The sequence below is a fragment of the Leptodactylus fuscus genome, chromosome 11 (genome assembly GCF_031893055.1).
Source record: "Leptodactylus fuscus isolate aLepFus1 chromosome 11, aLepFus1.hap2, whole genome shotgun sequence".
Taxonomy (NCBI): Eukaryota; Metazoa; Chordata; class Amphibia; order Anura; family Leptodactylidae; genus Leptodactylus; species Leptodactylus fuscus.
Window position 1 is genome coordinate 77157401 of NC_134275.1, and position 72089 is coordinate 77229489.

Below are 72089 nucleotides of genomic sequence, written 5' to 3' on the forward strand. Positions count from 1 at the left end.
AATAGAAAATACTTAAACTGGATCTTCTTTCTTCTTTTGTCTTCCTAAATGCAGGTACTTAATATCCTAAATCTTTCTAAATTCTCTGACTTGCCTAAAGCTTCCTGTTTCTGTCTGGGTTAGCTCGCCCTTCTAGGTTATTTTCAGAATTTCCTGAGAGCCGCAATACTTTCTCTCTAGTTACTTCTTTGCAAGCATCAAAAGACCATCATTGCAGGACAATGTCATATTAATGGGAGATGAGTGATAATAGTGATGCTCAGTCACTGTAGAGAATATGGAGCCATCTGCTTTCAGCTCCATACATTCATCTAATATCAGCTGATCAGTGCAGGGCCCGGGCGCTCAAGCTGATCCTGGATAATGTGGGGGCACTACTGCTGCTGATGGATCAGACTGATACACTGGCAATATGTGGTAGGGGTGCACCAAGGAATTATTATATTTTTGTCCAGGGGTGCCCAAGTCTCATAGCCCACTCCAGACCCTTCCCCCCCAATCATGTAGCTCGTCTGCCTCAAAGAGGGCAGGAAGGGGTAATATATGCTTGGGCCCGGGGGGGGGGGGGGGGCACACAAGATTTGCCTGTATGGGAGCCCTGAGCAGTCAGTGAGAATGACACTTACCTAATGCAAAGACTAAACTGTGAGACCTGGATTGTTCTTTGCTGCAGCAACATACAGTAAGTAACCAATCATTTTTTCTCTTTTGCAGCCACAATATACAATATACAATAGCGGCTTCTGATGTTACTGTCCTGAAATTCTCACAATGCGAAAATAAAAATCCAGTTGGATAAACCTTATGATATTAGTAGAAGAGAACATACAGTGAGGAGATTTGCTGCAAGTGTTGGTCACTCACAAGATGATTTATAACTTTGCGGTTTCACTTTTCTCCTGAATATTCTTTTATCATTGTAGGTCTTAAATGAGTGATGGTGCAGATAATATTTTCCCCAAATTTCCTTTCGCTATGTCCTTTTAGGATGCATTCACACGGAGGAAAATGGAGGAAAATGGTGCAGAATTTGGTGTGGAATCCCTGTCAGATTCAGCGCTGAAAAAAAAGCCTCCCATTGACTTCAATGGGCTCCTTTTTCTACTTGCATTGAAGCTTTTTTTTCAGTGCTGAATCTGACGCGGATTCCACACCAAATTCTGCACCATTTTCCTCCGTGTGAATGCATTGAGGTAAGGGGGTTGGGGGACTACTCAACTAGCTATGGAGCAAAGAGATGCTGTAAAAGATGGTCCTCAATGAAGATTGTCCTAATTCATGGAAATAACCAGAAACAAACTGATACCAATCTGATAGTATCAACCAAACCGTAGTGGTTGTGCTGCTGGGATTGCAGCGTTTTGTTTTTTTTTTAATTTTTGCTGTGCCTTGTTTAGACCTATTGCTAATTTATGTACAAGCTGCTCAGATATTTTACATGTCTCTGTTCTAGTACAATAACACAGCAGTGAAATGCCAATAAAACATTGTGTAAGCTGTTCTAAGACACTTACGTTCAGAATGTCCATCAACCTCTTCAATATTTCTCATGGCAAGAATAGCACAGCCTGCAGCATTAGTTTTCCATCACAGATGTCAGACGCCATGTTGTTGTGCTTGTGGACAAATGTTCTATGGATGAGATTAATAAATTCTTTTTTCTTAGTCATGTTTCTTATTTGTGTATTCCCTTCATTGTTACCGGCACATACAGAGAGGTCACAGCCATGATATGTCAGATAAGCTGCGCCATAAACCACCATAAACGGGTTGCCATGTTTACCGTGGTTATAATGAGAGTTAATTATACAACACGATAATATTATGGCATTGGGGTATAATGAAAGCCTTGGATGAAGTGTCTGAATTTCAGAGAGGGCACACAAAAGGCTGAACAGATATGAAACGTTATCATTTCTGCCATCACATTTGCTATATGTAACACAGTAGATTTACTAGTCCTATCTAATTTTTAGAAAGTCTAAATTGGCCCCGATTTACAGATACACAATGGTGAAGACTGGATGAGAAATCTGGTACATGTTTAGCTTCTCCAGGGATACTCATCCATGGTGCAGAGCCAGAATGTGTCCGCTAGTGGTCCGGACGGCTGCTGTGTGTGGCCACCAATAAGACATTATAGCATGTGGAGGGCACTAAGGGGGCATTATATTGAATATATTGAATTGGGTACTATTACTGTATAGGGGCTGAAAGTGACTGGATGGGGTCAAATGAGCATGGGCAGGACAGGATGGGGCTAGAGAGATATGTCCAGCTCAGACCTTCATCTGATGGCAGACTTTTACTAAAATTAGTGGAGTACCCTTGCTGTAATTTAAGAGGCGAATGTTATTTTTGACACAATTCGAGTGACTTGTAACGCTCTGATATGTCTCATTGCTCTTAGGCCAAATCTTCAAGCATTTGTGCAATTTGTGAGGTTTTTCACCAAACACGGCATTTTCCCTTTTTGCATGGCATTGTGGGCGTGGCCTATGCTCAGGGACTGATTTTGCCTAATTTACAATTTGACTTTTATAAAAAAAAAAAAAAAAAAAAAAAAAAAAATTTGGTTAATTGGAGGGCGGGACTTACACTTAGTTCCACTTGGCTTTAAAAGTGTTTTTATTTTGGTGTCAACTATACTATGACTAAGGGGTGTTACACCCTGAAACGCGTCAGTAAGCTAGGATGTGGGCCTGATTTGACCTGTAACCATTTTTATAAAAATTAAAATTTAATTTTTAAATTCATAGTTTTCGGAGGATCTTGTTGGTTGTTGGATATATATTTTTCTTTGGACAGAATACTGAATGTCATACATCATTTGATTCTGGCTGTGCCCCTGAGCAAGATAACACTTTACAAAAAAATCTGCACACCCGTTCAAAAGATAGTTTGCATTTAGGCTTTCGAGGATCCTCACTTCCAGGGCTTCTCCAAGTGGGCAGTAACTGTTTGTATTTCTCTGAGATAAGAACAAGTTATTGGAGAATCAGAGCCGTATCTTTTATGGAATTCAGCATGTTATACCTGGTGACGGGTCCTCTTTATTAAAACTCTACCACAGACTATGTATCTGCTTATGAACGTCATGGCTGACCATTACTGGTGGAGTCTTAAAGGGCCCCCACTCAGCTGTCCGCCCCTGCGTCCACCAGTCCTTATCCCAGACTGGGATGGGCTCATTGGCTTCTGGTGCTGGTATGTGCTGAAGTTTGTAAAGCCTGGGTACGTGAGCTCAGCTTTACAAAACCTTGTGACTTTATGGAAAGCTGGGTGTTTCTGAAGCAGAAAGTCCCTGGAAGAGGAAACAATTACAAGCTCAGCAGACAGACTCGCTGATCGGGTTCCTGGCGATGCCGCCCATTGCTGCCAATGACAAACCTTCTTACCCTGCAGTCAGTTGTTGCTGAGTAAAGACACAGAGCAAAGTGTTACTACAGAGAGGAAACATATCTGACAGTAGATATCACCATGTCTCTGCACAGCCTGCCTGGAACTAGAGCTTCTCTGGCTTTACTTTTCTTTCAGCCATTTCTTTGAAACTCTAGAAATAAACCCTATAGTTTAAAGGGGTTTATCTATGGGATAACTTATACCCTATCCGTGTCCCCCATTCTGAATGGATTGGTGGTCGGACAGTAACCTATCTATCTGCAGGGCTGGGGTGATATGCTGGGTCTGATGACAGTAACCTATCTATCTGTAGGGCTGGGGTGATATGCTGGTTCTGGTGACACTAACCTATCTATCTGCAGGACTGGGGTGATATGCTGGTTCTGGTGACAGTAACCTATCTATCTGTAGGGCTGGGGTGATATGCTGGTTCTGGTGACACTAACCTATCTATCTGCAGGGCTGGGGGGATATGCTGGGTCTGGTGACAGTAACCTATCTATCTGCAGGGCTGGGGTGATATGCTGGTTCTGGTGACAGTAACCTATCTATCTGCAGGGCTGGGGTGATATGCTGGGTCTGATGACAGTAACCTATCTATCTGCAGGACTGGGGTGATGTGCTGGGTCTGGTGACAGTAACCTATCTATCTGCGGGGCTGGGGTGATATGCTGGTTCTGGTGACAGTAACCTATCTATCTGCAGGGCTGGGGTGATATGCTGGTTCTGGTGACAGTAACCTATCTATCTGCAGGGCTGGGGTGATATGCTGGTTCTGGTGACAGTAACCTATCTATCTGCAGGGCTGAGGTGATATGCTGGGTCTGGTGACAGTAACCTATCTATCTGCAGGGCTGGGGTGATATGCTGGGTCTGGTGACAGTAACCTATCTATCTGCAGGGCTGGGGTGATATGCTGGTTCTGGTGACAGTAACCTATCTATCTGCAGGACTGGAGTGATATGCTGGTTCTGGTGACAGTAACCTATCTATCTGCAGGGCTGGGGTGATATGCTGGTTCTGGTGACAGTAACCTATCTATCTGCAGTGCTGGGGTGATATGCTGGTTCTGGGTGACAGTAACCTATCTATCTGCAGGGCTGGGGTGATATGCTGGTTCTGGTGACAGTAACCTATCTATCTGCAAGGCTGGGGTGATATGCTGGTACTGGTGAGAGTAACCTATCTATCTGCAGGACTGGGGTGATATGCTGGTTCTGGTGACAGTAACCTATCTATCTGCAGGGTTGGGGTGATAGGCTGGGTCTGGTGACAGTAACCTATCTATCTGCAGGGCTGGAGTGATATGCTGGTTCTGGTGACAGTAACCTATCTATCTGCAGGACTGGAGTGATATGCTGGTTCTGGTGACAGTAACCTATCTATCTGCAGGGCTGGGGTGATATGCTGGGTCTGATGACAGTAACCTATCTATCTGCAGGACTGGGGTGATATGCTGGTTCTGGTGACAGTAATCTATCTATCTGCAGGGCTGGGGTGATATGCTGGTTCTGGTGACAGTAACCTATCTATCTGCAGGGCTGGGGTGATATGCTGGTTCTGGTGACAGTAACCTATCTATCTGCAGGGCTGGGGTGATGTGCTGGGTCTGGTGACAGTAACCTATCTATCTGCAGGACTGGGATGATATGCTGGTTCTGGTGACAGTAACCTATCTATCTGCAGGGCTGGGGTGATATGCTGGTTCTGGTGACAGTAACCTATCTATCTGCAGGGCTGGGGTGATATGCTGGTTCTGGTGACAGTAACCTATCTATCTGCAAGGCTGGGGTGATATGCTGGTTCTGGTGAGAGTAACCTATCTATCTGCAGGACTGGGGTGATATGCTGGGTCTGGTGACAGTAACCTATCTATCTGCAGGGTTGGGGTGATAGGCTGGGTCTGGTGACAGTAACCTATCTATCTGCAGGACTGGAGTGATATGCTGGTTCTGGTGACAGTAACCTATCTATCTGCAGGGCTGGGGTGATATCCTGGTTCTGGTGACAGTAACCTATCTATCTGCAGGGCTGGGGTGATATGCTGGTTCTGGTGACAGTAACCTATCTATCTGCAGGGCTGGGGTGATATGCTGGTACTGGTGACAGTAACCTATCTATCTGCAGGGCTGGGGTGATATGCTGGTACTGGTGACAGTAACCTATCTATCTGCAGGGCTGGAGTGATATGCTGGTTCTGGTGACAGTAACCTATCTATCTGCAGGGCTGGGGTGATATGCTGGGTCTGGTGACAGTAACCTATCTATCTGCAGGGCTGGGGTGATATGCTGGGTCTGATGACAGTAACCTATCTATCTGCAGGACTGGGGTGATATGCTGGGTCTGGTGACAGTAACCTATCTATCTGCGGGGCTGGGGTGATATGCTGGTTCTGGTGACAGTAACCTATCTATCTGCAGGGCTGGGGTGATATGCTGGGTCTGATGACAGTAACCTATCTATCTGCAGGACTGGGGTGATATGCTGGTTCTGGTGACAGTAACCTATCTATCTGCAGGGCTGGGGTGATATGCTGGTTCTGGTGACAGTAACCTATCTATCTGCAGGGCTGGGGTGATATGATGGTTCTGGTGACAGTAACCTATCTATCTGCAGGGCTGGGGTGATGTGCTGGATCTGGTGACAGTAACCTATCTATCTGCAGGACTGGGATGATATGCTGGTTCTGGTGACAGTAACCTATCTATCTGCAGGGCTGGGGTGATATGCTGGTTCTGGTGACAGTAACCTATCTATCTGCAGGGCTGGGGTGATATGCTGGTTCTGGTGACAGTAACCTATCTATCTGCAAGGCTGGGGTGATATGCTGGTTCTGGTGACAGTAACCTATCTATCTGCAGGGTTGGGGTGATAGGCTGGGTCTGGTGACAGTAACCTATCTATCTGCAGGACTGGAGTGATATGCTGGTTCTGGTGACAGTAACCTATCTATCTGCAGGACTGGAGTGATATGCTGGGTCTGGTGACAGTAACCTATCTATCTGCAGGGTTGGGGTGATAGGCTGGGTCTGGTGACAGTAACCTATCTATCTGCAGGACTGGAGTGATATGCTGGTTCTGGTGACAGTAACCTATCTATCTGCAGGACTGGAGTGATATGCTGGGTCTGGTGACAGTAACCTATCTATCTGCAGGGTTGGGGTGATAGGCTGGGTCTGGTGACAGTAACCTATCTATCTGCAGGACTGGAGTGATATGCTGGTTCTGGTGACAGTAACCTATCTATCTGCAGGACTGGAGTGATATGCTGGGTCTGGTGACAGTAACCTATCTATCTGCAGGGCTGGGGTGATATCCTGGTTCTGGTGACAGTAACCTATCTATCTGCAGGGCTGGGGTGATATGCTGGTTCTGGTGACAGTAACCTATCTATCTGCAGGGCTGCGGTGATATGCTGGTTCTGGTGACAGTAACCTATCTATCTGCAGGGCTGCGGTGATATGCTGGTTCTGGTGACAGTAACCTATCTATCTGCAGGGCTGGGGTGATATGCTGGTACTGGTGACAGTAACCTATCTATCTGCAGGGCTGCGGTGATATGCTGGTTCTGGTGACAGTAACCTATCTATCTGCAGGGCTGGGGTGATATACTGGTTCTGGTGACAGTAACCTATCTATCTGCAGGGCTGGGGTGATATACTGGTTCTGGTGACCAATACTCTCTTGTTGTAGTCTGCATCCTTGGTATGATCTAGTAGAAGGTTTGGAGGTCACAGTCCAAACCATTGACCAAAATATGTGTACAACACAAGACACTTAACTGCTGAAAAGGTATTTTTAAAGAATGGGGGCTATGGGGATACACAGTTTCAGCGAACAAGCTGGTATGCCCCCGAAACGGAGCAGTGAGTTTGGCGCCAGATAGACATCATTTGCGACTGCTTGGTGCTCGGTCCTCGTACCCCTTCAGTCAGTCACTCTACTTCTCATCAGGATGGCAGGGTATAGTATTAGGCAGCACAACCTCATGGTGCCAAGCTATTGGGTCACCAATTTGTCTAAGAGATGTCAAATAGTGTTCGTGATGTACCCTGAAAGAGTGTTACTCAAAAAAATGTTATGGAAAATGAAAACAACAGAATCAATGATCCCTTGTAATGGTGTAGGCTGTTCAAAATGTAGCAGGGCACAATCTATAATGTATAGAGAGCAAACATGCACTTGCCATGCCACGGGTACAGACAGTAAGTCTGCCTGAGATTCCTAGGAGTTTGGTTATTACTGCTCCCTGTCTAATGGATTTTATATTTGCTCAATAAAGCTTTGTATGATCCATCCTGGAGGGACCTTTTTTGTAATCATGTATTCATACTACATTTATGGTGTATATGTTGGGTGGATTTGCCAGTATACACTTCCAACAGATGCCTATTGCAGTTTAGGCATACAGTGACTTTCACGACGATGTTCCCATGTTGACATAGGCTTCATTTTTTACTGTATACCTTTGTATAACATAATGAAGTCTACCAAAGCTATAATGACCTCCAGTATTCCAGCCGCCTCTGGCACAGTAGCTTCAGGTTAGGTGGTTAAAGTATACCTCCAATTAGTAAATAACTTTTCATATATGGATAATACATGTGAATATAAAAAACTTTGTAATATATTTCATTGAAAAGTATTCTTCTACCTCGCTTCATCAGATAGAATTATGTCTTACATAGAAGTCTATGGAGATTGGAGGTGAGGTAGTGGAGGCTGCTGGAAAAGACAAATTATTGTAGCTGCTACATTCAAACTCTTTTGACACCGCTATATCTTGTGAGATAAGACTCCACCACTGTACAGAATGTGGCGATAAATCAAATAGCTAGCCGACAGCAGCCTCTTCTATTCCTCTCTCTATAGACTTCTGTTTGTGAGTCTGGATATAGAGAAGGATTCTATTAGGGATAAGAGGCTGAGAGAATGGAAGGAGGAGGAAATCAGCCTAGTTATTGAAGAAGCCAAAACTTCATATATAATAAATACACATTATATCAAAACTTGATGGAAAAAACATATTTATTCTGATTTTCAATAAAGCATTCTGCATAAACCCCAGAACATAAAATTAGACAGATATCTGTATATATTCATCATTTATTTCAGCTGCAGCGCACATTATAGTAGCAGATTCCAATGAAGCGTTACGTTATTGACATATATGAAAGCTGACAGATCTGCATAACGCCGGGGATAAACCTTCTGACCACTCTCTGGAGAGACAGATATTTCTGATTGATCACAGATTTGCGATTCTAATCTCCTTCTTAATGTGTGTATACAATGTATAAAATCTACCAAACCTGCTAATTGTGGTGGAACTGGCGACTCCGTAATGTCTATAGAGGTCTACTGGCTCACTCCAAATAGCAAACATTGGAGAGAGAAGACTGGACACCACGGTGGAGTCCCGGGGAAGTGACAAAAGGTGAGTGCGAACTGTTTATTAATTTTCTGCACCTCCCCAAAGCCTTTGATTATTATTATCTTGGGTCTCAAGGTACTCCAGAGTATATTAACAATTCAGATGGTGAACACCAAAAATCTTTGGAAATTTTTTTGGAAAACTTGTAATGAACCTCGTTTGTTATGAGCCAGGGTGCTCATCTCTAGCCTCAATCCTTTGTTCCTGCAGGAGATATAACACTGCCATTGGAGTCTGACAAGTGTTTATTCCCTTCTTCTTATTGAAATAAACATGCACACTCAGCCAGGAGTCAGAAGGAATAGCCGTCTATGGCTATCTGAAGTGTAAGGGCACCTTTAGGAAATCCAACATTCCTATGTAAGTGAAGCTTGCATTTCATAGTCTTATATTGCTCTTAAAAAACTCACATAATGTTAATATAATATTATTATTGAAGTTTGCTTTTTGTCAATCTAATAAAGAGTAGACCACAAGAACATTCTCAGATATGATACAATGTATAGTACGGAAATAAAACTCTTAGGTTATTAGTATCCCTATAGAAAATGTACAAAATAAACTAGATGGAACATTGGCCTTATGTAAAATGCATTTAGCATGGTTGGGTCAGATTGTGAATCATTCTTAACACTGTAATGTAGGAATAATTGTGAAACAGGCAACATCCCTGTATAATGATGTGCATTGTGCTTTATTTTAATAGCAACATCCCCAGCAGCTAGAGTCAATGCAGCTCAATTTGTATTCATGTGACCGGGATCTGATGCAACGTCCATTACACAGAGACCAAAACAGTCCGCTCCTGGGCTGTCCTCTGTGTATGCTCTGGTGTCTGCTGGAAGATCTGTTCATTCAGGGCTCTGCATACAGGACCTTCACCAATCTGATATTCATGACCTATCCTATAGCTAAATTCAACTTGGTCTGCGTGTTTACCGGAATTACTGGGACAGTATTATAGTTATCTATGCTGCGAGGAGTCCCTGCCTCCCAGTACTGTACTATAATCTCTACAGGACAATATGTCGCTGGGAGGCCATTACATCGGGCGCACACACAGATCAATCTTCATGGGTGAAACTCAGTTGTGTCAATCTGTTTAAAATTTGTTTTCTAACTATCCCTATACAGAGATGAAAGATAAAGGGGAGTTTACAGGAAGGGACAGAACTTCGTATTCGCCATTATCAATAGCGTGTGACATAGTTCACGGTACTTTGATATTAAAGGGGTTGTCCAGTTTATATTTTTTATGCATTTGTTTATATAATACGAAACCGCCTTCTGTACACAGGATAGCGCTCTTAGATGGTCTCAGTCATGTGACTACCACATATAAATGGTGTGACCCCGACATTCAGTTAGCAGAAGTCTTACTTTCTGTATAGGAATAATTATTGTTATCATGGCGATTGTTTCTTTACTGTATATTGCATTTATATATATAACAGTACGTTGCTATGAGTTTTATTAAAAAATAAAGTTAAATGGAAATAAACAAATCACGGCAATGCTTCAGGTGAAGTTGTCTTGTTGTTTTATAAAGTGAATTGTTAAAAAAACTAAAACAAAGCCCAGATAGGAGACAAAGATGGTGACAGACATGATGATTAGATCCATATAGTAGAAAAAAGAGGCAATGGGCACGCTGGTCCAAATGATTATCTTTATTTATTATACGACGCGTTTCAGGAATACAGATCCCTTTCTTAAGTATGTATTCCTGAAACGCGTTGTGTGATAACTTTGGACCGGCTTGCCTGTTGCCTCCTTTTTCTACTATATGGATATTCCTGACACAGAACCATGGTTTGACGCGTTTCTGAGGCTGGCTGCTGCCCACTAGGGTCTATCATTATACAGATTTCATTCTGGTACATGCCTAAATAGTGATTGTGAACTAATTTTCACAACCGCACAAGGTGAGCATTCTACCTTAGTTTTTTGCATTAATCACCATTCCACCCACAGTATTACGCTATTAGTGCCTGGTGCTGTTTTGTGTTTTTTTTTTCTTCTTGGTACTCATGATGATGGGAGGCGCTGTAGTAATACCTGGAGTCACATGGCTGACGCTATCTTAAGACTATATTCACACAACTGTGCGGATTCTCAGATTATTTACATCCCATGTGGGATCTCTTTTTTTGGGTGAATTGAGTCCATGAAAATAGAGCATGTCATGGACACCTCATGGGCAAAAAACTCAGTTGTGTGAATATAGCCTTAGTTTATTCAGATAGTCCAAGGGTAGAAGAGAGATATGTCGGCAAAATATTAAACATTTGTTTGCATTCTATAAGTAAAAAATAAAAAATTTAAAAAAAGCAACCCCTTTAACTGATGTATCCGACACATGGCTTTGGAAAACATAGAGGCGAACTCGGAATTTGCAAAACAAGATGGCCATTTTGTATGTCAGTTTTTCTTCTTGTTAAGTATGTAGGAAATCTGAAAAAAAGTGAAAGTAACGATTAGTAAATAATTGAAAGGATTTCATTCCTATACTGAGCTTTCCATGAAGGAGATGGGTCACTTATATTATAGATCCTCGGGATGGGCACACTTGTAATAAATACACTACAGATCACACTTCTATATATATCACTGCTTCTTCTTACATAAAATGTTGTCACAAGAATTCATGTTTGAATTTTTTTTTTTTTTTTTTAAACTTTTTTTTATTGAAGGAATTTACCCATATAGTAGGTGATCACTTACTGGTCATAGGGGACGGGATGACTGAATCACTATAGGTTAGTTATACTGGCCATACACCTAAAATAGCCGATCTCCCCATGAACAAGTACCGTAAATACTCGAGTATAAGCCGACTCGAATATAAGCCGAGGCCCCTAATTTTACCACAAAAAACTGGTAAAACTTATTGACTCGAGTATAAGCCGAGGGGGGGGGGGGGGAATGCAGCAACTGCTGGAAAGTTTCAAAAATTCAAATGGTCGGAGTTTTTGGGTGCAGTAGATGCTGGGGAAGGGGAGGGGGTGTATTGATTGTCTGTCTGCCCCTTCCCTAAGCTTGAGGACTGGTTGTTGTTTTTTCCCACTTGGCATTCAGCCTGGCTGACTATAGGGGATCTGCAGTGCTCCTATTAACCCCTTCCTGACGGCACAGGAGCGCTGCAGATCCCCTATATTCAGTAGACACAGGGAGACCTCATGTGTAGAATGTGTCACAGTAATATTCTACTTTTATATGTATTCTAGGGAAAGAAGTGACTCAGAACTTTTATTTATTTTAAAGCTTCAATTTTTTCCACTATTTTATGGGAGATTCTATACATTACTATTGTGGCTGGTCATAGACCAAATTTTATAGTATGAATATTGGATTTCTGCGTACCCTATCAATTTAAAGTTATGTAAATTGTTGCTCTTGTATTGGACGGTGGCATCGGCCCACCCTATTTAACATCATTGTTTGTTCACTTGTTTTAATTTCAATGTTTACAATTTTCATCTGTGAACTCTATTTCTTGTAAAAATTTGTAAAAACTTAATAAAACTGATAATAATAATAATGATAAAAAAAAAATACTAAGCTTGTTTTTTTCACTTTATAGATTTTTGCAATTTTTTAGAATAACACATTGCTTTCATATTTCGCTTGTAAACTTACGTTCACTTTGTGGTCCCCGAAATGATGTCCGGATCGCTAAAGAAAAGAAACAAAAAAATCTAAATATAACATGAAGGTTTCAAGGAGAGTAAATGAATGAAAAGTGACACAAATTGTTCTATCAATTATGTACAACATGACGGTGTATACTAAAAATCCACAGGTGATGGGATTATCTCTTACCTTTCTGTCCTTTTATGTACATCACAATTCCAGCAATCAGAAAAACCGCCCCCAAGACAAATCCAAAAATTCCAGTCACCATCTTGTTCTTTTCTGATTCTGATATTTCCGGGTCTGTGATAAAAAAAAATAAATAATCTAGATTACTTGCAAAAACAAGAAAGCAGCTTTTTCATGTTTTGAGGCATTAAGTGAAAATGAAAAAGCATTTAAAGGGGTTGTCCATGAATTACTGAAAACTCTAGGGTGACATTCTGCCCACATGTGATCACCTTAGCAGATCATTGGATGAACAGTCACTACTCCTGTCACTGATTGGCTGCTTCGGTCACATGCAGGACAAAGTCCAAAACACAGAGGACCCAAACAGAGACTTATGGCCGGATCTCCAGCTTTGGGCAGGTGTGTACGCAGTGTTTGTTATTTTAAGTCAGTCTAGGTGGTAAAAAATAGAATATGGAACAACTCAAGATTTTGTTGGGTAAATTCAATTTTGCCTTTGTGTCTTCTTCTAAGAAACTGCTTCACGTTAAGCCCCCCCCCCCCCCATAGCTTATTTTGTTCTAGATTTTTTGGATCCAAAGCCAGGAGTGGATTAAGTAAAAGTTAGAAATATAAGAGCTTCCTATATATTTCCTTTTGTAGCCATCCTTGGTTTTGGCTCATAAAAACGGAACAACATCTGCAACAAAAAAAGCTGTGTTTCTGCAACGTGGGGCCTCAGACTGAAAGACACAGTTTTGTGTAGTGTTATCACTTTCAGAGCAGAATGCACATTGTGAAAGAGCTACAACTATAAAAAAAAAAACAACTAAAAATGATAAGATATAAGACATGAATTCAGGAGATATTGGGGGAGATTTATGAAGATTGTTGTTTTTATCGAAGGGGGCAATTATTTTATGATAAGGTGCATGTCTCCTCATACATCAGGGACAGCCTCCGCACTGCTGTGCCCCTCTACTGAAATCATAACTAGAGTAGATTTGAGGCATTATGTCAGAAAATTGGCGTAAATAATCATAAATCTGGTTCCGCCAATGACACTGCCAAGGCCACGCCCTTTCATGGAAAAAGGCAAGGAGCTATGTAAGAGAAGAAAATGTTCATTTTTGTGAAAAACCTTGACCCAAGCAAAACGTTGCAACTTTTTCATGTCTGCCACAGCAGAAAACTGGTGTACAAGGAATAATATATCTCCCCAATTTCACACATATACTTTATATAGGAAACCAAGTAACTATAAGACAAAAAACAAAAAAATACTATTGAAGACTAGTCTGAAAATGATTCTTATTGTTTATATTCACCCTCGTTTTCTCTATGGATTTTTATAATGAGACATGATCAGTAACGATTCTGTATTTTTATATATGGTATATAAGTGGACACATTCATATACATAACCACAAGGCCTGTGTCCATTTTAATGCATTCTCTGGATGTGATACAAGAATATTATTGATTTTATTTTTATTAGGAGATTTGATTGTATTTGTTTAATTTGGTGTTTTTGGATTTGTTAATATTTTAATAGCTTTTCTTTTAGGACATGTGATTGCTTACAAATACAATCCAATACTTCTACTATGTCTTCATGTTAGGGGCCCTTAAAAAAAAAGAAAGCTGAGATAAATATGATGGCATGTACAATTTTTTTTCCTTGTTCCTCATCTCAGCCATTCAATTCTACATTAATTTTATTCAGCTGGTTTGATAAAGTTTAGGACAATTAGTGATGACAAATCAGACTTACGCCAGTCTACTCGGTGCGGGGTCTTCAGGCTGCTGTGATGGACCTCACAGGTAAAAGTGTCTCCTTTCTCCATCTCTGTCTCCAGCATCACCAGGATCTGGCAAGTCCAATCTCCATTATGGAAAAGCTCAGAAGACTGGACCTGCTCGGTCTCCTCTCGGCCATTCCGGTACCATTTCACCACAATGCCAGACGGGTAGAAGCCATATACATTACAGACCAGCATGTGCTGCACGGATTTAGGATCATCATGAGGCATTAGGGACACATAAACCTCAGGGGTAACTGAAACAGAAAAATAAAATGGTAGTTACAGATAGAAATAAGATCAGTGGCGTAACTAGGAATGGCGGGGCCCCGCGGCGAACTTTTGACATGGGCCCCCCCCCATCCCAACTGACGCCGAAGACCTCGACCGACCCCCTCCTCCGCACTCTATTATGTCCCTTACTGGCCCCTGCACACAGTATTAACCCCAATAGTGTCCCCTGCACACAGTATTAACCCCAATAGTGGCCCCTGCACACAGTATTAACCCCAATAGTGTCCCTCTGTGGACACCCATAAACAATTATTATACTCTGGGGTCTTTTCAGACCCCAGAGTATAATAATCGGAGACCCGGGGAATAAAAACATTAAAAAAAAAACCCACTGTTGCTTCTTACCTGTTCCCCGGCTCCTGTGCTGTGCTGTCCTCCTGTGCTGACCACCACTCGCGTCCTTTGTTAATGACGGACGTCACATGACCCGGAAAGCATGCCAGGTTCATGTGACGTCAGAGACGTCAGACAACAGTAGGACGGAGGCCTGGCAGGATCGTGGAGAGGTAAGTAACAGTTTTTTATGTTTATTACCTCTCCCGATCCGCCGGTCATTATTCTCGGGGGTCTGCAAAGACCCCCGAGTATAATGATAGCCCCTGTGGGGCCCGCGGTGTCACTTGCCGATCCCGGCCCAGCCAGGATCGGCAAGTGATTAGGGCCCGTAACAGCCTATTTAAAAAAAAACGCAGCGGTAGCGGCTGTCACCGGGCCCCCTAATGGCCCGGGCCCTGTGGCAGCTGCTACTGCTGCTACCACGGTAGTTACGCCACTGAATAAGATAAACTGCTGGTAACAACAGATAATAAGTCACTGCTTAGAATCTGTTTTATATTTCCCTACTTACTATAAGCTTATATCTGGCCTTATTAGAAGAGGACCTTCCACCAACTCCAACTCTTTGCACCCTTTAAATACCATAATACCATAAACACCCATAGCTGCCTATTTTGAATCAGAGCCTAGCGCGGTTAGTTTCCTCATTAGTTGCCCTATCCCTGGGTGGTTTTAGGTGGCTTCCATAGACGGTTCATCAGTTATCTCACTTCCTTTCTTCTCTGCCTAGCTCCCCGGGATTAGACTACTTTTTCGTGAGGTTTGACATAGCTTGATCTGGGAGGGTTTCTGTGAGGTGGTTAGCTGGATTTTGCAAATCTCTCCTCCGCACTCACCGACTCTTTTTCTGCTTCACCTTTCAGCCCTCCCTCTCTGGACCTATGGTAAATCTTCCCTCTATCCCGTGCTCCGTGCAGCCGGGACTCGCATCCAGATGCTCTGTTAGTTTCCCCATCACCCTTCCCTCCACTATTGGTCTCATCACGTGGTGGACTCGCATCTCTTCAGGATGTGCGGGAGGCCTGCATGGTCACTTGGACTCCATTGGTTGGTTGGTGGCTGCAGCCTGGGGTTGACCCCCCCCCTCTCCCCCCCCCCTCTTTTTTTTTCTCCCTTTCTCTTTCCTCTTTTTGTCTTTCTCCCTCTCCTTTTGTCTCTAGGTTTGCTGTTTTTGTCTTTTGCCCTATGTAGTATTGTATTGCTTGGTTTCGTTCATTTGAACTTGTCTATATTTGTGTTTTGATTTTGTGAGCCCGATCACTCCGGCCCTGCTGTGTTGCAGTTTTGTTTCTTATTTTGCTTATTTGTAAATTGTTTATAAATAAAGAATTTATAAAAAAAAGTAACATATCTTTATTCTGCGGGTCGGTACGATTACGGCGATACCTCATTTATATAATTTTTTTATTCGATACTAATTATGCAGAACGAATACACATTTGGAGACATAAATCAATGATTTTTGCATCGCCATCTTCTGAGAGGCGTAACGTTTTTATTTTTCGGTTGACAGTGTTGGTTGGGGGCTTATGTTTTGGGGACAACCTGTGCTTTTTATTGGTACTGTTTTGGGGTACATGTGATTTTTTGATCACTTTTTATATCACATTTTGTAAGGTGAGATGGGGAAAAATCACTACTTCTGATGGTTTTTTTCCTTTTTTTTTTTCCAATGTTCACCTTGTACATTAAATACTGTTTCAGTTTTGTTGTACAGGTTCTTACGGATGCAATGATACCAAATATGCAATGTTTTTATTCGTTTTTAGTTTTTTTTATATAATTCATTTTCTATAGAAAAAAAGGAATATTTGGGTCTTTATTATTTTTTTCAAACACTTTTTATATGTCCCTGTAGGACACTTCAATCAGCAATACTTTGATTGCTGATGTAGTATTATACACTGAGAGACACAGCATGCACGTGTCTCACAGTGCATCACAGGAAGTCAGGCTGTGCACAAAAATCCTGAATCAACACTTACATCCCCAGAGGAACAGATAGCCATTAATACACTGGAGGAGTTAGAAAACGAGAGTAGTAAACAATCTCGGGAAATTCCATTATCCAGTATTGCTTCGGATATTACTTCTGGGACAGTGTTATGTGTCCCTGATACAATTAAACGACCCTCTAAGAAATTTCCTCCGTTATCTTTATGCCTCTCTATAGACCTTTTTGTTCAGCTGGTCTCAAAGGAGTTTGAGTCAATATCAAATTCCATTTATAATGATAACTAGAGATGAGCGAACAGTGTTCTATCGAACACATGTTCGATCGGATATCACGCTGTTCGCCATGTTCGAATCAAATCGAACACCGCGTGGTAAAGTGCGCGAAAACTCGATTCCCCTCCCAACTTCCCTGGCGCCTTTTTTGCACCAATAACAGCGCAGGGGAGGTGGGACAGGAACTACGACAACAGGGACATTGAAAAAAGTAGGAAAAACCCATTGGCTGCCGAAAACATGTGACCTCTAATTCAGAAGAACAGCGGCGGCCATCTTCAAGTCAGAGAGAGCTTGCAATTCACCGGGGACGGAGGTTTCCGTCCATTTAGCTAGGGATTACATTCTGGTAGGCAGGGGTAGAATAGGATAGGAAGGAGAAGAGAACCAACAGCTCTTTTAAAAGCTAAATTCCAGGGAGAAGCTTGTCAGTGTAACGTGGCATTGACGGGCTCAAGCTGCGCAACCCAGCTTTCCACAGTGTTGAGGATCCTGAATGGAATACACTGAAAGTGTATTCCCGTATACCCTATATACCCCTATCCACGTTCCAACGGTGTGCCCCCCCACCTTCACCCCAGAAACTAACTTGAATACACTGTAATTCCCCTAACAATAGAATTGGGGCTATATACACCCTCAATTCTTGCTATTGGCATATAGTGCCAGTTTCTGAGTGGAAATTCAAAAAAGATATAGGGGCTACATACACCCTCAATTCTTGCTACTGCCATATAGTGCCAGGGTCTGAATGGGAATTGAAAAAATATATTGAGGCTTTCATGCCACCCTCAATTCTTGCTATTGGCATATACTGCCAGGGTCTGACTGGGAATTGAAAAACATATATTGGGGCTTTCATGCCACCCTCAATTCTTGCTAATGGCATATAGTGCCAGTTTCTGACTGGTAATTCCCCAAATAATTTGGGGATACATTCACCCTACATCCACCCGCAATCCTTGCTACTGCCATATAGTGCCAGTTTCTGAGTGGAAATTCAAAAAAGATATAGGGGCCTGCTTTCCACCCTCAATTCTTGCTACTGCCATATAGTGCCAGGGTCTGACTTCGAATTGAAAAACATATATTGGGGCTTTCATGCCACCCTCAATTCTTGCTAATGGCATATAGTGCCAGTTTCTGACTGGTAATTCCCCAAATAATTTGGGGATACATTCACTCTACATCTCAGGCTCTTGCCATACTCACTCAGGTTGTCAGTGCTGCACCAGCTCGTTCCCAGACAGCTCGGCCCAAAAAACCCATTACCTATATAGAGGACTTTGACAATGAAGACAACATGTTCTAAATCTAATCTGTCTGCACCTTCTCCTTAACTAAAATGAAGGCAGCTATTAACTTTCAAATAGCACTGCACAAAGGAAGATCTTATAAGCTTGTCCCATGACATGCTACTAAAAAGTGTCATTTGTGTATCTTAATGTAAATATAGTTGTAAGCTTGTTGGGTTTTAGGCAGTGCCAAGTTATTTATTACCACCTGCTCCCTTATAATGATGACACCAAAGTCACTCTGGGTGTTCAGAGCTCACAGCTTTGGTTGACATTTGTCTTGCTCTCTGTCAGTACCAGCTGTCTTTTTGGATACTGTAAAGTTATGTTGACTTTATTAACAGCTATAGAAGCTTTAGCCAGGTTGTGACGGTGTGTAATCCTAACAACACTAAGTGGGATACACATTAATAGTCATTAGTCAGTCTATGTACGCTAAACGTATCACTGAAGTTTTTTTTCCCCTCTACCCAAAATATAACAAAGGAACAGACATTAGACCTAGACCGGGGTTCGAGGCTTGCAAAAATCCAGTATTATTTGCTCTCCATGATGTGAAGTATGCGTTTGACTCTTGAAAAGCAACCAGACATCAAGTCAGCCATGTGTGCCAGTGTGTTACTTGAAAAACTGTCAGGTGTTTACAGCCAGGGCATCAGATACCATCGCATATGTTCAGACCCGGTGGACAGAGACAAGCACATTGGGGGCCTCAAAAACACATTCTGGAGACAGGGTTACCATCCAAGAACAGTTGATAACCAAATCACCAGGGCCACCAGAATACCAAGATCAGAGTCATTAAAATACAATACCAAACAGAAAAACAATTGGGTGCCCCTGGTCGTCACATATAACCCCCACCTGGAGATGCTGAGAGGAATCACACACAAATTACATCCACTACTGCAAAAAGACCACCGTCTAACATCCATATTTCCAGATCCCTCTCTCCTGTGCTAGAGACAGCCACCAAACCTCAGGAATATGATTATTAGCAGCTCTCTGTCACCTCCAACTAACACAGGAACATTCCCATGCGGACAGAAAAGGTGCAAAACCTGCCCTCACATACTGACCACTGACAGGATAGAGATACCAAACTCTAACAGGGAATATCAAATCCCAGGTATGTTCCCATGTAACACACCTAATGTAGTGTATGTAATAATGTGCATCAAATGTCCCACTAATAATCTGTATGTTGGAGAGACCGGACAGAAACTCAAAATGCGTATGGATTCACATCGCCATACAATTAAACAACAGAGAATAGACCTTCCTGTGCCAAAACATTTCTGCAATGAGGATCATAATATCACCGATCACATGAAAGTTTTGATCTTAAGAGGGAACTTTAAATCAAGAAAACAGCAACTGATTTATGAATACAAGTGCATGACCGTATTCAAGACTCTGGATAGTGAAATGAATGCATCACATGGGTTTATGTCTTTCTATACAAATCACTGAACTAAGACAGCCGTAAAGATAAAGAACCTGGGAACTGATTATTTGTTTTTATATGTATATAGTAATAAGCCTCTTCCCCCCTCCCTCCTGTAATCCTATCCCTGTGTGTCCAGTTGTGCATAAATATGCAGCCTGCAGAAAGTGTTTTTAGACATATCTGAAGAAGAAGCTCAGAGGAAGCTTCGAAACGTCATATTCTGTCATCATTATGAGTTAGCCATTAAAAAAGGGACCACCTACTGAAGACTCGCAAGTTTTTTGTTTTCATTCCATTATTCAATAATAAAAAATATTTCACTTTTGGCTATTTAACTCCTTTAATGGGGTTTAGATTGACTTATGTCATATTATACACGTACAACTTTGTTGTTGATGGGATATATGATGTATCATTTTTATACTATAAGGGCTCATTCACACTATGTATACTGAAGCTTATTCTGAACGTAAAACACGTTCAGAATAAGCGGCGTCTAAAGCAGCTCCATGCATTTCTATGGGAGCCGGCATACGAGCACTCCCCATAGAATTGAATGGGCTGCTTCTTTCACTGCGAGCAGTCCCATTGAAGTGAATGGGGAGTGCTTGCATGTACGGCTCGGCATGAGCAGAGCTTGCCGTATACGCCAGCACTTCCCATTCACTTCAATGGGACTGCTCGCAGTGAAAGAAGCAGCCCATTCATTTCTATGGGGAGCGCTCGCATGCCGGCTCCCATAGAAAGGAATGGGAAGTGTTCGGCAGCCCTGCTGTAGCGCCGGCGTGTACGGCTGTGATACACGCTGGCGTTACGTAGTATGAATGCACCCTTAGACTGTATATATTGTCATTATGGCTGTTGAAATGTTTCACTTATATTGTGATGTGTAATTCATCACAACATTTTCCATGGGCAGTGTTTTTCTATTAAGTTTTTATGGTACTATTCCGTTATCGGGCCAGCAGAGCTTATCAGCACTAGCATCGGGACAGCAGCAGGCAGCATTTCAGCATCGAGGACTGACTGCTGGCCCAATGCTTGTGCCCAGCTCTCCTTCCATCTGCCCCGTACCCCTCTCTGGCTCGCTCTGAGGACTGACTGCTGGCCCCATGCTGGCGCCCTCTCTCTAGTAGCCAGTACATCAATGCCCCCATCCATCCTCCCAGTGCTGCCCCACAGCTCTTCTTACATCTGCCCCGTACCCCTTCTCCCCGCCACACGACTAGGCTTCACCTCGGCGCTCTGTGGCCGTTCGCGTTCAGGAGGAAAGAAAGATGCTCGCACTGGAAGTCATGGCCGGTACAGAGAACGGAGACTGGAAGGAAGAAAACAGCACGCTATGATTAAGGGGACCCTGAGCCCCGAAACGCGACGGCGTGTTTTAGCTTACATGTGTTTTTTCTAACTTTTGCACTTTTGGTATGTGTACTTTTTTTGTTTTTAAAATGATGCGTGAATATAGGATTTAATTAATTGAAGACCCTGGAGTGCTGCAATCTTCATCTTCTTCCAAGTATCTGCCTCTACACCGGGGCTCAATAAAGGGTCCTGAAAGTGGCGGCAGAGATTCAGGGATGCGCGGACCATAGTAATGGTGGGGAGCTATGGCGACCCGGAGGGACAAACTTCCTGCATCGTCCCGGCGACTAGTACTGTCGGTCAGGCCTAGTCGTGTGGTGGGGAGAGGGGTACGGGGCAGATGGATGGAGAGCTGGGCACATCGGGCCAGCAGTCAGTCCTCGGATGTCATTCCCGATGCTGAAATGCTGACTACTGCTGTCCCGATGCTGGTGCTGATAAGCTCTGCTGACCCGATAACGGAATAGTACCGTTTTTATTCAACATGATTTTATTCTGTTGCATTTCATATCAGGTGTTATCTTTCTCTATGCAACAATTCACACACTGTGGTTCACACACCTCCTTCTTTTTCTCTTAATTCTCACACACCCTCACATTCACCCTTTTTCACACTGCCCCTTTAAATGTCCTTCTCTCTTTGAGGTTACTACTCCCATCCTGATTAATACACCTGTGTGCACATGCCTGTGATTCACCACCGACCAGCACATCACATGTCCGAACCAGATCGAGGCTTGGTATTCCAGACCTCTTTTTCGGCCGTAGCCAAGTGACTGGGTTCGGTGCATCACTGGGCATGCGCAGACTATACAGGTGCATCGTATCACTATTCAATTAGAACTTCCTTGTGTGTTATGCAATTCTTATTGGTTGGAGTCCTGTTGTTACCCAGACATAAAATCCACACTTTGGCTGATTGCCCCTCACCCCAGACAAAGGCAGGTGTGCTGAAACGCGCGTGTCGGGTGAGAGCCGGCGGTTCCTCTTACTGCCCTCCTACTTCTGTTTACGTGGTTTATATCATGGGTAAGCTTTACTTCCATTTATAAATATGATAGATCTGCTAATTAACTTCTGCTGCTGTTGATTAACCCCTTAACGCTAAATCACGTACATGCATGTCAGGGAATGTGGTTCGTTCCCGCATTCCCACGTGCCTGTACATGATGGAGATCGCACGGGCTCAGAAGCAGAGCCTGTGCGATCACCATGGGATCCCGGCTGTATCTGACAGCCAGGCTCCCGCTGTAACAGCAGGGATGGTGCTTGCACTGACCCCCGCTGTTTAACCCTTAAGGTGCTATGATCAATAGCGATCATGGCACCCTAGGGGTTTGGCCGGCTATAAAGAAAGTTAGGGGCGGAGCTTAAGAATTCAGCAAAGGCCCGGCATGACAGGGATTGCCTTGGCATGATGTGCAGAAGTGCTGCAGCATTTCAGAGGTTAATGTCCTCTGGTTTATTGGGGTCTATTTAGGGTTATTTTCAGGACAGGGGGCGTTTATTTATGGTATAGGGGCTATTTAACTCCCTTCTCCCTCCCCTCTCTTGGTTACTCCATACCTGGATATTTTCCCGCCTGCCCTCCCTTCATCTTTTTTCCGTGTTTTTTTCTCTTGTCTCCCTGGTGTTTTTCTTGGTGTTTTTTGTTTTTCTTTTCCAGGTTCACACCGTCCTCTCTGTCACGACAGCCGGCGGTAGGAAGGTCTTGCAGGGCACACTTTGAGGAGGAGTTCCGGTGAAATACAGGGGACCCATGGAAGGGTACCTCTGCAGATAATTGTTTATCGCAAGAAGAAAGGTATCAAGGTGTAAGTGGGGAGTGCACGGCAGTACCGGGACATTTTGTCTGCTCCCGTGTCTATGTGTTGCGGCTGGGAGGTTTCTTACGTGCTGCCTTGCCTAGGTGGGCCCTGCGGGACCTTCCATTAAGAATGCTTTGTTGTTAATCTGTTAAAGAAATATTCAATAAATTGGCTGTTGTGGCCGCTTTTATCCAATCGTACCTAATTTGTGTTTGTCTTCATTATTGGGTCTAGGGTTAGTCATTAGGCTATTTAGAGCCTACTATGGGGGGGGGGGGCTGTTCGTGTTGTAGTTTAAGGGTGCATGCACACTGAGTAACGCCGGGCGTGTATGGGAGCCGTACACGCCGGCATTACAGCAGACTGCCGAACACTTCCCATTCACTTCAATGGGAGCGCTCGTAACAGCGGCGTTTACGAGCGCGCCCATTGAAGTGAATGGGAAGTGTTCGGCAGCCCTGCTGTAACGCCGGCGTGTACGGCTCTCATACACACCCGGCGTTACGTAGTGTGCATGCACCCTAACCCCTTTATGACATAGGAGTATCCCGGTCATGCTGGCGGTGGCATCAGGCGCCCGTGTTATCTGTAATTTACTTTGGGAACATATTATGTGTCTTAAAACTATATTTAGGTTTTTTTTCCCCCCTTATGAGCTAGGTTTGTTTTTATCTTGTGCAGACACAAAGCCTGACTTCAGAAGGTCCTTGCAGGATCACCAGGTATGTGGGGGCTCAAGGCAGCCTGGGGTCACAAGCCAAACCCCAGGCTGCATGTTACTGATACTGGCACACCCCGATCTCATCGCGGGGGCATTTATTTGGCGAAACCCTTTGGATCCCGCTATCATGTTTGACGGCGGGAACCAAAGGGTTAAAACATCCGGTCGGATCTCAGCTTCAACCGGACGTTATCGAGGCAGGTGTTAGGTGTTAGTAACACCTAGCACCTGCTTCCAATCCCAGCCAGGGGGGTCTATGAAGGCTGGCCGTAAATTTACAAATGTATACGTATACGCTACCGTAAAGCGGCGCTCTGTGCCAAAATAAGCACATAATGCGCGCCGCGTTACACTGTGTGAATGGCCCCTAAGGGTCCCTGTGGAAGCGACCATAGGACCACAGTAAAAACTGAATACAATTTTTTTTTTTTTTTTTTTCGCTCCCCATGTAAGGGCCCGTTCACACAGAGTAAATGCACACTCATTTTCGCAAAATACACGGGTAAAAATAAGACTCCCATTGACTTAAATGACATTTTTTACATGTGTAAAAAAACGTCAAAATACACGTGTAAAATGTCACTGAAGTCAATGGGAGTCTTATTTTTACACGTGTATTTTGCCAAAATGAGTGTGCATTTACTCTGTGTGAACGGGCCCTTACACAGAGAGCGAAAAAAGAAAAAAAATTATATTTAGTTTTACTGTGGTCCTATGGTCGCTTCTGCAGGGAAAAAACAGATCGAATAAAGTAAAAAAAAAAAGAAGAAAATTGCTGCGGAAACATCGTAGTCAGTACCAGTCACCAGTGATACTGTGTATAATATTATTATGTCACCACTGTATATACTACATGTAATATGTGCTGTATAATACAGTATATACAGGAGTCTCCAGTCACCAGTGATACTGTGTATAATATTTTATACCTCCTGTATATACTACATGTAATATGTGCTGTATAATACAGTATATATAGGAGTCTCCGGTCACCAGTGATACTGTGTATAATATTTTATACCTCCTGTATATACTACATGTAATATGTGCTGTATAATACAGTATATATAGGAGTCTCCGGTCACCAGTGATACTGTGTATATTATTATTATATCTCCTCCTGTATATACTACATGTAATATGTGCTGGTATAATACAGTATATACAGGAGTCTCCGGTCACCAGTGATACTGTGTATATTATTATTATATCTCCTGTATATACTACATGTAATATGAGCTGGTATAATACAGTATATACAGGAGTCTCCGGTCACCAGTGATACTGTGTATATTATTATTATATCTCCTGTATATACTACATGTAATATGTGCTGTATAATACAGTATATACAGGAGTCTCCGGTCACCAGTGATACTGTGTATATTATTATTATATCTCCTGTATATACTACATGTAATATGTGCTGTATAATACAGTATATACAGGAGTCTCCGGTCACCAGTGATACTGTGTATATTATTATTATATCTCCTGTATATACTACATGTAATATGTGCTGGTATAATACAGTATATACAGGAGTCTCCGGTCACCAGTGATACTGTGTATATTATTATTATATCTCCTGTATATACTACATGTAATATGTGCTGTATAATACAGTATATACAGGAGTCTCCGGTCACCAGTGATACTGTGTATAATATTTTATACCTCCTGTATATACTACATGTAATATGTGCTGTATAATACAGTATATACAGGAGTCTCCGGTCACCAGTGATACTGTGTATATTATTATTATATCTCCTCCTGTATATACTACATGTAATATGTGCTGGTATAATACAGTATATACAGGAGTCTCCGGTCACCAGTGATACTGTGTATATTATTATTATATCTCCTGTATATACTACATGTAATATGAGCTGGTATAATACAGTATATACAGGAGTCTCCGGTCACCAGTGATACTGTGTATATTATTATTATATCTCCTGTATATACTACATGTAATATGTGCTGTATAATACAGTATATACAGGAGTCTCCGGTCACCAGTGATACTGTGTATATTATTATTATATCTCCTGTATATACTACATGTAATATGTGCTGTATAATACAGTATATACAGGAGTCTCCGGTCACCAGTGATACTGTGTATATTATTATTATATCTCCTGTATATACTACATGTAATATGTGCTGTATAATGCAGTATATATAGGAGTCTCCGGTCACCAGTGATACTGGGTATATTATTATTATATCTCCTCCTGTATATACTACATGTAATATGTGCTGTATAATACAGTATATACAGGAGTCTCCGGTCACCAGTGATACTGTGTATATTATTATTATATCTCCTGTATATACTACATGTAATATGTGCTGGTATAATACAGTATATACAGGAGTCTCCGGTCACCAGTGATACTGTGTATAATATTTTATACCTCCTGTATATACTACATGTAATATGTGCTGTATAATACAGTATATATAGGAGTCTCCGGTCACCAGTGATACTGGGTATATTATTATTATATCTCCTCCTGTATATACTACATGTAATATGTGCTGGTATAATACAGTATATACAGGAGTCTCCGGTCACCAGTGATACTGTGTATAATATTTTATACCTCCTGTATATACTACATGTAATATGTGCTGTATAATACAGTATATACAGGAGTCTCCGGTCACCAGTGATACTGTGTATATTATTATTATTAGAGATGAGCGAACACTAAAATGTTCGAGGTTCGAAATTCGATTCGAACAGCCGCTCAATGTTCGTGTGTTCGAACGGGTTTCGAACCCCATTATAGTCTATGGGGAACAGATACTCGTTAAGGGGGAAACCCAAATCCGTGTCTGGAGGGTCACCAAGTCCACTATGACACCCCAGGAAATGATGCCAACACCTCTGGAATGACACTGGGACAGCAGGGGAAGCATGTCTGGGGGCATCTAACACACCAAAGACCCTCTATTACCCCAACATCACAGCCTAACAACTACACACTTTACACACTCAATACCACCTCTCTGACAGTAGGAAAACACCTTGAAACATGTGTATTTGGCACTTGCAGTGAGGAGAGCTTGTCACCAGCAGTGAATTTGGCCCTTGTAGTAAGTTGAGGTTGGCACCAACATTTGTTTTGAAAATCAGGGTGGATTGAGCCTCTAACCAGCAGAGTTTGGGCAAATTCATGGTGGAGGGAGCCTCTAAACACCCCAGTTTGGACCAATTCATGGTGGAGGGAGCCTCTAACAGCCCAGTTTGGACCAATTCATGGTGGAGGGAGCCTCTAACCAGCCCAGTTTGGGCAAATTCATGGTGGAGGGAGCCTCTAAACAGCCCAGTTTGGGCAAATTCATGGTGGAGGGAGCCTCTAAACAGCCCAGTTTGGACCAATTCATGGTGGAGGGAGCCTCTAAACAGCCCAGTTTGGGCAAATTCATGGTGGAGGGAGCCTCTAACCAGCCCAGTTTGGACCAATTAATGGTGGAGGGAGCCTCTAAAAACCCCAGTTTGGACCAATTCATGGTGGAGGGAGCCTCTAACCAGCCCAGTTTGGGCAAATTCATGGTGGAGGGAGTCTCTAAAAAACCCATTTTGGACCAATTCATGGTGGAGGGAGCCTCTAAAACCCCAGTTTGGACCAATTCATGATGGAGGGAGCCTCTAAACAGCCCAGTTTGGGCAAATTCATGGTGGAGGGAGCCTCTAACCAGCCCTGTTTGGGCAAATTCATGGTGGAGGGAGCCTCTAACCAGCCCAGTTTGGACCAATTCATGGTGGAGGGAGCCTCTAACCAGCTCAGTTTGGACCAATTCATGGTGGAGGGAGCCTCTAGAAAACCCAGTTTGGACCAATTCATGGTGGAGGGAGCCTCTAACCAGCCCAGTTTGGACCAATTCATGATGGAGGGAGCCTCTAAACAGCCCAGTTTGGGCAAATTCATGGTGGAGGGAGCCTCTAAAAACCCCAGTTTGGACCAATTCATGGTGGAGGGAGCCTCTAAAAACCCCAGTTTGGACCAATTCATGGTGGAGGGAGCCTCTAAACAGCCCAGTTTGGGCAAATTCATGGTGGAGGGAGCCTCTAACCAGCCCAGTTTGGACCAATTCATGGTGGAGGGAGCCTCCAACCAGCCCAGTTTGGACCAATTCATGGTGGAGGGAGCCTCTAACCAGCCCAGTTTGGACCAATTCATGGTGGAGGGAGCCTCTAGAAAACCCAGTTTGGACCAATTCATGGTGGAGGGAGCCTCTAACCAGCCCAGTTTGGACCAATTCATGATGGAGGGAGCCTCTAAACAGCCCAGTTTGGGCAAATTCACGGTGGAGGGAGCCTCTAAAAACCCCAGTTTGGACCAATTCATGGTGGAGGGAGCCTCTAAAAACCCCAGTTTGGACCAATTCATGGTGGAGGGAGCCTCTAAAAACCCCAGTTTGGGCAAATTCATGGTGGAGGGAGCCTCTAACCAGCCCAGTTTGGACCAATTCATGGTGGAGGGAGCCTCTAAAAACCCCAGTTTGGACCAATTCATGGTGGAGGGAGCCTCTAAACTGCCCAGTTTGGACCAATTCATGGTGGAGGGAGCCTCTAAAAACCCCAGTTTGGACCAATTCATGGTGGAGGGAGCCTCTAACCAGCAGAGTTGGTGGAAATCAGGGTGGAGGGAGCCTCTAACCAGCAGAGTTGTGGGAAAGCAGGGTGGAGGGAGCCTCTAACCAGCAGAGTTGTGGGAAAGCAGGGTGGAGGGAGCCTCTAACCAGCAGAGTTGTGGGAAAGCAGGGTGGAGGGAGCCTCTAACCAGCAGAGTTGGTGGAAATCAGGGTGGAGGGAGCCTTTAACCAGCAGAGTTGTGGGAAAGCAGGGTGGAGGGAGCCTCTAACCAGCAGAGTTGTGGGAAAGCAGGGTGGAGGGAGCCTCTAACCAGCAGAGTTGTGGGAAAGCAGGGTGGAGGGAGCCTCTAACCAGCAGAGTTAATGGAAATCAGGGTGGAGGGAGCCTCTAACCAGCAGAGTTGTGGGAAAGCAGGGTGGAGGGAGCCTCTAACCAGCAGAGTTGGTGGAAATTCATGGTGGAGGGAGCCTCTAACCAGCAGAGTTGTGGGAAAGCAGGGTGGAGGGAGCCTCTAACCAGCAGAGTTGTGGGAAAGCAGGGTGGAGGGAGCCTCTAACCAGCAGAGTTGTGGGAAAGCAGGGTGGAGGGAGCCTCTAACCAGCAGAGTTGGGGGAAATCAGGGTGGAGGGAGCCTAGTATTAGCAGAATTGTGCAACGCTTATGGTGGATGAGTATGAGGATGCGGAGGAATTGGAGAGGTTGAGTACAGACATGGAGTTTCATGTTGGGGTGCTTTACACAGGTGGGCACAAAAATGAAGGCTCTATCCAGTGGTGGTTCATTTTTATCAAAGTGAGCCGGTCGGCACTCTCAGCTGACAGACGGGTGCGCTTGTCAGTGATGATGCCACCGGCTGCACTGAACACCCTCTCAGATAGGACGCTGGCGGCAGGACAGGACAGCACCTCCAAGGCATATAGGGCAAGTTCAAGCCACAGGTCCAACTTCGACACCCAATACGTGTAGGGCGCAGAGGGGTCGGAGAGGACAGGGCTGTGGTCGGAAAGGTATTCCCGCAACATGCGCCTATACTTCTCACGCCTGGTGACACTAGGACCCTCCGTGGCGGCACTTTGGCGAGGGGGTGCCATCAAGGTGTCCCAGACCTTAGACAGTGTGCCCCTCGTTTGTGTGGACCGGTGAGAACTTGGTTGCCTACTGGAGGAACTGCCCTCCCTGCCGCCAACGTCACATGCTGGAAACATCTCCATCATATTCTGCACCAATTGCCTGTGGCAAGCATTGATGCGATTGGCCCTCCCCTCTACCGGAATAAAAGACGAGATGTTGTTTTTATACCGGGGGTCAAGGATAGCAAAGATCCAGTACTGGTTGTCCTCCATGATTTTGACAATACGCTTGTCGGTTGTAAAGCACCCCAACATGAACTCAGCCATGTCTGCCACAGTGTTAGTTGGCATGACTCCTCTGGCCCCACCGGAAAGTTCAATCTCCATTTCCTCCTCATCCTCCATGTCTACCCATCCGCGCTGCAACAATGGGACGATTCGAAGTTGCCCGGAAGCCTCCTGTATCACCATCACATCATCGGACAACTCTTCTTCCTCCTCCCCCTCCTCCTCCTCCATTAAACGCGATGAAGCGGACAGATGTGTGGACCTACTCTCCAGCTGTGACGGATCGGATGCTATCCCTGACTCCTCTGTGTGATCTGAGTTATCCCTGATGTCAATCAGGGATTCTCTCAGAACACACAAGAGCGGGATTGTAAGGCTCACCATCGCATCCTCAGAGCTCACCCTCCTTGTGGACTCCTCAAACACCCGTAGGATGTCACAAAGGTCTCTCATCCATGGCCACTCATGGATGAGAAACTGAGGCAGCTGACTTTGTGGCACCCTAGGGTTTTGTAGCTGGTATTCCATCAAAGGTCTCTGCTGCTCAACCACTCTATTCAACATCTGAAACGTTGAGTTCCAGCGTGTGGGGACGTCGCACAAAAGCCGGTGTTGTGGCACATGCAGGCGTTGCTGGAGAGATTTTAAGCTAGCAGCGGCTACTGTCGACTTGCGAAAGTGGGCGCACATGCGCCGCACTTTCACCAGTAGCTCTGGAACATTGGGGTAGCTCTTTAGGAAACGTTGCACCACTAGGTTGAAGACGTGGGCCAGGCATGGAACATGTTGGAGTCCGGCAAGCTCCAGAGCTGCTACCAGGTTCCGGCCGTTATCACAAACGACCATGCCTGGGCCCAGGTGCAGCGGCTCAAACCATATTGCCGTCTCATCGAGGAGGGCATCCCTCACCTCGGAGGCAGTGTGCTGTCTGTCCCCCAAGCTGATCAACTTCAGCACAGCCTGCTGACGTCTACCAACGCCAGTGCTGCAACGTTTCCAACTCGTAGCTGGGGTCAATCTAACAGCGGAGGAGGAGGCGGTGGCGGAGGAGGAGGCGGTGGCGGAGGAGGAGGCGGTGGAGGAGGAGGAGGGGGGTGTTCTTCTCGTGTCCCTGCCAGGAATGTTAGGCGGGGAGACGAGGTACACCGGGCCAGTTTGGGAAGCAGTCCCAGCCTCAACTACATTCACCCAGTGTGCCATCAGTGAAATGTAGCGTCCCTGTCCGCATGCACTTGTCCACGCGTCGGTGGTCAAGTGGACCTTTGTGCAAAGCGCGGAACTAAGGGCCCGCCTGATGTTGAGTGACACGTGCTGGTGCAAGGCGGGGATGGCACACCGGGAGAAGTAGGGACGGCATAGCGAGGTGCCGCAGTTGCCATCAGGTCCAGGAAGGCGGGAGTTTCAACAAGCCGGAACGCCAACATCTCCTGGGCCAGCAGTTTAGCGATGTTGGCGTTCAAGGCTTGCGCGTGTGGGTGGTTAGCAGTGTATTTCTGCCGCCGCTCCAATGTCTGAGAGATGGTGGGTTGTTGTAAAGAAGCGCCTGATGGTGCCTTTGATGGTGCAGGAGAAGGAGATAAGACAGGAACAGGGGAGGATGAGGAAGAAGTCAACAAAGTGGCGGAGGCAGATGAAGTGGTGTCCTGGCTCGTCCTCTGGAGTGCATCGCCAGCACAGTCAGCAGTGGCAGTGGCAGAGGCAGTGGCGTGAACGGCAGGCGGCCTTTGTCCTGCCGTTGCTGCCTGCCACTGATTCCAGTGCTTGGATTCCAAATGACAGCGCATTGAAGTGGTGGACAGGTTGCTCTTCTCAGAGCCCCTAATCAATTTCGAGAGGCAAATTGTGCAGACAACACTATATCTGTCCTCGGCGCATTCCTTGAAAAAACTCCACACCTTCGAGAAACGTGCCCTCGAGGTGGGAGTTTTTCGGTGCTGGGTACGAACTGGAACATCTTGGGAGATTCCGGGTGTGGCCTGGCTTCGCCTAAGCTGCTGACCTCTGCCTCTGCCTCTAGCTACCCTTTTTGGTGCTGCACCTGCCTCAACATCCACACTACTTTCCCCGCTTGACATCCCCCCTGTCCAGGTCGGGTCAGTGTCCTCATCATCCACCACTTCCTCTTCCAACTCCTGTCTCATCTCCTCCTCCCGCACAATGCGCCGGTCAACTGGATGCCCTGACGGCAACTGCGTCACATCATCGTCGATGAGGGTGGGTTGCTGGTCATCCACCACCAAATCGAACGGAGATGGAGGAGACTCTAGTGTTTGAGTATCTGGACACAGATGCTCCTCTGTTAGGTTCGTGGAATCGTGACGTGGAGGGGCAGGTTGAGGGACAATGAAAGGAGCGGAGAACAGCTCTGGGGAGCAGGGACAGTTGGGGTTATTGTTCTGTGAAGCTTGGGAATTTTGGGAGGAAGGAGGACAAGACTGTTGGGTAATAGGAGGAGAGGAGGCAGAGTCTGACTGGCTGCTGGACAATGTGCTGTAAGCGTTCTCTGACAGCCATTGCAAGACCTGTTCCTGGTTCTCGGGCCTACTAAGGTTTGTACCCTGCAGTTTAGTTAATGTGGCAAGCAACCCTGGCACTGTGGAGTGGCGCAATGCTTGCTGCCCCACAGGAGTAGGCATGGGACGCCCTGTGGCTTCACTGCTACCTTGCTCCCCAGAACCATTCCCCCGACCTCGCCCACGGCCTCGTCCACGTCCCTTTCCGGGAGCCTTGCGCATTTTGAATTCCCAGTTAGAAATTGGCACTATATACCAGTAGCAAAAATTGTGGGTGCACGTAACCCCAATATATTCTTTGAATTACCAGTCAGAAACTGGCACTATATGGCAGTAGCAAGAAATGAGGGTATTTGTAACCCCAATATATTCTTTGAATTCCCAGTCAGAAAATGGCACTATATGGCAGTAGCAAAAATAGTGGGTGTATATAGCCCCAATTCTATTGCTAGGGGACTTGCAGTGTATTTCTGGGGTGAAGGTGGGGGGGCACACCGTTGGAACGGGTATCGGGGGTATATATCGGGTATACGGGAATACACTGTCAGTGTATTCCATTCAGGATCCGCGGAAAGCTGGGTTGCGGCCCGTCAGTGCCACGTTACACTGACAAGCTTCTCCCTGGAATTTAGCTCTTATAAGAGCTGTTGGTTGTCTTCTCCTTCCTATCCTAGCCTGTCCCTGCCTACCCAGAATCTAAGCCCTAGCTAACTGGACGGAAACCTCCGTCCCCGGTGAATTGCAAGCTCAGAATGACGCGAACCTGGGCGGCGCTGTTCTTTTAAATTAGAGGTCACATGTTTTCGGCAGCCAATGGGTTTTGCCTACTTTTTTCAACATCACCGGTGTCGTAGTTCCTGTCCCACCTACCCTGCGCTGTTATTGGAGCAAAAAAGGCGCCAGGGAAGGTGGGAGGGGAATCGAGTAATGGCGCACTTTACCACGCGGTGTTCGATTCGAACATGCCGAACAGCCTAATATCCGATCGAACATGAGTTCGATAGAACACTGTTCGCTCATCTCTAATTATTATATCTCCTGTATATACTACATGTAATATGTGCTGGTATAATACAGTACATATAGGAGTCTCCGGTCACCAGTGATACTGTGTATATTATTATTAAATCTCCTCCTGTATATACTACATGTAATATGTGCTGTATAATACAGTATATACAGGAGTCTCCAGTCACCAGTGATACTGGGTATATTATTATTATATCTCCTGTATATACTACATGTAATATGTGCTGGTATAATACAGTATATATAGGAGTCTCCGGTCACCAGTGATACTGTGTATATTATTATTAAATCTCCTCCTGTATATACTACATGTAATATGTGCTGTATAATACAGTATATACAGGAGTCTCCAGTCACCAGTGATACTGGGTATATTATTATTATATCTCCTCCTGTATATACTACATGTAATATGTGCTGGTATAATACAGTACATATAGGAGTCTCCGGTCACCAGTGATACTGTGTATATTATTATTATATCTCCTGTATATACTACATGTAATATGTGCTGGTATAATACAGTATATATAGGAGTCTCCGGTCACCAGTGATACTGTGTATATTATTATTAAATCTCCTCCTGTATATACTACATGTAATATGTGCTGTATAATACAGTATATACAGGAGTCTCCAGTCACCAGTGATACTGGGTATATTATTATTATATCTCCTCCTGTATATACTACATGTAATATGTGCTGTATATACAGGAGTCTCCAGTCACCAGTGATACTGTGTATATTATTATTATATCTCCTGTATATACTACATGTAATATGTGCTGGTATAATACAGTATATACAGGAGTCTCCGGTCACCAGTGATACTGTGTATATTATTATTATGTCTCCTGTATATACTACATGTAATATGTGCTGGTATAATACAGTATATACAGGAGTCTCCGGTCACCAGTGATACTGTGTATATTATTATTATATCTCCTGTATATACTACATGTAATATGTGCTGGTATAATACAGTATATACAGGAGTCTCCAGTCACCAGTGATACTGTGTATATCATTATTATTATATCTCCTGTATATACTACATGTAATATGTGCTGGTATAATACAGTATATACAGGAGTCTCCGGTCACCAGTGATACTGTGTATATTATTATTATATCTCCTGTATATACTACATGTAATATGTGCTGGTATAATACAGTATATACAGGAGTCTCCGGTCACCAGTGATACTGTGTATATTATTATTATATCTCCTGTATATACTACATGTAATATGTGCTGGTATAATACAGTATATACAGGAGTCTCCGGTCACCAGTGATACTGTGTATATTATTATTATATCTCCTGTATATACTACATGTAATATGTGCTGGTATAATACAGTATATACAGGAGTCTCCGGTCACCAGTGATACTGTGTATATTATTATTATATCTCCTGTATATACTACATGTAATATGTGCTGGTATAATACAGTATATATAGGAGTCTCCGGTCACCAGTGATACTGTGTATATTATTATTATATCTCCTGTATATACTACATGTAATATGAGCTGTATAATACAGTATATATAGGAGTCTTCGGTCACCAGTGATACTGTGTATATTATTATTATTATATCTCCTGTATATACTACATGTAATATGTGCTGGTATAACACAGTATATATAGGAGTCTCCGGTCACCAGTGATACTGTGTATATTATTATTATATCTCCTGTATATACTACATGTAATATGTGCTGGTATAATACAGTATATACAGGATCTCACCTTTCCTTCCTATAGCTCCTGATGTCTCAGCCACTCCATAGTTGTGTATACAGAATGTCTGCACCTCGGCCTTCCTCTGATCTATGAGATCCTTCTGGCTGTTCCAGTAATCGGCATCAGGTCTCCCAAACTCCGTCTTCGCGATGTATTTTCCCTCTTTACTGTCAAAGTAAACCTGCTCCTCCTGGTTGTAGAAGTATCTCTGCAGATATCGCACCTCCTGGGTCCCATTCAGGTAGTGACATTCAGCTTTACCTTCAATCACATAATCCACAGCAGCTGTAATGAAGAGCAGAGAGTTACATGGAGCTCACCCACTATACCATCCCTATACACACTACACATGTGTCACTACAGACCAGACAGTGGTGAGATGAGGACATAGAAAACCAATGTGTGAGAGCAGCAGAAAGGTCAGCTTGAGGCTGTCAGCAGATACTACTTTATTGTACCACAGGGTCTGATGTACTGTATACTCCAGGGTACACGCAGGGGTTTATCTCTCCTGCATTTCTCTGTGTCAGATATGGCACTAGGTGAGGTATATTATGTTCCTGGCACTTCCTATTTTATATGTTTTTTGCAGACCAGGTTGTGACTGCTGGGAATCTAACGTTGTAGTAACTATTGATGAGAGCACAGGAGCGCACCTTGCATGAGGCCTCATGGAAACCTAGGGGGCGGCATTTTGGTCCACTATAAAAAACATGCTGAGCTGGACCTGTCCTGGGCTGGTGTAGTAGTATAGACAACAGGGCAGAGACTAACATGATGGGATCCTCCTGCAGCATAGGCCACACACTCACTTAATATCAGCAGCTCCTGCAGTACAGGCCGCACACTCACTTAATATCAGCAGCTCCTGTAGTACAGGCCGCACACTCACTTAGTATCTGCAGCTCCTGCAGTACAGGCCGCACACTCACTTAGTATCAGCAGCTCCTGCAGTACAGGCCGCACACTCACTTAGTATCAGCAGCTCCTGCAGTACAGGCCGCACACTCACTTAGTATCAGCAGCTCCTGCAGTACAGGCCGCACACTCACTTAGTATCAGCAGCTCCTGCAGTACAGGCCGCACACTCACTTAGTATCAGCAGCTCCTGCAGTACAGGCCGCACACTCACTTAGTATCTGCAGCTCCTGCAGTACAGGCCGCACACTCACTTAGTATCAGCAGCTCCTGCAGTACAGGCCGCACACTCACTTAATATCAGCAGCTTCTGCAGTACAGGCCGCACACTCACTTAGTATCAGCAGCTCCTGCAGTACAGGCCGCACACTCACTTAGTATCAGCAGCTCCTGCAGTACAGGCCGCACACTCACTTAATATCAGCAGCTCCTGCAGTACAGGCCGCACACTCACTTAATATCAGCAGCTCCTGCAGTACAGGCCGCACACTCACTTAGTATCAGCAGCTTCTGCAGTACAGGCCGCACACTCACTTAGTATCAGCAGCTCCTGCAGTACAGGCCGCACACTCACTTAATATCAGCAGCTCCTGCAGTACAGGCCGCACACTCACTTAGTATCTGCAGCTCCTGCAGTACAGGCCGCACACTCACTTAGTATCAGCAGCTCCTGCAGTACAGGCCGCACACTCACTTAGTATCAGCAGCTCCTGCAGTACAGGCCGCACACTCACTTAATATCAGCAGCTTCTGCAGTACAGGCCGCACACTCACTTAGTATCAGCAGCTCCTGCAGTACAGGCCGCACACTCACTTAGTATCAGCAGCTCCTGCAGTACAGGCCGCACACTCACTTAATATCAGCAGCTTCTGCAGTACAGGCCGCACACTCACTTAGTATCAGCAGCTCCTGCAGTACAGGCCGCACACTCACTTAGTATCAGCAGCTCCTGCAGTACAGGCCGCACACTCACTTAGTATCAGCAGCTCCTGCAGCACAGGCCGCACACTCACTTAATATCAGCAGCTCCTGCAGCACAGGCCGCACACTCACTTAATATCAGCAGCTCCTGCAGTACAGGCCGCACACTCACTTAGTATCAGCAGCTCCTGCAGTACAGGCCGCACACTCACTTAATATCAGCAGCTCCTGCAGTACAGGCCGCACACTCACTTAGTATCAGCAGCTCCTGCAGTACAGGCCGCACACTCACTTAGTATCAGCAGCTCCTGCAGTACAGGCCGCACACTCACTTAGTATCAGCAGCTCCTGCAGTACAGGCCGCACACTCACTTAATATCAGCAGCTCCTGCAGTACAGGCCGCACACTCACTTAGTATCAGCAGCTCCTGCAGTACAGGCCGCACACTCACTTAGTATCAGCAGCTCCTGCAGTACAGGCCGCACACTCACTTAGTATCAGCAGCTCCTGCAGTACAGGCCGCACACTCACTTAGTATCAGCAGCTCCTGCAGTACAGGCCGCACACTCACTTAGTATCAGCAGCTCCTGCAGTACAGGCCGCACACTCACTTAGTATCAGCAGCTCCTGCAGTACAGGCCGCACACTCACTTAGTATCAGCAGCTCCTGCAGTACAGGCCGCACACTCACTTAGTATCAGCAGCTCCTGCAGTACAGGCCGCACACTCACTTAGTATCTGCAGCTTCTGCAGTACAGGCCGCACACTCACTTAATATCAGCAGCTCCTGCAGTACAGGCCGCACACTCACTTAATATCAGCAGCTCCTGCAGTACAGGCCGCACACTCACTTAGTATCAGCAGCTCCTGCAGTACAGGCCGCACACTCACTTAGTATCAGCAGCTCCTGCAGTACAGGCCGCACACTCACTTAGTATCTGCAGCTCCTGCAGTACAGGCCGCACACTCACTTAGTATCAGCAGCTCCTGCAGTACAGGCCGCACACTCACTTAGTATCAGCAGCTCCTGCAGTACAGGCCGCACACTCACTTAGTATCAGCAGCTCCTGCAGTACAGGCCGCACACTCACTTAGTATCTGCAGCTCCTGCAGTACAGGCCGCACACTCACTTAGTATCTGCAGCTCCTGCAGTACAGGCCGCACACTCACTTAGTATCTGCAGCTCCTGCAGTACAGGCCGCACACTCACTTAGTATCAGCAGCTCCTGCAGTACAGGCCGCACACTCACTTAGTATCTGCAGCTCCTGCAGTACAGGCCGCACACTCACTTAATATCAGCAGCTCCTGCAGTACAGGCCGCACACTCACTTAATATCAGCAGCTCCTGCAGTACAGGCCGCACACTCACTTAATATCAGCAGCTCCTGCAGTACAGGCCGCACACTCACTTAGTATCAGCAGCTCCTGCAGTACAGGCCGCAAACTCACTTAGTATCAGCAGCTTCTGCAGTACAGGCCGCACACTCACTTAGTATCAGCAGCTCCTGCAGTACAGGCCGCACACTCACTTAGTATCAGCAGCTCCTGCAGTACAGGCCGCACACTCACTTAGTATCAGCAGCTCCTGCAGTACAGGCCGCACACTCACTTAGTATCAGCAGCTCCTGCAGTACAGGCCGCACACTCACTTAGTATCAGCAGCTCCTGCAGTACAGGCCGCATACTCACTTAGTATCTGCAGCTCCTGCAGCTCACACTGACCGCCATTAGGGCTGCTCCGCCTCCTGGATGATGACTCCTCCCTGCTCCCATGCTGCATTTCCACAATGTGGGACCTCAGCCTTAAATGGGTATTCCCATGTACATAATCATATCTGTATTTGTAGATAATTAAAAGTTAAACATTTTTGCAAATATAAGTAATAAAAAATTCTGCAGAGTTTTAAAGATTTTCTCTAACTTTCTTAGGGGGAGTTCACACAGTGTAATGTGCCGCATGATGTGGCACGTGTACGCCGCGGGACCCTTTGCGTGCTGTACACGCTCCCATTGATTTCAATGGCAGCGGGGATCGTATGCGCCGCGCTAGTTTGCAGCCGTGAATAAATGCACGGCCGCAAACTAGCGCGGCGCATACGATCCCCGCTGCCATTGAAATCAATGGGAGCGTGTACAGCACGCAAAAGGTCCCGCGGCGTACACGTGCCACATCATGCGGCACATTACACCGTGTGAACTCCCCCTAAGAAAGTTAGAGAAAATCTTTAAAACTCTGCAGAATTTTTAATTACTTATATTTACAAAAATGTTTAACTTTTAATCATCTACAAATTAAAAAATAATTATGTAGATGGCAGACCCCTTTAATGAGCTCTCTAACTTATGTGAACAGATGTCTCTTTGCTGCAAATAGTAGTAGGGAATTTAAAGAAAAACAAACAAAAGGGCTAGCAAGGAAAGCATGTCTGGGGGCATCTAACATGCCCCAAGTCCCAGGATTACCCCAATATCACAGCCTATCAACTAGATACTTTCCACATTCAATAGAACCTCTATGAAAGTGGAAAAATACCTGGAAACCTTCTTTCCTCTACATTAGTATGGACAAAAAGACAAATTTTAAGCTAAAGAAACATTAGCATGCACCCCTTTAAATCACGTTGCCCATGACAACCACAAAAGGCAAGGGTGAAATCAAACAGCCCCCGCCCTTAAGGGGGAGGCCACACAGAGTAAAGTGGAGCGCAATCTGGCACGTATACACGTGTCAGCAGATTGTGCTCTCAAAAAGATCCCATTCATTTCAGTGGGAGTTAGGATCATATACACCGCGTTATTTTGTGGGCCACTGAAATGAATGGGATCTTTTTGAGAGCACAATCTGCTGACACGTGTATACGTGCCAGATTGTGCTCCACTTTACTCCGTGTGGCCTCCCCCTAACTGTCATTGTATATGTGTGATGTGGTGAAACCTCCAAAAATTACTTTCTGGCCCTTGAGGTGAGCCCTTCCAAATTAAGTTACAGGCCCTTGACATGAGGTGAGCCTTGTACCAGCAGAGCTTTTGGCCCTTGGGGTGAGTTGAGCCTTGGAGTAGAAGAGTGTTAGGCTCTTGGGAAGACTTGAGGATTGTAGGAGCATAATATTAGGCTCCTACGGGATGAATTGAGCCTTTTAGGAGTATAATATTAGGTCCTTGAGGTGAGCCTTAATGGGGTGGTTTTAAACGGTGATGGTGGAGGAGGAGGATGAACTTGTGAGCTGGAACAGAAACATGGAATTGTGTCTCGTCATCACTGAGGATGGGAAATGCTGGCTGCGGGTCCACAAACACAACTGGAGGTATTGGCTGACTGTCTGGTGGAAATGGTGCTGGAAGCAATATCTGCTATCCATTGTAATATCTGTTCCTGGTGCCCGGTCTTCATCAGCGTTGTACCCTGCACCCTGCTCAACATTGCCATCAAGCCAGGAATTGTGGAGAAGCGTGATGCTGACTGCCCCTCACCAGTTGTTGGATCTGCAGTAGCTTGACCACAGCCTGGGCCCCCAGCTGGATTTCCACGCCCCTGTTCTCGTCCTCGCCCCATTGTGCTAGCCTCACGCATTTCGAGATGTATACAAGCGAACTGTATAACAAGTATAGAGTTTTGTTCACACCCGTATGGAACAGGTATATTGGGCACACAAAGTGCTGAAATTTTTTGCAGGATGAGTGTATATACTGAGGGTGTATATGTTGCAGAGTGCAGTCGCAGAAGAAAGCTTCAGAGTAGATTATATGGGTTAATCTTCAGTTTACTTCTCAGAACATGAGGTAACATCAGCATGTCTACATAGCAATATAACAAGGAACACACTGGAAAGGACTAACCATAGAAAGATGCAGCATTTTGAGATACAGACAAGTCTCCATAGCATATCATTACATGTATTCAGCACATAACAATAATAACATCGCCATCTAGTGTCCAGAAGCTGTAAGTTCCTCCAACACAGTGTAATACAATAAGTCTATATCTGTTGCATATATGTATATACCAACACCCTTTCTCAACAATAAAGACTTATTCAGTCAAACTTAATTTCTTCATCAGTTTCTGATGTTTTTCAGCATTCAATGCCTTAGTAAGAATATCGTCTGACATATCTTCAGTTGGACAATATTCTAACTTCAGCATTCCTTGCTCCTGGTAATCCTTCAAAAAATGAAACTTTATATCAATGTGTTTTGTTCTTGGATTAACTCTTTCCGTCTGAGCAAGAACAATACAACCTTGATTGTCTTCATACAACTTTGTTGGTTCCAACAGTTGTTCTCCTAAGTCTGTCAGTAGTTGTCTCAACCATAAGACTTCTTGAGCTGCTTGTGCTGCGGCAACATACTCCGCTTCTGTTGTCGACAGTGTCACGATTGATTGTTTTTTACTAGCCCAACTAATTGGTCCACCTGAGAGTAAGAAAAGATAACCACTGGTAGATTTTCTGTCAAGTGTATCTCCAGCCCAGTCTGCATCCACGTATCCAGTTAAAATGCATTTGTTACTTGCAGGTAGTTTTAGTTTAACATCGATAGTTCCTTTCAAGTAACGTATTACTCTCTTTACGGCATTCCAGTCCATTTTATTTGGTTTTGACACCTTTCTGCTCAAAATTCCTACTGCTGCTGCAATGTCTGGTCTTGTAACAGTTGCAAGATACAGTAATTTTCCCATTGCCTTTCTGTACTGTTCGTTGTCTGGCAACATATTTTGTTCACTGTTCATCTCCTTCAGATAGTTGATTTCCATTGGAGACTTTATTGGTTTCGCATCTTTCAATCCAATTGTTTCAATGATGTCCTGAATCATGTGACTTTGGTTAAAAAGATAACTTCCATCTTCTTCTCTTTCTATTTGTATCCCTAGGTACTGTTTCACATTTCCCAAATCTTTGATCTCAAAGTGTTGATCCAGAATTTTCAGTATTTCTGTTACATCCCTTTCTTTTTCAAAACAAACTAAAATATCGTCCACATATATCAGTACATAGATCCATCTGTCTCCCAGTTTCTTGGTGTATAGACACAGATCTGCTTTACTTCTTTGAAAATGTTCATTTGTGAGCACTTCTGTGACTTTATCATTCCAGGCTTTAGCAGCTTGCTTTAAACCATAGATACTTTTCTGTAGCTTACAAACCATGTTTGGTTTTCTTTTATCCTTGTATCCTGGAGGTTGTTCCATGTAGATATCTTCTGTTAAATCTCCATTTAGGAACGCTGTCTTTACATCCAGATGTCTCAATTGCATTTGTTTTGTTGCTGCAACTGCAAACAAGGTTCTAATTGTAGTATGTTTGACGACTGGTGCAAAAACTTCATCATAGTCTTCTCCATATTTTTGAGTATAACCTTTAGCTACGAGTCTCGCTCGATATCGTTCAGCTGTGCCATCCGTTTGATATTTTACCTTAAAAACCCATTTACATCCTATAGTTTTTCTTCCTTCTGGTAATTCTGTCAGTGTCCAGGCCTTATTATCACGCATGGATTTCATTTCTGTTTCTGTTGCTTTTATCCATTTGTTAGCTTCTTCTTCTGAGAGTTTTGATATGTCTTCCCAAGATGTAGGTTCATATATCTTGTTTGTACTCGCCTTGTATGAAAGACAAGGTGGTTTTCCCTTGTTCTCTCTTATTGAACGCCTTGGTTCATTGTTTGCCTGTTCTTGTATCTCTTTACTTTCAGTGTTTTGATTTTCGGCAATTTCTACTTCTTTCTCATCAGATATTCCTGCATTGATATCACTGATGCTTTCATCATTTCTCATTTCCAGTGATGTCATTACGTCATCATTTAGATCCTCAATGAATGTCACACTGTTACTCACTGTAACTCTGTCTGTCTTCGGATCTAGGATTCTGTATCCTTTGCAGTTTTCACAGTATCCAACAAATATTCCTTCTACGGCTCTGTTTTGAAGTTTGGATCGTTTCTCTTCTGGAATAAACACAAAGGCTTTACAACCAAAAACTCTTAAATGCTTCACACTTGGTTTATTACCTTGCCATAGCTCATATGGGGTCTTTTTCAGTTTCCTTGAAAAAAGTCTGTTTTGCAGATAAGTGGCCGTCATTGCTGCTTCACCCCAATATTTCTCTGGTAGTTTGGAATCTGTCAGCATACATCTTATCATTTCAGTCAAAGTTCTGTTTTTTTTTTTCTGCTACCCCATTCTGCTCGGGTGTGTATGGAACAGTCTTTTGATGCTCTATTCCATTCTGTTTTAAGTAGTTTTCTATTTGTTGTCATGTAAATTCACCTCCATTATCACTTCTAATGATGATTGGCTTCCTTTGAAACTTGTTACTCGACTTTGTCACATAGTCTTGTAATTTACTGAAAACTTCACTTTTGTTCTTTATCAAGTACGTGACTGTGTATCTTGAATAGTCATCTATGAAGGTCACCATGTATCTATTACCTCCTGATGTGGTCACTTTCATGGGTCCACATACGTCAGTATGTACCAAGTCAAGTGGTCTTTTGCTTCTTGTTTCACTTTCTTTAGACATTGACACTCTTGTAGCTTTTGATTTTATACAACATTCACACTTCATGGTCATTGAGCAATTAGATATTAATAGATCTTTTGTCAGATGTTTCTTCTGTAATGCCATTATACTTTCAGGATGTCGGTGTCCTAGACGTCTATGCCATACATGAATACAATTCTTGTGTTTATCATGTGTACATAACTTCACCTGTTCCTGTACTGTGTCTAGATGATATAATTGTTCTCCTGCATTTACACTGACTATAACCTTGTCTCCTGCTAGGATTGTACACTTATCATCTTTGAATTTTACAGTAAGTCCTTTATCTGTTAGACGTTTTACGGATAACAATCCTCCTTCTAGTCCTGGAACATACAATACATCCTTTACTAGGACTTTTACATTATTTCCAGATTTATCAGAACAGATCAACATTCCTTGTCCAATACCTTCTGCGGTTATTCTGCTCGCATCTGCAAGATAAATTGCTTCCTTCTTATCTAAATCAAGCTCAGTAAAGAAACTTCTATTACTTGTCATGTGACTTGTTGCTCCTGAGTCAATAAACCAACTTGATGATGATGATGATGACTTTTTATCAGCTGCTTTAAACATACCATTGCAGTGATCTGCATGTGAGTTAGAAATGGAGCTTTTCACTTTCTGTTTACTGTCTCTCTGTTGTAATTTTTGTTGTTCTGCTTTCCATATTGTACAATCTTTCTTTAAATGTCCTTTTTTCTTACATCTGAAACACTCTCTTGTTTCTGTGTTGTGGCGCTTTTTATCTGTAACTTTAAGAGCATTCCCACTAACCTCTTCTGTGGATTCTTGTGTTTGCTCTTTCCTTCTCTGGTATTCATCTATGAGTCTGGTCTTTACAAACTCTAGTGTGATCTCTGCTTCAGGTCTTGTTTCTAGAGCGTTTATCAGAGCAGTATACGAATCTGGTAAGCTGCATAATAATATCGCTGCTATATGACTTTCCTGAATATCTTCCCCAATAGATCTCAGCTGTGTTATCACTTCCAGCATGGCGTTTATGTGCTCATGCATGTCTTTCTCTGCATTTAATCTCATTTTGTACAGTTTCCTTAGCAGAAATAACTTGTGATTTAAGCTGGATCTTTCATGTAACTTTTTCAAAGTTTGCCACATTCCCTTTGCTGTATCTTCATTCCTTATGTGAATGAGCTGATCATCCTCCACTAATAAGATGATTGTAGCTCTAGCTTGTCTGTTTTTCTTCTCCCATGTCTGATCATTCTCATTGGATCTATCTGTGGTGATTACCTCCCATAAATCATCCTTAGACAACAACATCTCCACTTTGAACTTCCATAACTGATAGTTCTCATTGTTCAGCTTAGCTACTGTAAGTCTGAGCTCTGAGCTGCTGATCATCTTTAACTTATCTTACTTGGTTGTAGAGACTTGTTCTGGAGAATTCTTTTGCATTCACAGAGTCCTCTTGTCTTCTCTGCCTGGTTGCTGGGTCTGGTTGCTGGGGTCTGGGTGCCTGGGCTGTCTGGGTCCTGGGTCTGTCTGGGTGCCTGGGCCCATAACCTGTTGCAGAGTGCAGTCGCAGAAGAAAGCTTCAGAGTAGATTATATGGGTTAATCTTCAGTTTACTTCTCAGAACATCAGGTAACATCCATCAGCATGTCTATACAGCAATATAACAAGGAATACACTGGAAAGATCTAACCATAGAAAGATGCAGCATTTTGAGATACAGACAAGTCTCCATAGCTTATCATTACATGTATTCAGCACATAACAATAATAACATCGCCATCTAGTGTCCGGAAGCTGTAAGTTCCTCCAACACAGTATAACACAATAAGTCTATATCTGTTGCATATATGTATATACCAACAGTATATACACTCTTCGAGCAGTGTAGCTCTTAAAAGAACTGTTGGTTTGATATTTCCTGCCTAACAGAAGCTAATTCCTAGCTAAGGCTCTGTTCCCATTGATTTCAATGTGTAGCACGCATAAGATGGCACCCTTTGAAGTCAATGGGCTTCTGTTTTACAGCACTGACTCTGACACGTGTTTACGTGTCAGAATGAGCGGCGCATTACTCCGTGGGAATGGAGCCTAACCCTGGACAGAAGTCTCTCCCTCTCTAAATCCAATAAAAAATATTGTCTGAAACAGACAGGATGATTGTAAATATAATAAATATTTATTAAAAATACATAATACAACAACAGTTGTCACATACAATTAATAAAGAGTAAAAAGGGAGAAACAACCCAGAAAAATATATAAACCAGGTGGTGGGTGGCAAGTATATACTTGTAAGGCATTCAATAACATAACCAAGCAAGGTAAAATGTGGCGATTTAAATAAAATACAAATATACACTCAGTGCAAAGTACATATAAAAGCACACAGTGCTAAACAATTATTGCAACATGCCCCAAAAAGAACACCATGATACATAATAAAAGATACACCAGTGTAAATGATATACTGTGACCAAACAAAGAACCAAGCAGGAAATAAATAATAAATAAAAAGAATAGCCAATGCCTACCCACGGGACCTGGACACCCGACGCTCGTTTCACCTCGCACAGGCTTCGTCAGGGGATGTTTTTTACCCTGTCATGACGGGCTTTATATAGTATAAACCTAGATAGCTGGTTGGCCGCTGTTTCATATTAATCATTGGTGTCAGCGGTGCTGCCGGATAAAGTAAGTGTGTGCGCATGCGCGATAATCCCTAAGGATATCGCGAGAAGTGAAAGCATCAAGTCACGACTAGGAGAAGACCAGAAAAGGATAAATGCGCATGCGCGCATTACGATAGTAAATAACCTAGACCGAGACCACAGAGAAACAAATGCGCATGCGCGCATCACGATTGTAAGTATCAACGGCGCCGCTGAATAAGAGGAAGATACGCTCATGTACGGCCATGCAAACAGGCATCTCACGAGCCGTAATGATGAGATAACAGACCTCAACACCATAAAGAAAAAAAGGGGGAAACGTAGACAACTGTATATAACAACTAGATTATCAAGATATACAATATATCCAAAGAAGTACACTAAAAAGGAAAGTGCTTATGCAAAGACATTTGTATATATGATAATGATTATATCGTGGCCAAACACAAATATAGACACACAGGACAACATAAAAGACGCACAGTGTGAATATGGACACAAAATAATTACAAAATAACACAGATTACACATATGCACACAAATAATAAAGCAAAAGTGAATATAAAAGTGAAAAATAAAAAGTGCACAGTGCAAAGTGATAGTGCATACAAGATAATAAAATAAATAATGACGAATACGTGCATAGAGGATGCAAAACATCCATAGCCTCAAAGAGTAATTAACCTATATATAAGAATAGGTGTAATACCAAGTGTACAGGTCATAATGAGACACATGTGTAATCCAAATAAAGATTATACACTGTGAGAAAGTAAAATACAGGGTAAAAAATATAATAAATATATGTATATATGTAAATAGTTGTTGACCAAAGAAACAAAGATAATAGAATCGCACTAGAAGAGTAATTCAAAGGAAGGGGGCAAAGCTCATGGATTCATTCAATCCATTAGGATGGACTGTATTCAACCGAAAGATCCATTGGCATTCTTTCTGAGCCAATATTTGGCGCCAATTTCCAGACCGGGTATTGATCAATACCTGATCAATAGCACGGACACGAAGGAGTGTGGAATCACAATTATGGTGGATTTTAAAATGTCTTGGTACAGTTTTCAAAGTATGGACATCCTCATTCGAACGCGCATTATCTATGCCCAGGACATGTTCCCTTACACGTCGTCTAAGTTCCCTAGAAGTTAGCCCAACATAAATGAGGTCACAGGGACATAATAAAAAATAAATAATCCCCGAAGATTGACGTGAAGTGATTGAAGTGACCATGTGTTCCTGAAACGCGTCGCTTTTCTTGACTGACTAAACCGCAATAGTTACTATGTAACTTTTTTATTCGTGTATGGAAAACAAAAGTTAAATTTTAATTACCGTGGAGTTTACTTGACCGTCTTCCTGGATGCATCTGGTTTCCTTTACTTCCCTCACTACCATGTGTTAACGGGTTGGAGTCCACCACAAGTTTACAGGGTGAGCTGAATACTGCTACATTTTATTGCTATATTACATTTTATGTTTGTGTAGTGGCCCCATAAGAATTGTCCAATTTTGCACTGATGTATTTTGTATGTGGTTTGTGTGTATGTCCATAAGCGTCATGTGATCATGTGTATCTCATTTTGGATATTAGTGAAAAACCTGTGATCAGTTGTTATGGATACCTGGAGTAAAGCTGTATTTAATCCTTCCCTATGTAGTACTGTGTTTAGACGCAAGTATCTAATCCTTGTTGGTGTGGTACTGTGTGCAGATGCACATATCTAATTCTCCACGTGTGGTACTGTGTGCAAATGCGTGTATCTAATCCTCCCCCGTGTGGTATTGTGTGAAGAGGCGCGTATCTAATCCTCCGGCAAGTGAAGCTGTGTGCAGACGTGCGTATCTAATCCTCTGGCGTGTGGTACTGTGTGCTGAGATGCGTATCTAATCCTCCCCTGTGTGGTACTGTGTGCTGAGATACGTATGCAATTCTCTGGCGTGTGGTATTGTGTGCAGAGGCATGTATCTAATCCTGCCCCATGTGGTACTGTGTGCAGACGCAGGTACAGTGTTGACCAAAAGTATTGGCACACCTGCAATTCTGTCAGATAATACTCCGTTTCTTCCAGAAAATGATTGCAATCACAAATTCTTTGGTATTATTATCTTCATTTAATTTGTCTTGAATGGAAAACCACAAAAAGAATTGTCAAAAAGCCAAATTGAATATAATTCCACACCAAACATAAAAAGGGGGTGGACAAAAGTATTGGCACTGTTTGAAAAATCATGTGATGCTTCTCTAATTTGTGTAATTAACAGCACCTGTTACTTACCTGAGGCACCTAACAGGTGGTGGCAATAACTAAATCATGCTTGCAGCCAGTTGAAATGGATTAAAGTTGACTCCACCTCTGTCCTGTGTCCTTGTGTAACCACATTGAGCATGGAGAAAAGAAAGAAGACCAAAGAACTGTCTGAGGACTTGAGAAGCAAAATTGTGAGGAAGCATGAGCAATCTCAAGGCTACAAGTCCATCTCCAAAGACCTGAATGTTCCTGTGTCTACCGTGCGCAGTGTCATCAAGAAGTGTAAAGCCCATGGCACTGTGGCTAACCTCCCTAGATGTGGGCGCAAAAGAAACATTGACGAGAGATTTCACCGCAAGATTGTACGGATGGCGGATAAAGAACCTCGACTAACATCCAAACAAGTCCAAGCTGCCCTGCAGTCCGAGGGTACAACAGTGTCACCCCGTACTATCCAGTGTCAGCGTCTGAATGAGAAGGGACTGTATGGTAGGAGACCCAGGAAGACCCCACTTCTTACCCAGAGACATAAGCCAGGCTGGAGTTTGCCAAAACTTACCTGAGAAAGCCAAAACCGTTCTGGAAGAATGTTCTCTGGTCAGATCAGACAAAAGTAGGAAAAGGCCTCAACATAGAGTTTACAGGAAAAAAGAGGCCTTCAAAGAGAAGAAGACGCCCCCTACAGTCAGACATGGCGGAGGTCCCTGATGTTTTGGGGTTGCTTTGCTGCCTCTGGCACTGGACTGCTTGACCGTGTGCATGGCATTATGAAGTCTGAAGACGACCAACACATTGTGCAGCATCATGTAGGGCCCAGTGTGAGAAAGCTGGGTCTCCCTCAGAGGTCAGGGGTCTTCCAGCAGGACAATGACCCAAAACACACTTCAGGTCAGCACTAGAAAATGGTGGTGAGAGAAAGCCCTGGAGACTTGTAAAGTGGCAGCAATGAGTCCAGCCCTGAATCCCATAGAACACCTGTGGGGGAGGAGGAGAGATCTCTTGGTGGCAGTTTGGAGAAGGCCCCCTTCACATCTCAGGGGGGACCTGGAGCAGTTTGCCAAAGAAGAAGGGTCTAAGATTCCAGCAGAGCCTTGTAAGAAACTCATTGCTGGTTAGCGGAAGCGGTTGTGCGCATTTATTGTGTCTAAAGGTTGTGCTACCAAGTATTAGGCTGAGGGCGCCAATACTTCTGTCCGCACCAGTTCTGGAGTTTTGTGTAAAATGATCAATGATGTGACTTTTTTTTCATTCTCTTTTGTGTTTTTTCATTGCAAGCAAAATAAATGAAGATATTAATACCAAAGAATTTGTGCTTGTAATCATTATCTGGGGGACACCGAGGATTATCTGACAGAACTGCAGGGGGGCCAATACTTTTGGCTAACACTGTATCTAATCCTCACCTATGTGGTATTGCGTGCAGTGGCGTATATCTAATCCTCCGGTGTGTGGTATTGTGTGAAGACGCATGTATCTAATCCTCTGGCATGTAGAACTGTGTGCAGATGCGCGTATCTAATCCTCTGGCGGTGGTACTAAGTGAAAACATGCGTATCTAATCCTCCGGCGTGTTGAGCTGTGTGCAGATGTGTGTATCTAATACTCCCCTGTGTGGTATTGTGTGAAGAGGTGCGTATCTAATCCTCCCCTTTGTGGTACTTTGTGCAGACACACGTATCTAATCCTTCAGCATGTGGAACTGTGTGCAGACGCACATATCTAACCCTCGGTTGTGTGGTACTGTGTGCAGACGCAAGTATCTAATTCTCCCCTGTGTGGTATTGTGTGAAGAGGCGCGTGTCTAATCCTACGGCTTGTGGAACTATGTGTAGACGCGCGTATCTAATCCTACGGCATGTTGTACTGTGTCCAGACGCGCGTATCTAATCCTCTGGCATGTGGTACTGTGTGTAGACGCACGTATCTAATCCTCTGGCATGTGGTACTGTGTGCAGACGCGCGTATCTAATCCTCCCCCATGTGGTATTGTGTGCTGAGACGCGTATCTAATTCTCTGGCATGTGGTACTGTGTGCAGAGGCATGTATCTAATCCTCCAAAGTGTGGTACTGTGTGAAGAGGTGTGTATCTAATCTTACGGCGTGTGGAACTGTGTGTAGACGCGCGTATCTAATCCTACGGCATGAGGTACTGTGTGCAGACGCGTGTATCTAATCCTATGGCGTGTGGAACTGTGTGCAGACGTGCGTTTCTAATCCTCTGGAGTGTGGAACTGTGTGTAGACACGCGTATCTAATCCTACAGCATGTGGTACTATGTGCAGATGCACATATCTAATGATACGGCATGTGTTACTGTGTGCAGATGCGTGTATCTAATCCTTCAGCATATGGAACCATGTGCAGACGCACATATCTAATCCTTCAGTGTGTGGGACTGTGTGCAGACGCGTGTATCTAATCCCCTGGCGTGTGATACTGTGTGCTGATCTGTGTATCTAATCCTCTGATGCGTGTATCTCAGTTTGGATATCAGTGTTGTATTGTACATGTGGAGAGACCGTGTGTATTGCAGTTGGAATATGAGTGAAAGACTTGCAGGTTTGTATTGGCTAAGGGGGGGAGGGGGGCATTGTGTTTGGAATGCTGTATCTCAGCAACGGTACGTCCGAGCGAGTTGGAGTCTCATCTTAAACCTTCCCGGATACCTGAAGTATCTCTGTGCCAAATTTGGTGAAGATCGGTCCAGTCGTTTGGTTTGCATTAGAGAACAGACAGACAGAAATGTATTTTTATAATATAGAGCAGGGGTTCTCATACTTTTTCAGCATGTGAGCTACTTTATAAACTGACCAAGGGATAAGATCTACTACCCACTTCTTGCGGGCGGGGCCTGTGGGTGGGGCCGGGGCTTTTGGGCGGGGTGGAGCGTGAGAGCAGGAGACAGCTCTCTGGTGTCTGCTTGTTCATAGCGCAGGCTGAGAGTCATCTTTGGACACTGGCAGGCCGGGGCCTTGCACTCGTTCGCAGTCAGGGCTGCGGCAGCCCCGCCTGCAAGTGTCCGGAGATAACTCTCAGCCTGCGCTGTGAACAAGCAGCACCCCGGCTCCCTCCATCCCTAAGAGCGGGGAGCGCGTCATCCCCCGGAGCTGCTGCTGCCCAGCCTGCAAATGTCCGGAGTGCTTGTTCACAGCGTAGGCTGAGAGTCATCTCCAGATGACTCTCAGCCTGCGCTGTGAACAAGCAGACACAGGGGATCTCTGGCTGCATCCCGCGATCGACCCATACGTCCTTTGCAATCAACCGGTAGATCGCGTTCGACGTATTGGGCACCCCTGATATAGAGAGATAAAGTAATCCTGGTCATTATTAACTATGACTAGTTGATAAATGCCCTAAAACAAAGAGCCACCTGTGATCCCAGTGCATGAATCGCAGGTGTTCCAGCTGACTGCCCGCCTGCCTCCTATATGGAAGTCATCAAGCAACATGCCGTTGCAATAAGAAAATGAAAGATGTCCCTTCGAGAAGATCGAAGAGGTTATTGAAGTGTTTGCTATTCATTGTTGCATACTCCAAGTTGCATACTTCTCCTCCCTATTGCTAAACAGGCCGGAGATAATCTGCAGATTCTTGTACAGAATGGACCCAGTGTTATTTGTGTGTTTACATAAAAAGATAAAAGACCAGGCTTTATTAAAAAACTGCAATTAGTTGAAAGATTGTCCTGCCAAGCACTAAGTAAGTGACATCACTTGTCCTATCTCCCAGGTCCATGGTTATAGCACGCTGTGTAAACAATGGGAGGAATAAGGTAACATAGCAGGAGAAGAAAGCAGAATTTCTAAAGCAATATATTTAGGAAAAGTATTCAGTTTACATAAGCTACCAGTATAGATAAGATCCTTGAGATGGGACAATACATTTAATGTCCCCACAGCTTAATGCCCACTGGGGTAGCAGGAGAGGGTCTTTATACTGTGGGGGCAATTGGAAGGGAACATTATAATGTGGGGGCATATAATGTTAGGGTGACTGTAGGAGCATTATACTGGGTGGAGGCACAAAGAGAAATGGTACGTGCACCGCACATCCTATCCATCTTCTGTCCTTTGAAAGTTAGAAGGCATATCTACTGATGAAGAATGGTGGGAGCTAGAGAAAAAAATCCAACTGGTACTAGTCAGTGGAGAAGTGGATATAAAATATTTTCTGTCTACAATGATCTTTTCAAGCCACAAACTCAACATACAATGCTTGACCAGAGGGCCCAACAAATCCCCATGGTTATTTCACTGACTAAACTCCTGTATTAGCAGCGACTACATTGTAGTCCATATTGACTGTTACAGTTGTACACAATGGCCATATTTAATAACACTGTGACAGATAACTAATCTTTCACTGAATGGTTATTGAAACAGTTGACTGCAACATATATAGTCAAATACTAGACAATGACAGTCTTTTACTGTTTGACTAGTGGAAAATGATTGTTAAAGGGGCTCTATCATTAGATTTTAGGGTTTTGAGATAAAGATATGCCTGAATATCGGTGGGTGTTCTGTGCACCCTCTTGTTTGTGCTGCAAAACTCCTCCTCCTCATTCTTATTTACCACCTCCAGCATTGTCCTTCCCGGCGTTTTTTATTGAAATTTTGTGCGTGTGCAGTAGCGCTCCCTCTGGAGTGCTACTGTGCATGCTCCAGCGCCATTTTGCTGTAGAGAACATTGCGAGCTGGTGCTGGAGCGTGCACAGTAGCGCTCCCCCCAGAGCACTACTGCGCACGCGCAAATTTTCAATAGAAACTGCCGGGAAGGACAACGCTGGAGGAGGTGAATAAGTAGAAGGAGGAGGAGTTTTCTAGCACAAGCAAGAGGGTGCACAGAACACCCACTGTGCATGGAGAGACTGATTTGCATAACCATTCTAAAGGTAATTAACAAAAACGGGGTGGGGGGGTGTCTTTTTTAAAATAACTATCAGCACTTGAATAGCTTTTTAAAGGCTATTCAGGCATATCTTTATCTCAAAACCCTAAAATCTAATGATAGAGCCCCTTTAAATTCTACCAAATTAATGTATATTATGTTTATAATCATCTATTTTGATTAATTTAATTGTAATGTAAATGTACTGCTTTTCTTAAATACACAGTGAAAATGTGTTGCTTTCAACTGCAATTGATAGAAAAAACAAACAAAACCTACAGTTCATAAGAGAAAAATGAAAAAAACTGGGCACTCACCTCAAAGCTTTTCAGTAAAAACGATCCAAACTTTATTTTAGACTTCCATGTAAAAAATCGGGAGGAGGCACGCCTGAAAGGAACGAGCGACAGTTGTTTCATGCAAAGAGCACTTCCTCAATCTCAATTGAAACAGCTGTCGCTCGTTCCTTTCAGGCGTGCCTCCTCTCGATTTTTTACATGGAAGTCTAAAATAAAGTTTGGATCGTTTTTACTGAAAAGCTTTATGTGGTGAGTGCCCAGTTTTTTTTCATTTTTCTCTTATGAACTGCACATTTACCTCTTATACTGTAGAGCACCACCAAAAAATATCATAAAGCCCATCCTACTATCCAAGGTCTTGTATATTTTTGTCTGTTGTCCATGCAGTAGTGCCACCTTTCCTTGCCATTTTTAAATAAAACCTAGCTGGCTGTATTCAGGCCAGGAAATACAGTCTAGTCTGAGTGTTGTCTGTATTTCTGCCTGACTACAGATAATCCGAACTAAAAAATACTAGGGCTATACGGCAACTTGGGCCACAAGTCCTATTGAGCCACCAAAGATCACCAGTCACCTTGCAATTCCTTTAGTAATGTTAATGAATGGAGTCTCTTTGTGACCCCTAATTTGCTGCAACTGTGACTTGTAATTGCAAAAAGTTTAAACACCTGTTCAATCATTTTTGCGACTAGAATTTGCGACTGCAGCAAACTAGGGGGGGTTGTAATACAATTCTAAATCACTAACATTAAGATTCGCAGGATGACCCAGCAATCTTAGTTTGTGTGATAGGAATTGTATCCAAAGTCGCCATGTAGCCTTGGCCAGTCATGTATGATGCTGCAAGACTCAGAACTACTGCAGTTCTCTTGTCCTATATTCAGTAGACCCACCTTACTTCTAAAGCTCAAACCATTATAATTTACTATGATGTTGGAAGTTGAGATCAGAGGAGCTGCAGTCGGGCCTGAAAATATGGTCAACACACGGACTGTATTTCTCAACCCAAATATAGTCATGTGAAAGCGCCACTAACGCTATCTTCTACCCTTATGACAGGTCAGGAAATACTTGTACTCTTTGCCTTCTAAGAAAGTTCTTCAGACTGGGGCCACACGTGGCATAAACAGTGCAAAAACCACTTAGTTTTACAGTCCCAGCAAAGTGGCACACATTGCAGAAAGATACGCATGGCAGAAATGCAGTGATTGCCAAAACCACTGCGTTTTTGGAAATTGGAGCATGTCAATTATACTGACGCAAATGCTGGCAGTTTCTCTATAGGTAAAATGGCAGCAGAAACTCTGCAGAGGAAAACCCCATCGCAGCCTGCTACATGGAGCCTTAAACGGTATTAACAAGAATAAAACGACAGACGACTCACCTGACACTCTGCAGAAGCCAAGTCTGACAAGTAATATAAGAAAGGTGAAGCTGATGTAATATAACAATCCCATGGCGTTAGGTTCTCGTCTTCTCACACAATGTAATACCGTGACTGCAGTAAGAAGCTCGAGTCTGCACATACAATAATAAAACTGAGAGGCTTTTACAGTGAACTATGAGGAGTTTTTTTCTTTACAAAAAGACCAATCTGAGCAAAGAAAATAGTGATCACTTGTTACTAGGGAGAGACTCTTTCTAGATGTGCTGTACACTTAACTTATTACCAAAGGAGAGTAAAGAAGTGCTGCCTCCTTGTGGTCATTGCTGAGACTTATTCACAAGAACTTTGCTCTCATTTGAAACAAAAAGGTGGGTTTGTGCGCATTGTCTTTAGGTCATAGCTGCTGCCTGGCTTGTCTTGACTCCATGGACCACTCAGGATGTCCATAAAGAAAGTTCAAGTAACTATTCTATAGATGGAAAGGATATATAGAAAAACTGGGAACTGACAGAGCGCTAATGGCAGCAAAATCTGTAATAAACTTGAAAATAAAAATAATGATGTGCAAGGTTAAGATGAATTGGTTCTGTTTTATTGCTCCAAGGACATGAACAACAGCTTAAAACGGCTATGCGTTTCGACACCGAGCAGGTGTCTTCTTCAGGCCAATAAAATATACAGTAACAGACAAATCCTAGCATTAAAATCAATAATCAAAACATGATAAAACGTAATGATAAATAAATGAATACATAATAATAATACATTTTATTTATATAGCGCCAACATATTCCGCAGCGCTGTACAATTTGTAGGGTTAAAATACGGACAGATACATTACAAAGAGAATCATTTCACACAATGGGACTGAGGGCCCTGCTCACAAGAGCTTACAATCTATGAGGTAGAGGGGGTGACACAAGAGGTAGCAGGGGCGGCATTACTTATACAGGGGTCAGACACTTCTGTAATAGAGGTGACTGTCATTACACAGACATTAGACTTTATGAGCCGTCACCAGTCGTGTCCTGTAAACATGTGGATGGAGCTTGGACCTATAAAGTTATCCTGAGATGACATCATATCATGTGGGGTAATGTGGGAGCGGGGACAGAGGACGGTTAAGAGTTTACGTTAGACATTGTGATAGGCTTGTCTGAACAGATGCCTCTTTAGTTTGTGTTTGAAGCTGTAGAAATTGGGAGTTAATCTGATTGTCCGGGGTAGAGCATTCCAGAGAAGTGGTGCAGCTCGGGAGAAGTCTTGTATACGAGCGTGGGAGGTTCTGATAATAGAGGATGGAAGTGTTAGGTCATTGAGTGAACAGAGAACACGGGTTGGGCGGTAGACAGAGATGAGGGAGGAAATGTATGGAGGTGCGGCATTATGGAGAGCCTTGTGGATGAGAGTGATAACTTTATATTTTATTCTATATTGAATAGGCAGCCAATGTAGCGACTGGCACAGACCAGAGGCCTCGCTATAGCGTCTAGCCTGGTAGATGAGCCTGGCCGCTGCATTCAGAATAGATTGTAGAAGGGAGAGTTTAGTAAGGGGAAGACCGATTAGTAAGGAGTTACAGTAGTCAAGGCGAGAATGAATCAGAGAGACAATAAGTGTCTTTAGTGTATCTTTGGTAAGGAAAGGGCGTATTCTGGAGATGTTTTTGAGGTGGAGGTGACATGAACGTGCAAGTGATTCAACATGAGGGGTGAAGGAAAGGTCTGCGTCAAACATAACCCCGAGGCAGCGGGCCTGCTGCCTAGGAGTTATAGTAAGGCCTGAGACTGCAATGGATATATCAGGGACAGATCTATTAGATGGTGGAAACAGTAGTAGTTCAGTCTTGGAGAGATTTAGTTTCAGATAGAGTGAGGACATGATATTTGAGACAGCAGAGAGACAGACACTGGTGTTCTGTATGAGTTCAGGGGTGATGTCATGGGAAAATGTGTATAATTGGGTGTCATCAGCATAAAGATGGTACCTGAAGCCAAATCTGGCAATGGTTTGTCCAATGGGGGCTGTGTAGAGAGAGAAGAGCAGGGGGCCTAGGACCGAGCCCTGAGGAACCCCAACAGCAAGGGAAAGAGGGGAGGAAACAGAGCCCGCAAATGATACACTGAAGGTGCGGTCTGAGAGATAAGAGGAGAACCAGGAGAGTGCCGTGTCATTGAGACCAACTGAGCGGAGCCTATTGAGGAGGAGATGATGGTCAACAGTGTCAAAAGCTGCAGAGAGGTCCAGAAGAATAAGAAGAGAGAAGTCGCCATTGGATTTAGCCATTAGGAGATCATTGGAGACTTTTGTGAGAGCCGTTTCAGTAGAGTGCAGAGCGCGGAAGCCAGATTGTAAGGGGTCAAGCAGAGAGTTAGCAGAGAGATAGCGGATTAAACGAGAATAGACCAGGCGTTCCAAGAGTTTAGAGATGAAGGGGAGGTTAGAGACAGGTCGATAGTTAGCAGCACAGGATGGGTCCAGGGAGGGTTTTTTCAATAGCGGGGTTATAACAGCATACTTGAAGGAGGATGGGAAGATTCCAGAAGAGAGAGAGAGGTTAAATATTTTAGTAAGGTAAGTAGTGACAGCAGGCGACAGAGATTGGAGAAGGTGTGAGGGGAAGGGGTCACTGCTGCAGGTTGTAGGGCGAGATGAAGAAAGTAGTTGGGAGACTTCCTCTTCTGTAACAGGTTCAAAAGATGAGAATGGACAGTCTGAAGTGCGGTTGTGAGGGGATCCTTGCTATGGTAGGTGGTGGGATCAATGCCACCTGCGGCTTGGGCAATGATTTCCTGACGGATCTTATCAATTTTAGCATGGAAATACGTGGCCAGGTCATCAGCACTAAGGTCTGTGAATGGCGTCTGCACCTTGGGTGTGAGTAAGGAGTGAAAAGTTTCAAAAAGCCTTTTAGGATTGCTGGAGAGAGAAGAGATGAGGGCGGTGAAATAGTCTTGCTTGGCGAGGTGAAGGGCAGAACTATATGTTTTAAGCATAAACTTGAAGTGGAGGAAATCTGCAGGTGAGCGTGATTTTCTCCAGAGACGTTCGGCACACCTAGAGCACCGCTGAAGAAATCGTGTCTGTGGCGTGTGCCAGGGCTGCTGCCTCCTACGTGGGACTTTACGAGTGGAGGGGGGAGCCACCTCATCCAATGCATTTTTAAGGGTTTCATTATAGTGACTGGTGGCCAGATTGGGACAGGAGATTGAGGAGATGGGGGACAGAGAGGACTGTAGAGTATCTGAGAGGTGCTGGGTGTCAATAGCACGCAAGTTCCTATATGTGTGTTGGGTAGGGGCGTCTTGTGAAGGGGAAAAAGCACTGATGGTGAGAGATAGAAGGTTATGATCAGAGAGGGGCAGAGCAGAGTTAGTAAATTTAGAAACTGTGAGGAGTCGATGGAAGACAAGATCAATCGTGTTTCCACCTACATGTGTGGCAGAAGAAGAACATTGTGAAAGACCAAGAGAAGTGGTTAATGAGAGAAACTGTGAGGCAGCTGGGGAGTGAGGGGTGTCAATAGGGATGTTAAAGTCACCCATGATGAGGGTTGGAATGTCACTGGATAAAAAGTGGGGAAGCCAAGAAGCAAAGTGATCCAAAAATTGGTAGGGTGAGCCAGGTGGACGGTAGATCACAGCTACCCGTAAGGAGAGTGGGCGAAAAAGTCTGATAGCATGGACTTCAAATGAGGAGAACGTGAGTGAGGGTACCGGTGGAATGGCCTGAAAAATGCACTGTGGTGACAGAAGTAAGCCTACCCCACCACTCTGCCTGTTGTCAGGCCTAGAGGTATGTGAGAATTGTAGGCCACTATGAGACAGAGCAGCAGGGGAGGCCATATCTGACTGCTGGATCCAAGTCTCAGTAAGGGCGAGCAGGCTGAGGGATTTACTAAGGAATAAGTCATTAATATATTCTAGTTTGTTACATACTGAGCGGGCGTTCCAGAGAGAGCAGTTAAAAGAGACAGGGGAGAGATGAGGGGAAGGAACACGGTAAATACTGATGAGGTTTGTAGGCCTTCTATGTGTGCAGGGAGAAGAGTTAGTGAAGGAAGGAGGGCCGGGGTTAGGAGAGATGTCCCCAGCAGCAAGGAGGAGTAACATGGACAGAGACAGAAGGTGGTTCAGTGATTTATGTGAGCGCTTATATTTGGTATCACTGCTAAAAGAAGTAAAGGGATTAAAGAGACTGAAAAGTGTGTGAGAGCTGTACATGGGAGAGGGAAGAAGAGAGGGACTGACATGGATGGTGTGTACTTGTGGTAGAGGTGGAGGAGAGATCTGCAGGAAGACAATGGCTAAGATAGTAAGAGACAGTGTAGCTATAGGATACCATGTGGTAAAACTTGTTATTTTAGGTTGTAAGTTACCTGGTGTTCTGCCATGGTTAGCCTGTTCCGTGCCCTGTTTAAGTGCCATGTATTAGTGCACTTTGGTTAATCTGTACTTCGGTTAAGATGCAATTTGGTTAAGATGCATGCTGCAAATGAAATGCCCCTGTGACACATGAGGATGCTAGCAGTGTGGATCTAAGTAAACACTTGGTCAGAAACAGCCATAAAATCAGTGAGGATCAAAGACTTAACTAGTACAGATAAGAACACATGGAAATGCTACAATATAGTTCAGGGATCAAGCAGAGGTGGATGAAATAGAGGATCATATACATAGATAAATAGATAGAAAAAACAGTGGTAGTAATCATAATAAAAAGTCACATGGTACATATAAAATATCAGGTGTAGGAGATAGGATTGTCTCAGCAGCTCTAAGCAAAAATTTTAAAATAAAGAAATGGAAAAAACCATGGTAAGATTTGGTTGACAGATAACTAGATACATCCATGGGTAACCAGATAGATGGAAAGGTGGTAATGGTCATAATAAAAAGTCATATGATAGATATCAAATATCAGGTATAGGGGAGTATGCTTGTCCCAGCAAGCTCTGAATAAAGGAAGTATATAAATAAAAAAATGTACAGTCATGCGCAGTTCTAGGTAGGCTAAATCAGGTATCATATGATACATATATGAAGTCATAAAGAAAGTTCAAGTAACTATTCTATAGGTGGTGACAGCACCAAGAATCCTCATTTTTTTTATTCACAATTTCAATGAAAAGTACTTTTTCTTTGCTTGTAAAATTAAATGACTTGCATATTCTCATGACATGTTTTTGAAGTGATTTAATGGTATTTTTTAAAACTGAAACAGGAGGATGAAAAAGCCATGCGTTTTTCATCATGCAGACAATATCACAGAGTCTCTAAAGGAGGAGCAGTTTTTCATGTAGTTTTTCCAGTCCTATTGATTACCCTTCCGGCTTTGGCTCAAACTACATCAAAAACCACCCAATCTGCAATTATATTTCCAGCTCCAAGCTACAAAAAAAAATACAAACCTCCAAAAAACAAAAATGTAGTTCTATGTTGTACAGTATACAGCTGGAGTCAGTGATCAGCTGTAGTGATCATGAGGGGAACACAGACCTATGGAGACCATTGGAGAGGATTAGAGCGACAGTGCTGCAATCCTCTTATTCTATTAGTTTCGGCTCTTTAGTATTTACCTGAACAGTAATGATCCCGTCAACTCTCAGTGCTGAAAACACAATCCCAGGTATGCAGGAGAAATGCGATGAGATCTTGGTTTTCCAAGGGTCTCAAGTATCACATCCTCACTGATCAGAGTGTAAATCTTACCCTCTAACTAATGTGTATTATTAACATTATACAGTTGATGATCCTGTAATCGTACACATATTACACCCCCCAAGCTACCGATATGACCACCCCAGGGATATGGGTAATTAGAAATATATTTTTGAATAGAAGTAAATTAGAAGTTAGGTGGGTAATGGGCTTTATGGGTTAATCCTGTTTCAGCTGCTCTAAGAGCCACTTGTCACCTAGCTTGCTGAGTCCTCCTCAGCTCCACTTGAGCAGAAGTCATTTGACTTCTGGCTAACTTCATAGCTCTGTTTTTTTTTAAAAAAAAAGCTCGATTTTCGTTTCCTCGGCATGTTTAACATTGGGAAACTGACAACTGTTTTCTCAAGTCAGTGTCTGAACACGCTGCCTCCAGAGTCTGCTTCTGACATTCTGTATTTGTGTCTCCCCTCCTCCCTCTGGCTCAACAAGACACAGATTACTTACTTATGCAGGGTCTTCTGTTGTTATCTGTGTGTTTACATAGAGAGATAACAGACCTGGCGTTATCTGCAAGCTGTAGATTAGCTGATTCTCCTGGCAGGAAGAGCAGTGTAATATAGTATGTGAACATTAATTCATAACAGTCATGAAGCCATGTCATTTACAAGGATAAAAAGTAGCCTGTGTGTTAATCGAGGTTACAAACTATCTATGTGGCAAATTTCATCCACATCTGTTCAGCCTTTTTTGCATGATTGAGGAACAAACATCCAAACACACAAATTTCACATTTAGAATATTAGTAGGATAGGATAGGATCACTGGCCCATGCATTCAGCAGTGAGCCTGGGCAAAACTCAGGACAGATGCTACACCTGTCTGCTTTGCAGTTCAGGCTCGCTAGATAAAGTGAATGGGTCTGTGGAGGCACTAACAGCACACAGATGTCTTCCATGTGTTTTTTCCCAGATTAGGCACCTGCACATAGCGTATGTAGCCTTCGACTTAGTTCACATCTGCGTAGACTCCATTGGAGTCTCCCTTGCAATGTCTGCCTGAAATTGGAGGAGAAAATGTTCTGCACAAAGGACTTTTTCTTCTTCTGGTTTCAGTTTTAAAATGACGTCCACCCCACAAATGCCCTTATAGCCAATGGGGTCCGTTGCACTCCGTGTGTAACCGTGTGTTTTAGCGGTCCGTCTATCATTTGTTCTCCTTTCAATGGAGTAGAACAATGGATAGTGTGAACCTGGCATTAAACTGGGCTGCATATTTAGCTGGATTGAAGGTGTCACACCTGCCACAACTCAGATGAGACCAGAGGATGGGAGTTGTAGTGGCGGATGATGTGCCACCTGCTAGGCCAAGCACACTCCACCAAGCACTCCAGACCTGCATTACCTGGATGGTGGTGGTGGTAGTAGTTTCCCCCAAGGAACTTCCAGTTGGAGAGGGGACCTCTCTTCTCTGAGCCGATGTGATGTTGGTTGGACTGTCCCTGATGGTGAGGCAGGCACGACTCAGGAGGCCAGAGATACAGTGAACAAGGTGACAGTTTATTTAGCAACTGGAACAGAAGTAAACGGCAGCTTCGAAATGGGGGTAGTAGTCCACTGTCCAATCCCCCAGCCATGGTGATAGGAGAGTGCCCAGGGATGTTACAGGCACTAAGGTATACTTTACCAATACTCCTCTCGTGCCTCTTCTAGACGAGGATGCTGGGGATAGTGGTGCAGGGAGACCTGACAGGGATCTGGTTACCTTTTGGTTAGGCCTGAATATGTTGTGTCCTCCTGTCAGTGTCCTCCACTGCTCCTCCTGGCACAGTGTCCATATGTCCAGACAGTGGTACTTCCTGTCCCAGGGCTGTCTCTTGATGAGCCTGGATAAAAAGATAACCTCCAGATGCTGTATATCTAACCATTGGGCCTCAGTCCAGATACTGACTGCAGGAAACCTCTGCACCCTGTCATACACTCTACTCTGGAAGTGTAATCAATAAACCAACGAATCCAATTAATCGACTATTCAATCACAAATTATATAATCCAAAGGGAATATCAATTTTTGATTATTCCCTTGATTACTCTGGAACTGGAACACTCTGACCGACCTCTCCCAGCAGCCTTTGATTGTCCAGGGCTGAACCAAGGCTAAGGTTTGAACACTGAGGGGGAAACATCAGGGAAGCTGCAAAATAGTGACATATATCATAAAGGACTGGACCAGTGGCGTAACTAGGAATGGCGGGGCCCCATGGCGAACTTTTGATATGGGTCCCCAACTGACGCTGAAGACCTCGACCAACTGACCAATACTGCCGCCGCCCCCCCCTCCCCCCCCCCCCCCCGCACACATTTCTGCACACAATATAATACTCCATAGTGTCCCCTGCACACAGTATTATGTCCCATAGTGGCCCCTGCACACAGTATTATGCCCCATAGTGGCCCCTGCACACAGAATTATGTCCCATAGTGGCCCCTGCACACAGTATTATCCCCCATAGTGGCCCCTGCACACAGTATTATGCCCCATAGTGGCCCCTGCACACAGAATTATGTCCCATAGTGGCCCCTGCACACAGTATTATGTCCCATAGTGGCCCCTGCACACAGTATTATCCCCCATAGTGGCCCCTGCACACAGTATTATGCCTCATAGTGGCCCCTGCACACAGTATTATGTCCCATAGTGGTCCCTGCACACATTATTATGCCCCATAGTGGCCCCTGCACACAGAATTATGTCCCATAGTGGCCCCTGCACACAGTATTATGTCCCATAGTGGCCCCTGCACACAGTATTATGTCCCATAGTGGTCCCTGCACACAGTATTATGTCCCATAGTGGCCCCTGCACACAGTATTATGTCCCATATTCGCCCCTGCACACAGTATTATCCCCCTTAGTGGCCCCTGCACACAGTATTATGTCCCATAGTGGCCCCTGCACACAGAATCATACCTCATAGTGGCCCCTGCACACAGTATTATGTCCCACAGTGGCCCCTGCACACAGTATTATGCCCCATAGTGGCCCCTGCACACAGTATTATGTCCTATAGTGTCCCCTGCACACAGTATTATGCCCCATAGTGGCCCCTGCACACAGTATTATGTCCCATAGTGGCCCCTACACACAGTATTATGTCCGCGTAGTGGCCCCAGTACACAGTATTATACCCCATAGTGGCCCTTACACACAGTATTATGTCCCCATAGTGGCCCCTGCACACAGTATTATGTCCTATAGTGGCCCCTGCACACAGTATTATGTCCCCATAGTGGCCCCTGCACACAGTATTATCCCCCATAGTGGCCCTTGCACACAGTATTATGTCCCATAGTGGCCCCTGCACACAGTATTATCCCCCATAGTGGCCCCTGCAAACAGTATTATGTCCCATAGTGACCCCTGCACACAGTATTATGTCCCATAGTGGCCCCTGCACACAGTATTATGTCCCTTAGTGACCCCTTCACACAGTATTATGTCCCATAGTGGCCCCTGCACACAGTATCATACCTCATAGTGGCCCCTGCACACAGTATTATGTCCCACAGTGGCCCCTGCACACAGTATTATGTCCTATAGTGGCCCCTACACACAGTATTATGCCCCATAGTGGCCCCTGCACACAGTATTATGTCCCATAGTGGCCCCTGCACACAGTATTATGTCCCATAGTGGCCCCTGCACACAGTATTATGTCCCATAGTGACCCCTGCACACAGTGTTATGCCCCATAGTGGTCCCTGCACACAGTATTATGTCCCATAGTGGCCCCTACACACAGTATTATGTCCCATAGTGGCCCCTGCACACAGTATTATGTCCCATAGTGACCCCTGCACACAGTGTTATGCCCCATAGTGGTCCCTGCACACAGTATTATGTCCCATAGTGGCCCCTACACACAGTATTATGCCCCATAGTGGCCCCTACACACAGTATTATGCCCCATAGTGGCCCCTGCACACAGTATTATGTCCCATAGTGGCCCCTATACACAGTATTATGTCCGCGTAGTGGCCCCAGTACACAGTATTATACCCCATAGTGGCCCTTACACACAGTATTATGTCCCCATAGTGGCCCCTGCACACAGTATTATGTCCCACAGTGGCCCCTGCACACAGTATTATACCCCATAGTGGCCCTTACACACAGTATTATGTCCCCATAGTGGTCCCTGCACACAGTATTATACCCCATAGTGGCCCCTGCACACAGTATTATGTCCCCATAGTGGCCCCTACACACAGTATTATGTCCCATAGTGACCCCTGCACACAGTATTATGTCCCATAGTGACCCCTGCACACAGTATTATGTCCCATAGTTGCCCCTGCACACAGTATTATGTCCCATAGTTGCCCCTGCACACAGTATTATGTCCCATAGTGGCCTCTGCACACAGTATTATCCCCCATAGTGGCCCCTGCACACAGTATTATTTCCCATAGTGGCCCCTGCACACAGTATTATGTCCCATAGTGGTCCCTGCACACAGTATTATCCCCCCTAGTGGCCCCTGCACACACAGTATTATTTCCCATAGTGGCCCCTGCACACAGTATTATGTCCCATAGTGGTCCCTGCACACAGTATTACCCCCCCTAGTGGCCTCTGCGCACAGTGATATGTCCCATAGTGGCCCCTGCACACAGTATTATGTCCCATAGTGGCCCCTGCACACAGTATTATGTCCCATAGTGGCCCCTGCACACAGTATTATGCCCATAGTGACCCCTGCGCACAGTGATATGTCCCATAGTGGCCCCTGCACACAGTATTATGTCCCATAGTGGCCCCTGCACACAGTATTATGTCCCACAGTGGCCCCTGTACACAGTATTATGTCCCATATTGACCCCTGCACACAGTATTATGTCCCATAGTGGCCCCTGCACACAGTATTATTTCCCATAGTGGCCCCTGCACACAGTATTATGTCCCATAGTGGTCCCTGCACACAGTATTATCCCCCCTAGTGGCCCCTGCACACACAGTATTATTTCCCATAGTGGCCCCTGCACACAGTATTATGTCCCATAGTGGTCCCTGCACACAGTATTACCCCCCCTAGTGGCCTCTGCGCACAGTGATATGTCCCATAGTGGCCTCTGCACACAGTATTATCCCCCATAGTGGCCCCTGCACACAGTATTATTTCCCATAGTGGCCCCTGCACACAGTATTATGTCCCATAGTGGTCCCTGCACACAGTATTATCCCCCCTAGTGGCCCCTGCACACACAGTATTATTTCCCATAGTGGCCCCTGCACACAGTATTATGTCCCATAGTGGTCCCTGCACACAGTATTACCCCCCCTAGTGGCCTCTGCGCACAGTGATATGTCCCATAGTGGCCCCTGCACACAGTATTATGTCCCATAGTGGCCCCTGCACACAGTATTATGTCCCACAGTGGCCCCTGTACACAGTATTATGTCCCATATTGACCCCTGCACACAGTATTATGTCCCATAGTGGCCCCTGCACACAGTATTATGTCCCATAGTGGCTCCTGCACATAGTATTATGTCCCATAGTGGCCCCTGCACACAGTATTATGTCCCATAGTGGCCCCTGCACACAGTATTATGTCCCATAGTGGCCCATGCACACAGTATTATCCCCATAGTGGCCCTTGCACACAGTACTATGTCCCATAGTGGCCCCTACACATAGTATTACGTCCCATAGTGGCCCCTGCACACAGTATTATGTCCCATAGTGGCCCATGCACACAGTATTATCCCCATAGTGGCCCTTGCACACAGTACTATGTCCCATAGTGGCCCCTACACATAGTATTACGTCCCATAGTGGCCCCTGCACACAGTATTATCCCCCATAGTGGCCCCTGCACACAGTATTATGTCCCATAGTGGCTCCTGCACATAGTATTATGTCCCATAGTGGCCCCTGCACACAGTATTATGTCCCATAGTGGCCCCTGCACACAGTATTATGTCCCATAGTGGCCCATGCACACAGTATTATGTCCCATAGTGGCCCATGCACACAGTATTATCCCCATAGTGGCCCTTGCACACAGTACTATGTCCCATAGTGGCCCCTACACATAGTATTACGTCCCATAGTGGCCCCTGCACACAGTATTATCCCCCATAGTGGCCCCTGCACACAGTATTATGTCCCATAGTGGCCCCTGCAGTGGCGTAACTACCACCATAGCAGCGGTAGCAGCTGCCACAGGGCCCGGGACATCAGGGGCCCGGTGACAGCTGCTACTGCTGCTATCATTATGCTCGGAGGTCTTTTCGGACCCCCGAGTATAATGATCGGGGCCCCCTGTTGGTGGAATACTTTCCACCAACAGGGGGCCCCGAAGCTGCAGCAACGGCTGAGACACAGGAGCTGCAGCTCTGGCTCCTGTCAGCGCTGCAGGACGTTCCCCCCCTCTCCCCCCTCCCTTTCTCTGTCTGTCCTCTGCCCACCAATGAGAGGAGGAGGCGGGGCTTATCCCTGCCGTCCAGCACAGAAGAGAAGAGGAAGAAGCTGCTGCAGGAAAATGAAACTGAACTACACAGGTACGTACTGGGGTTACTTATTACTATCAGGCATTTGGGGGGATTACTTGTGTTTTAGTAACTCCATGTGCCTCATAGTAATAGCAGTTAACCCCATCATCTCCCTCACATTAACCCCTGTGTGCCTCACCATAAGAGTTACTGATATGTGAGACATTTGAGGGTAATAATAATGAAGATACTTTATTATTACCTCCATGTCTCTCACATATCAGTAACTCTTATGTGAGGTACACAAGGCTTAATGTGAGGGACATGATAGGGTTAACTGTTATTAATATGAGGCACATGGACTTACTAAATTGTAATGCACAGGACCAGATTTTTTTTTATCCACAATTTGTCCTGGTATAGCGGTCAGCGGTGACAGTATTTAGTCCTGTAGGGGCCACTAAGGGACATAATACTGTGTGCAGGGGCCACTATGGGACATAATACTGTGTGCAGGGGCCACTATGGGACATAATACTGTGTGCAGGGGTCACTATGGGACATAATAGAGCGCGCAGGAATGCGTAGGAGGGACCCGGTCGAGATCTTCGGTGTCGGGGGGGCCCCATGTCAAAAGTTTGCCACGGGGCCCCGCCATTCCTAGTTACGCCACTGGGCCCCTGTACACAGCATTATCCCCCATAGTGACCCCTGCACACAGTATTATCCCCCATAGTGGCCCCTGCACACAGTATTATCCCCCATAGTGGCCCCTGCACACAGTATTATCCCCCCTAGTGGCCCCTGCACACAGTATTATCCCCCCTAGTGGCCCCTGCACACAGTATTATGTCCCATTGTGGACATACATGAACAATTATAATACTCTCATACCTCCCAACTTTTGAAAAGTAGAAAGAGGGAGAAAATGTGCGGCACGCACAGTGCACCGCGGCAAATTTGGCTCTGCCCACTTTTATGTTGACTCCGCCCATTCTCATTCATTTTCAGGTGCTCCCACACAGTATAATCCTCCTACAGTCACCCGTAAATAATGTCCCCCCTCTATCTCTCCCCCAGTTTCATATACACCCTCCATCTGCCCCCAGATTCATGTCCCCCATCTCTGCCCCCAGATTCATGTCCCTCATCTCTGCCCCCAGAATCATGTCCCCCATCTCTGTTCCCAGATTCATGTCCCTCCTCCATCTCTGCCCCCAGATTCATGTCCCTCCTCCATCTCTGCCTCCAGATTCATGTCCCCCCATCTCTTCCCCCAGAATCATGTCCCCCATCTCTGTCCCCAGATTCATGTACCCCCATCTCTGTCCCCAGATTCATGTCCCCCCATCTCTGCCCCCAGAATCATGTCCCCCCATCTCTGCCCCCAGATTCATGTCCTCCCCATCTCTGCCCCCAGATTCATGTCCCCCCATCTCTGCCCCCAGAATCATGTCCCCCCATCTCTGCCCCCAGATTCATGTCCTCCCCATCTCTGCCCCCAGATTCATGTCTCCCATCTCTGTCCCCAGAATCATGTTATTGAGACTGCGGAGAGAGAGAGCAGCGGGAGAACGTAAGTTTAATGTGTACACTGAGTCTACACAGCGACTAGCAGCGGCAAAGCAAGGAGCTGAGCTGTGACAGCTCCTTGCTTTAGCCGCGTCTGTATTCATCTCAGATCTGCGTCCGGAGGACGGGACATACCTCCCTCCAACCGGGACCGCGGGACACGTCACCGAAATCGTGAGTGTCCCGCGGAAATCGGGATGGTTGGGAGGTATGTACTCTATATGTATCTTTTCAGACCCCATAGTACAATACCAGGGAGATACAAACATATCAAACTACTGTTACTTACCTAACTCCTGACTACCCTGCATTCTCCGTCGCTGTCGACCATCTTCCGGGACGCCATGTGACTGGGGCCCTGCGTCGCGGGTCATATGACGTCACGCAAGTAGACCGAAGCCTGCGCGGAGCCTGGAGAGGTAAGTAACACAGTTTTTTATGTTATCTTACCTCTCCCGGGCCTCCGATCGTTATACTCGGGGGTCCGAAAAGACCCCTGAGTATAATAGTGCTTGTGGGGCCCGCGCCGTCACTTTCCAATTCCAGCCCCCGCCAGGATTGGTAAGTATATAGGGCCTGAGTAACTCCAGCCGGTAACGGCCTATTAAAAAAAAAAAAAGCGGTAACGGTTGTATCCGCACCCCCTAATGTCCCAGGCTCTGTGGCAGCTGCTTCCCCGGTAGTTACACCACTGGACTGGACATACCAACACAACCCAGAGGCACAACAGACAAACACTTAAAGCAGTAGCACTCTGGAATTCTGCATACCCCCCTTTGATGTTACAGTATAAATGGATTTTCCATCTTGAGGTTTCTGACTTTTTTGTTATACAATACAATACTGCCTTGTACCCTATGTGCTTTCCACAAGACGTCGCTGAGCAGGACCAGTCTACCCAGTAACTATTTCATCAGTCACTGCACAGCTTCCTATTGGCAGATGTAGTCAGGATTAGGTTTCCTGCTGAGTTGTCGGCAGTGTCCTGTATGTACAGAACAGAAGATTATCAGAACATCTGTGGATGACTTGTGTCCTTCTGTAGGGACAATGTCTCAGAGAAATCTCCTTACCCTGAGCCTCTTCTCCTTGGTGTGTATATTGTGTGTGACCACCAGTCAGGCAATAGAAGGTGAGTGGAAATCTACAGAATAATCTGCTTATAGGAAGGAAAGTCACAGGTGGAGATGTTATAGCCGGGGCTGCAATAATAGGAGAGTAGTTTACACAGTGAAGAAAGTGTTTTGGTTGTCCAGCCACTGAAGAAGGAGGTGCAGAGATTTTTAGGGGACCCAGGAGACGCTAAAGCAGGAGTTGGGGATCTGTATGCGGATTATTACTGATTTTACTCCTTGTAGCATTCTGAGTGATTTTGGAAAAAACCTCATGGCTGGAGAAACAATTTAAACTGATATTAATTACAGAAATCAGAAAGGATGATATTGTGACATATCTTCAGTTCTGAGGACTAATAATGAACCTGCTGTGATGTTCTAAGATGTTCATGGAGAGTTTTAGAAGCCTTTACGTTTATGTACAACTAGCTTTTACCCGCGACTTCGTCTGCGGTGATTTGAGAATTGGGCGTACACAGACGTGTGAAACTGTAAAAGTGCTTTAAAAAGTTTGGTGGGCTAGCAACAATATGATGTGTTGTATTGTGTATGTAGTGATACAGACAATGTGATGTGTTGTATTGTGTATGTCGTGATACAGACAATGTGATGTGTTGTATTGTGTATGTCGTGATACAGACAATGTGATGTGTTGTATTGTGTATGTCGTGATACAGACAAGGTGATGTGTTGTATTGTGTATGTCGTGATACAGACAATGTGATGTGTTGTATTGTGTATGTCGTGATACAGACAATGTGATGTGTTGTATTGTGTCAGACAATGTGATGTATTGTATTGTGTCAGACAATGTGATGTATTGTATATGTCGTGATACAGACAATGTGATGTGTTGTATTGTGTCAGACAATGTGATGTGTTGTATTGTTTATGTTGTGATACAGACAATGTGATGTGTTGTATTGTGTATGTAGTGATACAGACAATGTGATGTGTTGTATTGTTTATGTTGTGATACAGACAATGTGATGTGTTGTATTGTTTATGTTGTGATACAAACAATGTGATGTGTTGTATTGTTTATGTTGTGATACAGACAATGTGATGTGTTGTATTGTGTATGTAGTGATACAGACAATGTGATGTGTTGTATTGTTTATGTTGTGATACAGACAATGTGATGTGTTGTATTGTTTATGTTGTGATACAGACAATGTGATGTGTTGTATTGTGTATGTAGTGATACAGACAATGTGATGTGTTGTATTGTGTATGTAGTGATACAGACAATGTGATGTGTTGTATTGTTTATGTTGTGATACAGACAATGTGATGTGTTGTATTGTGTTGTGTTATATAGTGGAAAGCTATATGTAAATGTGAGTGAGTAGAGTGAGGGCGACTCCTGAGGTGACAGTAAGGAGTGTGCAGGCAGGTTGAGGCAGGAAATGCCAGGCAGTGTGTGTGAGTCTATAGCTGGGGCTAGGAGTCCTGCTTTTGTGAGTCTCCTGCTAGGAAGCCATGTTGTTTAGTGGCACCAAAAGTAGCCTGTGACTCAATCCTAAGGGAAAACTATGTTTGTGGAAAATTGCACGCAAATCCGTCCAGGCGCTTTAGCGTGATTGAGGAACAAACATCCAAACTCACAAACATCCAAACACACAAACTTTCACACTTATAATATTAGTAGGATATATATTTTCTGCAGAGAACTTCGTACTTATGTGTTATGTTTTTATGTCTGAGATTATTGTAAATATCAAATGTATCGTATCGTGAATGTTTTCCAATGTGATTGACTTGTAAGGGAATGTTCACACATGGAGACCCACAAACAAGTGTCTTGAAGGCAGGATCTACAAACAACACATTAGCCTGAGATCATAGTGGTTGTTCGTGATAAAAAAAAAAGCCCTACCCTGCCGTCTGTATTTATTTAGTTTTTCAATTCCTGACAACGCTTATAAAGTATCTTAGAGATATTGCCTTGTACTAGGTTAACAACAGTGTTTGGATTTCCGTTGTTCAGGTCTACATGGGGACCTGAAAGACAGAGACTATGTCTCCCTAAGGCCACTTACAGGCGACTGTGCTGAAACCGGCCTGCCAAGAATTATAACCATGGGCTGCAAACGGGGAACAAGGCGATGTCCCCGGTTGCTGTATTAAATGAATAGGAACCATGGAAGCACGGCCGCAAAA

At 44.5% G+C, this 72089-nt stretch overlaps 3 protein-coding genes across 3 annotated transcripts in view; 2 read left to right on the forward strand and 1 right to left on the reverse strand.

The window, feature by feature from the left end:
- The window catches only part of LOC142184808 (H-2 class II histocompatibility antigen, A-Q alpha chain-like), a 7880-nt gene extending 7148 nt beyond the window's left edge, over positions 1-732 (forward strand). The window contains exon 5 of the mRNA XM_075259898.1: positions 715-732. The gene's annotated coding sequence lies outside the window, so the exon portion shown is untranslated. The remainder of the gene's footprint in view (positions 1-714) is intronic.
- A 10451-nt stretch (positions 733-11183) lies between these two features.
- Positions 11184-55163, reverse strand: LOC142184803 (H-2 class II histocompatibility antigen, E-S beta chain-like). Its single transcript, XM_075259890.1, has 6 exons — positions 55082-55163; positions 35220-35498; positions 14416-14700; positions 12660-12773; positions 12477-12512; positions 11184-11291 (listed from the first exon to the last, which is right to left on the reverse strand). Exons 1-6 carry the CDS (start codon positions 55152-55154, stop codon positions 11275-11277), a joined length of 804 nt encoding a protein of 267 aa, XP_075115991.1. The 5' UTR covers positions 55155-55163; the 3' UTR covers positions 11184-11274.
- A 14649-nt stretch (positions 55164-69812) lies between these two features.
- LOC142184804 (mamu class II histocompatibility antigen, DR alpha chain-like) overlaps positions 69813-72089 on the forward strand; it is a 15993-nt gene continuing 13716 nt past the window's right edge. The window contains exon 1 of the mRNA XM_075259891.1: positions 69813-69943. Coding sequence (XP_075115992.1) covers positions 69862-69943 — 82 coding nt within the window. The 5' untranslated portion in view covers positions 69813-69861. The remainder of the gene's footprint in view (positions 69944-72089) is intronic.

Coding starts and splice junctions, on each gene's coding strand:
- LOC142184803 (XM_075259890.1), bottom strand. CDS start 55,154: ATGGGATTGTTATATTACATCAGCTTCACCTTTCTTATATTACTTGTC. Junction 14,701..35,219: donor AGGAGCTATAGGAAGGAAAG/GTGAGATCCTGT, acceptor TTTCTGTTTCAG/TTACCCCTGAGGTTTATGTG. Junction 12,513..12,659: donor GTACATAAAAGGACAGAAAG/GTAAGAGATAAT, acceptor TCTTTTCTTTAG/CGATCCGGACATCATTTCGG.